Source organism: Mesocricetus auratus, unplaced genomic scaffold (assembly GCF_017639785.1).
Source record: "Mesocricetus auratus isolate SY011 unplaced genomic scaffold, BCM_Maur_2.0 Super-Scaffold_100007, whole genome shotgun sequence".
NCBI classification, from domain to species: domain Eukaryota; kingdom Metazoa; phylum Chordata; class Mammalia; order Rodentia; family Cricetidae; genus Mesocricetus; species Mesocricetus auratus.
Window position 1 is genome coordinate 51420159 of NW_024429191.1, and position 55027 is coordinate 51475185.

General features: G+C 48.2%; 1 protein-coding gene and 1 pseudogene across 3 annotated transcripts; one reads left to right on the forward strand and one right to left on the reverse strand.

Moving 5' to 3' along the window:
- Positions 1–295: 295 nt before the first annotated feature.
- Spns3 (sphingolipid transporter 3 (putative)) lies at positions 296–54364 on the reverse strand. Of its 3 annotated transcripts, XM_005067439.4 has the most exons (12): positions 53631–54143; positions 50295–50360; positions 45614–45750; positions 44247–44398; positions 43530–43596; positions 42822–42970; positions 41920–42072; positions 34350–34539; positions 7340–7405; positions 1704–1802; positions 1416–1587; positions 296–616 (listed from the first exon to the last, which is right to left on the reverse strand). In XM_005067439.4, exons 1-12 carry the CDS (start codon positions 53896–53898, stop codon positions 519–521), a joined length of 1617 nt encoding a protein of 538 aa, XP_005067496.3. In that variant the 5' UTR covers positions 53899–54143; the 3' UTR covers positions 296–518. The 3 variants fall into 3 exon arrangements, with proteins under 3 accessions (XP_005067496.3, XP_040605025.1, XP_021081341.1); XM_040749091.1 differs by lacking the exon at positions 41920–42072 and having other exon boundaries at positions 53631–54364; XM_021225682.2 differs by lacking the exon at positions 7340–7405 and having other exon boundaries at positions 53631–54142.
- LOC121141398 lies at positions 28388–28973 on the forward strand (annotated as a pseudogene).
- Positions 54365–55027: the final 663 nt, after the last annotated feature.

The following is a 55027-nucleotide window of genomic DNA, read 5'->3' on the forward strand; positions in this document are numbered from 1 at the left end:
CACCCCCACACCAGCAGCCACAGGGAATCCACTTCCAAGACCACGTCTCAGTCAGAGGATGAATTCTCACAGAGGGATACCCCTGTCCCCCGCGCCTTTGTCAAAAGGAGAAGCTGAGTCAGAGTAAGGGACTCATGGTGGAGATGCCCAGACACCAAAGCTGAGCAACATCCTCAGGGTTCCTGTTGTAGAGGCCACCATGAATCCCAGGTCTTGCCTGCCATCCGCCTTCCTGCAGAGGGTTCACAAGGCTGTAAATAACAAGATGGTCTAAGAATCCCTGAGATCCCAAGGCTTTGCACTGCTCATGCTTTAATAAGGGCCTGGCCTCCCTGCTGGGTGCAGACACAGGGCTCAGCCTCCCTGGAGGGTGGTGACAACTCAATCTATCCGGCTCCTGGGCTCTGGCAGCTCTCTAGTACGGACTGAACAAGTGGCTAATGTAGCTTAGCTGGGGTGCCTGAGTCACAGCCAGGAAGGGTGAGGCCACCAAGAGGATATGGTAGGATGGTGCCTGCTCACTGCAAGATGGGCTTCTTCGCTGGAGTGCTGGTGCCAGAGAGCAGACCTTGGTGCTCGGTGTTCCTGCTGGCTACATCCTTGCTCCCCAGAGTTCCTGTGGGAGTCAGAAGAAGATCAGCCAGCCCAAAGGAGGCAGAAGAAGCTTGGAGACCAGGCCTGGGGACAATCTATTACAAATCCTCGAGGTTCTGTTTATGTAATAAATCCCAAACCAGACCCTTCACTGCTGCCCTCGTGGCACAGAGCATTCTGTGACCTCTCTGGCCCACTCTGGCACTCTGAGTTCTGTTCTCAATACAGGAAGTCTGGAGATGCCCTCAAAAAGCAGAACAAACCCACCTCTGAAAACCCTGTAGGAGCCCCCATCTCGCGCTCAGTGAAGGCCACTGTCCCTTTGAGAGATTCCCTCTGATCTGCTTCTCTCACCCCCCTCACTGTCCCCCTAACTCCTGCCACAATCGCACTGGCCACCTTATCAGCCCTCAACACTGAGGCACATTCCCACCACAGGACCTTTGCACTAGCTGTCCTTGCCTCCTGGAGCCCCTCCCAACAAGTAGCTGCTTGGCTCACCTCCCTTTCCTTCTTTGTTCTTACACTCCAATGTCACTTGTACAATGAGGACCATGTTATCTGTCCTTGTCAATCCCTTTCCCTGTCTTTTGTCTCTGTAGCACTTAATTTTCTCTCTCACTTTTTTCCATTTCTGGTCTGTCTCTTGCCACTAGAGCATTAGCTCCATGAGGGCTCAGACTTGGCCTAATTCTGTCTCTCTCTGGCATCTGCTACCTTGCATGGCACATGGCAGGGGCATAATAAATCCTTTGGAATAAGCTATCCAGAAGCGTAGGCAGTCGCCAGTGTACCAGGCAGAGCAAGAGGGTAGGGAGTACCTTTGCCAGACTGCCTGGCCTGGGCCTGGTCTCTTTCCAGGTGCAGTGCAGTCAGTAGGAAGCAGCCACCACCCAGCACGATGGCAAAGACACAGCACAGGAAGCTGTGTTGCAGGCTGAGGAAGCGCTGCAGATAGGAGTTTGGACGCCCAGTCTGCAGGACACTGGAGATCTGCCAAAAAGAGAAGGATGTTTGCGAGGCCCACCAGGAGGCCCCAGGACCTTAGCAAGAATAGCACTTTCCCGAGTCACCCCCTCTCCCGCAACACACATTTAGACACTTCTTACAAGTCCAGTGAGGTAGGGGCTGCCAGCGTCTCCCAGGATGTGGGCCACTGTGATCTGGAGTGCCTCTGCTGTGCCCCGACACCTAGGCACCACTACCGACTGCAAAACACAGGAGTCCCAGAGGTTAGCCTCCAACAAGAAGGAAAGGGCACCCCTCACCCCATACTCTTGTTCCTACTTTCGCAGAGGGTAGCAGGCTAGACAGGTCAGGGGAGGATAGGAGGGAATCACTGATTTCCAAGACCTGAGCCCCACTCCAAGACTCGGTCCCTTGGGGCAGTAGAGGCCTCCCCAGGACAGGAATAGCAGGCGGGGGAGCACAGCACTGAACACAGTGCAGGGAGATGGTGCCGGGAGCCTCGCTCACATGGCTCCATGCAAGAAGGTAAGCACATCAAGAAAGTGACTTCTGGAGTCAGACAGTCTGGGGTCCACTCCCAATCCCTACCCATTAGCTGTGCATCTTTGGGCAAGTCGCTTCAGCTTTTCCCGTCTCCTCCCTAAATGGGATAATGATAGTGCCCACCCTGAGAGCTATGCTCAGTGTCATTCAGCTTATGCTCAGAACTTCACATGGACATGTCCTGGTAGCAGAATGCTCTGGGGATGTGTGTCTCCTGTCTGGCAGACCTTCTCCACTGGACCTGCTAGGGAGGAACTACTTATCACTTAGGACTTGCCCTTATCCACCTCCTCTGTAAAGCCCTCTCAGGTTTGGGGGCCTGTCTTCACATACACACATACATACACACACACACACACACACACACACACACAGAGAGAGAGAGAGAGAGGCACCACAGTTAAATGAGTGTATGCTCTCTGGAACTGGGAGGAGTCCTTTCTTCAGCCATTCCTTGTCTCTCATACTGTATTCATAACAAAGCCCCCGATTTCTCCTGTGTCCCTGGAGTGCCATAATACATAAGGAAAGGATGTGGGGGCTAGTGAAAATCTGCTGACCAAGTAAGACAATTAGAACATTCTGGAAGACTAGTCTCAGGAGAAAACCTGCCAGCTCAGAGCTACTTTGCACTATGACAGTCACAGAGGAAAATGCTGCTCTGGAGTCTTGTCCCCAGGACCTCAGTGTCTATTATCTGAGCCCATCTGATAATAATAATACTACTACTACTAATAATAATAAACAGCTAGCATTTAATGACTACTTCCTGCATGTGTTTTTATATATCAACTTCAACAAGACATGAAGGTGATATGATTATTTCCTGCATTTTATAGACGGGGAAAACCTTCACAGAGCAGGTAATTAAATTGCCCATAGTAGCCCAGTCAGAAAGTAATGGGCCCAGACTGGATGGCAGGCCTTCCCCTCCAGGGACTGGTCTCCTGACCCTCTGCTGTTGGGGGGGCGGGGAGCTGGCCATTTCAGCATACATAGTATTTAAAAGATGGACAGTAGGACTAAGAACACAGACGTGAGTCATGGTAGCTTACACCTTTAATCCCAATAGTCAGGCGGCACAGGCAGGTGGATCTCTATGAGTTGGAGGCCAGCCTGGTCTACATAGAGTTCCAGACTAACCAGGGCTATACAGTGAGACTCTGTACCAAAAAAAAAATAAGAAGACAGTCTCCTTAGTGGTCTTGCCTATGGTCAGGAGAATCAGTGTGTGACAGAGAGAGGTCAAAGGGGACATAGGAAGAGAGGAACCTGAAAATATGATTCTGGATTCCAGAGCCCCACCAGATAGCAGACATAGGAGGTCTGCTGGAAAGGAGTTCGTGGGTGGGCAGGGTTGAACTGGGAGTCACTGTGGACAGTCAGATGGTTTAGGGGTCACTGGGGTCAAGGTTCCTTCCCCAGGTGGTTAGAGAAGCTGGGCCTCCTGCCATCTCCAGGACCTGCCAGCGCTGGAGAAGGAACTGACCACAGCTCTGCACCTTCCCAAGACTTCCTTCTCACCCCATAACTATGTGATTAGTCACTGGTGGTTCCGGGGAGCGGGCCCAGCTTCCTAACAGAGGCCTCAAGTATACACACAGTTCCATGTGGGGTTGGGGCTTCTCTGAGTAAGAACCCTGAAAGCTCCTCATCTTCTCAGTATAGGGACATAGGTGCCACCTCCTTGCTTCTTCTGGGTGCCCATAAAGAGCCTAGCAGGACCTGGAAAGCTGAGGGGTGAGTAATTTTGAAAATGAGTGGCTTTTGGGTTTCCAACATTCCAGGTTCACTAGTTTCTGAGACAAAAACACCTGCGTTTTGGCTCGCCCTTCTCAGAAAAGCAGTTCCCTTTATAGCCCAGGGCAAGAGTGGTACATGCAGCCACCGCCTGGCAGAAAGCTGAAGAGACAATTACTAAGGACAGATTCCCTGGCATCTTGACTTCTGCACTCCCCAACTCAGCCCCTGTGATCAGACACTCCTGAAGGGTGACATGGTCACTCCTCAAGCATCTACTTAGAGCTGGGAGAAAGGGAGAGCCACTGAGGACCAGTGTTGGTGAGGCAGCCGGAGGCTCCTGAAGCAGATTTAGAGAGACACCTTCTTGGTCTTTCCAGGAGAAAAGATCATCCAAAGTACAATTAACCCAGAAGGAGATATATAGGGAGTGTGTGTAGAGATTGGGTTCCCATGAGTATGGGTGAACTCAGATAGATAATGAGAAATTTGCAAGGAACCTGCAGGCTGGAGAGATGACTATGCAAACCCAGAAGTTGTGCTAAAGACTACTGGGTCAGGCCTCTGTGGGAAGTCCGCTGGCAATGCAGTTCCTGTATCCACTCTCCACCCACCCAATCAGATGCTGAGAGCCCACAATCAGTGACAAGCTCCTCCAAGCCAGACTCAGGCAGAATTAAGTGTGGGAGCCATTGGAGCAGGCAGCCCTTGAAACCTCTGGTCTACAAGGAGCCTAGATTCTCCCTTGTGGAGAGGGCAGTGTCCTGAGGCAGGACTGGTGGGATTGGATGCCACCTCCTCAAGAACACACAGGGTACAGGTTTTAGCTCATTGCTAATCGGTAGGAACTACTCTCCATCTATCATACCTTTGAACTGACTGAGACACAGAGAGGTCACATGAATTGGCCAAGATCTCCCAGCTAGTGAGTGGCACGGATGGGCATGAAACACAGATTGCTAGAATGCTCCCGATGGAGTTCTCCTCTCTCACCCATCCTCAGACTCCAACTCCCCAAGAACCCACAGTATCTCTACCCTGCTTTCCTATTAGATCCTCTTGGTTCTTTCTCAACTGAGAGTGGTCCGTTTGAATAGCTCCCACTACAATACTCTCACAGCATCCGAAAGAGAAGCTCACCTTCTTGCTTAGGAGCAAGAGAAGGTCAGTACAGGGACCCTTCCTCTATTTCCTGAATAACCTGTCCCCACATAAATCTTTCCCCTGCCCTGCTTCCTCCAAGGGACCTCATTTTCTAAATTTTTCCCCTCCTTGTTGCTTGCCAATTGACTTTCTGGCATCTTCTGCCAGTCTATATATATAGTACATGTGGTAGTTTGAATGTAATTGACCCCCATAATCTCACAGGGAGTGGCACTATTGGGGGGTGTGGTTTTGTTGGAGTAGGTATGGCCTTGTTGGAGGAAATGTGTCACTGTGTGGGTGGGCTTTGAGGTTTCTTATGCTCAGAATACCAGTCAGTGTGCCAGTTGACTTCCTGCTGCCTGCAAGATGTGGGACTCTCAGCTTCAGCACCGTGTCTGCCTGCATGCTGCCATGCTCCCCATCATGATGGTAATGGACTGAACCTCTGACACTATAAGCAAGCCACCCCAATTAAATGTTTTATTTATGAGAGTTGCCATGGTCATGGTGTCTCTTCATAGCAATAAAAACCCTAAGACAGTACTCTTATAAACCTGCACCTCTCTACGGCACAGGGAGCCCCTTATAGGTCCTGAGACCATGCCCTCCTGACACCTGTCCTGTTTTTCTGCCACAGAGCTAGAAACACAGGAGCTGAAAAGGCTGGACTTCCATCCCAACCCCCTGTCTAGTACAGAAAGATCATTGCTAGCTACTGGGCTTAGGACAGGAGAGAGGCAGGGAAGACAGCATTGAGCTGGCTAGAGCAGAAGCCTCCAAACCATGGAGGGCTCGGAGAGTTGTAAGCTGGGTTGCATGTGGTCAGCCAGCTCCCCCACAGTCGGATTCTTGCTGGCCCCCAAAACCACACACTCTTCTTCAACACTGCAAAGTGCCTGGCTCTGGCAGGTTAATGATTCCGGCAGACACAGACACAGTGGTACCATGTAGCCTTCACATATCTTCGAGGCTGTCACATGGAAAAGAGATCACAGTGTGGGGCAAGTGGAGGAAGCTGTGGGGGGGCAGGTTCGGCACTGCTTGAACCGCCTGAGAGAGGATGAGCTATGTAGAGGGTGGGTGTTCCCCCTAGGCTGTCTCATTTACCCCACAAGGCAGTTAATGATTAGACCTTTTTATAGGCAAGGAAACTGAGTTCCAGGGTCATTTGCCATGTCTGTGGCTAAATCTGGGCTGGAGCCCAGGTCTCCGGTGCAGGGGGGGTGGGCAGGGAAGACAGGCTATCTTAGCAGCTGATATGTCCACTAGAGCCAAAGACAGGGGTGAGTCTGGGTTACAGCAGGTAGTGAGAATCCTGTTAACTTAGTGTTCAAGCAGACCTTGTTGTCTGATTAAATGACATATGCCCATAGTCCTTCCAAACTCAGATTCTAGACTCCAAGACATCTTTGGGCTGTAGAAGAACCATGGAAATCTCAGGGTCACAATGAGAATCCTACCCATCAATCCTTGTGTCAGATACTGGGCTAGACTTTCTATGAGTCATCTCCCCCCTCCCTCACCCCCATGCTCACAACAGTGGTGCTACCATTCCATCCCCATTTTCCTTATGGGGAAACTGAAGCTCAGAGATACAAAGCAACCTGCCTAAAGTCACACAGCTAGTGAGTGGCAGAAGCAGGGCTAACGCCCAGGTCTGTAACCAAAGAGCTTTCTACCTATGGCTTGGCCATCCAGAACCCTCCACCCACATGCAAGACTGTGCCAGTCTGCCAGGAGGCAGCAGGAGGACCCTGAGGGTGTCCCTAGACCTAGGAACCTTGTTATCAACCAGGGTTCAGACTTTCACAATGTCCAAAGTCCTTGTGCCTCCTCAGAGGAGGCAGAAAGGCTGAACACAGTGTAGAGCTGAGGAAGGATCAGGCTGAACTCTGAACCCGAAAGCCGTGTAGTGGACAGCATCAGGTCTCACCATAGCACACCCAGCTCTTTGTGTGATCCGCGATGTGGGATAGGCTGAAACCAGTAGGGTTTAGTGGCTAGTGCTCCTAAGCCCAGTGTCCCTCTCTGTGGCCCTAGAGTACAGGCCAAGGAGCCCACTTGCTGAGAAGTAGCTCGATGAAGAAGGAAGGAAATCCTATGCACCAGCCCTAGCTCAGAGCCTTGACACCATGTGACCTTAGTCCAGGCACCTGCCCTCTCTGAGCTTCCATGTCTATGTACAGAATAGAGACAATAGAGGAAACATTTGAGAGTGTTCGTAAGGGGGCATTTTGTCTACGGAAACTGTGAAGTACCCTTAACCCCCTCCCCCATGGCCCCTGAAGTCCTTCCCAATACCCAGTCTACTCAAAAGTGCCAGGACCAAATTGCGACCCATACCTACCAACAGGATATCAGCAACCACTGCCCAGTTGCAAGACAGAAGGAGCTCGCCGAGGGCCAGGAACACCTGTGGACAGAGGAAGTCCTGGATGAGACTGCCCCCGCCTCAGGCACCCACCCCTCCCAAGTCTCTCCTCAGTTGTGCAGAAGGGAAACTGAGGTCCCCAGAGGAAAGCATATGGAGACAGATAGGTGGGAGGGGTCTGGAACAGTAGACCCCAGGATATGATAGGTTGCCACTGAGAGCCCCAAGATGAATACCAGACTCCAGTTCTGACAACCCTAGTTCATGGCCCCAAGACCCAGCCCTTGAGGGTCACCCATGAAGCCCAGAAGGAGGAGGCAACAGTGCTGGTGAGGCATTTACAAATGTGTAGGCCCAGGACAAGAAGGGCAAGGTCTCAGCTCGCCCACTCTGTTTTCTCCTGAGAACTGCAGACACCAGTAAGGCCCTGCAGACCTCTCCAATGGTTTCTCCTAGGCACCTTCCCCAGACCCTCTCAGAGCTAGCCTTAGCACAGCCATTGTGTAGACAAGGGTAATTCCTATTCAAGGCCAAGGTTTTTCTCAGGTCATAGCTGCCCGAGGGCAAAGCCAACCTGAAACACAAGGTTTCAGGCCCCTGTCCAGTGCCCACCTCCTGCCTTGGTCCCTGTGTTCTCTGCTGCTGGCAGAGTCTTATCCAGCTTTCTGAACCATGCTATCTCGTGCCAGAGGATTAGGACAATCCTCATTCCCCTCACTCAAGAAAAGCTTAATGAAGCAACTGAAGAAAGAGAAGGAAAGGCTCATTTCTCCCAGCTCCAGAGAGCTCATGCCAGGGTGGAATTAGTCATTCCTGGAGTCACGGGTTATGCTCAAAGCAGCACAGGCTTGGGAACTCAATAGCTTGATTTCCCAAAGGCAAAGAAATGAAAAACCACCACCAGAAAGGACACCTACTATATGCCAGGGGTCACCACTCCATCCCTCCTCTCAGGGCAGGTAATTTGATAAGGTTATCATCACACCCATGCCACAGATCAGGGCATGCAGCACCAAGGGCCACTTTCCAGAGAAACCCTCTCCTCTATGTCTGGATTTGTCTATGGTGAGACTGGGAAAGCCTTTGGCCTAAAAGAACTCCCAGGAGCCTCCAAAGGTTACCATGCCTTTAAAGACTGGTGGGAGGAATCTGACAGAGAGGGAGCCCTGGGCAGAGCTGACCCTAGCAGATACTGAGGCAGTCAGGATGGGCTAGCAAGAACTGCAGGAACCCAGGAGGCAGAGCCCCACAAACAATGCCTGGCCGACAACCCTTGTGAGTGGTGACAAGAGGCTGGAATGTGCCACCACACTGGGTGGAGCAGGAGAATAACCGATCTGGTGAAGGAAGAGTAAAACAGAGACTAAGCGGCTCTTGTGATCTCTCTGCCCAACCCGACTGCCTGTGGCTGCTGCTTTTGGCCCTTGATACCCAAACTGGGAGGATCTTGAGGTCAGGGTGGGTCTCCTTCTAGGCTTAGGACAAAGCTTGAGCACCCACAGTAGTGGGAAGCAGGAAGTCACTGGTGAGCAGGACTTGGGTGAGGCCCAGGCAGCTACAGTTCTGCATTCCATCTTGGCAGGGCCTGTCAACCCAGATTCTGGACCACATGAAAGGCTGGCCCAGTGCACCTGTCCTCCCTACAGTGTCATCAGTCCACCTTTACCTGATCCAGAAGCCTCTCCTCTCAACGTACTTCATTCAGCCCGCCTCAGGCCTCTCTTCCTCCATACCGGCTGGACACCCACTACCAGGGGGGCAAACACTCCTGTGTGGTATCACCCCTGCCCTCTCCACACCCACAAGACATGCTGAAATATACCTTTTCCTTCTTCCAGCTGGACTAGGGTGGATCCTGGTCCCAAAATAGAGCCCCTTAGAGAGAGGCTACAGCCACAATGGGGCCTTTCAAGATGATCAAGCTGCCTAGGGGTGCCAGGTTTCCTCAGACACACCTGGAAACAGGCACTATGCCACCAAATCCATCACTCTTCTTGCGGCTTCGAGGGGCAGAGGGCCAGTGGAGAGAGCCTGCCTTCTAATCCCATAATTACAGAGGCTCTTGAGGTAGTACAAGCTTACCCTTCTGGGCTCAAAGAGTGGCATTGTCGCAAAGGGTGGGACACCTGCTGGGAGACCTTGGTCCCTCTGGGCCTTGGTCTCCATCATTGTACAGTGATATGGGGGAGCCTAGACAGGCACCGACATACTGTGCTTCTGCAGCTGAAAGCCTAGTTACACACCCGTGTGGTTCCCATAGGCAGGGTATAAATCCAGCTTTCATTCAATTACTTCCATGATAGAGTCAGACTTAGCTTCAAATAAAAAACAAGCAAACAGAGCCAGCCATGATGATGTATGCCTGTAACCCCAGCACATATCTGTAACCTCAGCCATGGTGGTTCATGTCTGTAACCTCAGCCGTGGTGGTGTGTGCCTGTAACCTCAGCACATATCTGTAACCTCAACCATGGTGGTGTGTGTCTGTAACCTCAGCACATATCTGTAACCTCAACCATGATGGTGTGTGCCTGTAACCTCAGCACATATCTGTAATCTCAACCATGATGGTGTGTGCCTGTAACCTCAGCACATATCTGTAACCTCAACCATGATGGTGTGTGCCTGTAACCTCAGCACATATCTGTAATCTCAACCATGATGGTGTGTGTCTGTAACCTCAGCACATATCTGTAACCTCAACCATGATGGTGTGTGCCTGTAACCTCAGCACATATCTGTAATCTCAACCATGGTGGTGTGTGCATGTAACTTGCCATGGTAGCACATATTTGCAACCTCAGCCATGGTGGTGTGTGCTTGTAACCTCAGCACATTTTCCAGGACAGCCTGGGCTATGTAATAAGATCCTGTATAAAAAAAGGAAAGGAAGAAAGAAGGAAAGAAGAAAGAAGAAAGCAAAAGAAAAGAAGAAGCGAGGAGATGGCCCTGCAGGTAAACACACTTGCTATCAGTCTTAGGATCACAGGCTTGGGAACTGGGGTCCACATGGTAAAAGACTTGTATTGTGGCACACACACACACACACACACACACACTTTTTTTTAAATAAAGTAAAGAAAGAAGCCAGGCATGGTAACTCACACCTTGTAGTTAGTCCCAGCACTTGAAATGTTGAACCATCCTGAGCTACAGAGGGAAACAGAATAGAAAAAAGAAAGATCAAGAGAAAGGAAAAGAAAGCAAACAACAAATACACTAAGGGATTGCCAAGGTGGCTGAGCAGGTAAAGGCACTTGCCAGCAAGCCTGACAACCGGAGTTCCATCCTGAGCTGGGTACCAAGGATGGAAGGGAAGAGAACCAACATCCTCAACTGTCCTCTGACCTCTGACCTCCACACATGTGCCATGGCATACACACACACACACACACACACACACACACACACACACACACACACACACACACACCCACATACAGCAAATAAATAAATGTTTTTGTTTTTTAAAATCTCCAGTCTTGAAGAATTTGGTCAGCTGCTCATTTCGCAGGTCCATGTGCCTCCTGGACAGTCACACACACCTCACACTGACATGTCCCTGCCTTGCTTCCCCTCAGTCCCTCCCCACTGCTCCTGCCCAGTGTGGTTGAGTCAGTCAGGTACAGACCAGCTCCCAGTGGCTGCCAAGATGCTTCCCTTAGGTTCAGGGAGGCAGGCAGATCCCAGTGCTGGCTGAGCCTGATTGACTCTTCATTCTGCATCCTAGATGCTCCCTGTGATCATGGCTTGATCCAGGCATCTCCAGTTTCTCAGGCCCCATCATCTCCCTCAACACCCTGCCCAGAGGGGACTTCCAAAGGGGAAATCTGATTCTGCCTTTGGCTCCTCCTCAAGGCCTGGTGGCTTCCCTGTGCCCTGACTTAGTTCCTGATGGGTATGAGGGCTTGGGAACACTGCCTGAGGCCTGAGAAATGGACTGTGCTGGAGAGCCCCTGACCTCTGACCTTTCATCTTCGAGCTAGGCCAGTGATAACTGATATGTTTGGCTTTAGTCATCCTAGCCAGAGAAGCTTGCACACATACCACCCATACTCACACTGTCACCCCTACACACATACCACACACGCATGCAACAACATAAACATAACAGACATTCCTGTAAGGCCACATACATGTTCATGTAAGCACATGCGCACACAGTCAAAACCTGAGATACACACAATACTCACATGTCAATATACACACATATGCAGGTAACAGAGGACGTACGCAAAATATCAAAAACAAGTGTGGTACCAGGTATGGAATTATCCTTATAAGTTCCAGCTACTTGGGAGGCTGAGGTAAGTAATCACTTGAGTCCAAGAGTTTGAGCCAGTCTGGGCAACATGGTAAGACACTGTCTCAGAAACAAAAAACAAACTACACAATAAAGGCACGAATTAGTACTGGTCTTAGTACAGTTATAGGCTGAGCACTAGCTGAGGAGCAGCCTACCATGCACTCACACAACATTGTGGTCTTGTAACAGTCAGGAAAATCTCAATCTCTCTCTCTCTCTCTCTCTCTCTCTCTCTCTCTCACACACACACACACATTCTCTCTCTCTCTCTTTCACACACACATACACTCTCTATATATATATACATATATATATATACATTCATGCATAAAACACATGCACACTCATGCCTTCACAACTCTCATCAGACATAAACACAAAGGTAGGCACACACACACAGAAGGGAAGATGAAGGGTCAGGGTCAGTCCCCAAGGACCTGTGTCCTCAACCTGAGCCCATCTCAGCCTCCAAACTGGACAGATAGTGGTCTCTGAAGAATGAATTCTAACACTCATTGAGAAGGGAGAAGGCCACAGTCCCCTCTGAACGCATGGTACCTAGGAAAAACTAAACAAACCTCCTCCATTTATGCATCAGTGCCACATTCAGCATGGTTGAGTTAGCCAGGATACAGACCCAGACTACAGCCTGGCTGCCAGCAAGCTCTGTGTGGCTGGCATGCTCTACCCATAGTCCTGCCAACCTGTAATGGCAGGGACTGGCATGGGACACAAGGGCACTGACTGGTCTCCAGAGGCCAGCAACCACCCAACAACCTGCTAAGTTGGCAGCTGGAAAGCAAGGCAGTAAATTCTGGAGTCCTCCTGGGGAACCTGTTAGGATGGGAGCTTTCCTGATGGGCTGTGCTGCCATGCAAGGAGAGACACTCGTGGGATCCTAGCAAGATGGTAGGGCTCTTTAAGCCCCACTGAGGCAGGCCTGAGTGTGGGGTGCTGGTTACTCAAAACCAAAGAGCAGAAGGCAAAGGGGCTTCTCCCAGAAGTCCTCAAGGGCAGTATTGGGAAGTGGTAGGAGAATTCTGAAGATCTAAGGCGCCACTGCTGGCACTGCCCCAGGAGCCGTCCCTCAGATGACTAGGGACCACAGCTCCAGCAGACGCACATCTTGGTTGATCCTGGAAGCCTCAGGAGTCCTCAAAGCTGAGAAGGACCACCACCTCAGACAATTTTAAGTGTCACAGGGATGCCCACACTGGCTCTGCTCCTCTCTACCTTGGGTAGGGAGCAAATTCAATGTCCTGATCAAGGATCAAGTTTGGATTGGAAAGGGACTCACAGGTCATCTGGGGCAGCTCTCAGGTAAAGACGATGGCCAAGCTTGCATCATAGACTTTTCTTCTCTCCAGAAGCCAAAAGTGGCAAGGCAGGAGAAAGTGTTTTTCACCAAAGACAAGAACAAAATGTAATGAAATAAACATTAAATCCTGGCAGGCAAGCAGAGAGGTAGATGATTCTACAGTGTCTCCTGCTCAGAGCCTCCTCCCCAGAGCCACTCCACAAAGCCTTCCACTCAGCAGGAGAAGAAAGCCCATAGGAGTCCTTAGCAGAGAACCCACGGGACAAGTTGTTACAAAAATGGGGAAAGTGAACAATGACTCCCGCCCTGCCTCCACCAGCCTGAAGGCAACCCCCACTCCAGAAGGGGCTGCACCCACCAATTACAGAGGAGCCCTGCTGCACACTGCATTTACCTAAATCCCTGCCTAGGAGTAGAGCCCAGGTGTCCTACAAAGACTCCCTCCTACCTGGTTCTGCAGTTCCCTCAGGCGACAGAAAAGTCTAGTGGGGGGCACTAATGTTCAACTCAAACAACAGCCCCTGTGCAGAAGAAGACAACCACAGAGCAGCCTGGACTGGAGTCAAGAACTCTGAAAGCACAGGCAGTGCAGTGTCTGAGCTGAGCTGAGCTGCGCACACCCAGGGTAGGGGAATGTGATTTATAAGGTTTGTGTACACCACCAGAACTATGCAGTCATATAGCAGGGGAAAGAGAGAAGGGAAAGAAGGAGGGGGAAGGAAGGTAGAGAAAGAAAGAGATGAGATAAGGAGAAGGAAGAGAAAGAGAATAGAGAGGTAGAAAGAGAAGTTAGGAAAGCCTTGTCTACAGCCATACCACACTAAATGCATCTAATTGCTCCCCCCTCGTTTGGTTTTTTGAGACAGGGTTTCTCCGTGTAGCCATGGCTGCTCTGTCTCTCTCTCTGATCCGCCTGCTTCTGCCTCCTGAGTGCTGGGATTAAAGGCACCATGCGCCACCTCACCAGGCTCACCCAATCTCTAATAGGAAGGAAAGGAGACTAGACAGATGGTTCAGTGCTTAAGGGTACTATGCTCTTCCTGCACATATCAGAGAGTTCATAAATGCCTGTAACTCCAGCTCCAAAGGATCTAACACACAACCTCCCCTGGCCTCCATGGTACACACACACACACACACACACACATGCTGGTCAAAGACCTTATGTGTGGATCAGTTATAGACCTAGCATTATGAGTCATGAGCTTTCTCCTGAGGCGCTGTGAAGTCCTTTCTGGACTGACAGAATAGCTACAGGATGAGCAGGGTCATCTGGAGTTCCCAGGGCTTGTGATGCCCTGAGAAAAGAAAAGTTAAAGAGAGATAGAGAAGCAAACAGAAGAGAGAGTGAGGCAGAAGGAAGGAAAGGAGGGGGAAGGGGGAGAAAGAGAAACAGGCCAAAAGCTAACTTAGAAGGCAGATGGTAAGAGAAGGGACACAAGCATCCTTATCATTGTTTCAGACTACAGAACAAGAAGGACATGAATTCAGTACAGGAAGTGCTTACAGATAAAGCCTGCCCTCAGAAGGATAAGACATAGGGAGATGACTTTACCTAAGGAAATATTACTAAATGGAGGAGTAAAACCACAAACAATAACAACATGGACGGAGCTAACACATTAAAGGTAGTCTCACTTCCTGGTGGTTACTAAGAAGACACCAAGAAAAATCACAGACATGAGTGACAATGGAAGGTGAGCCAGATGAGCAAGACACAGACAAACTAGGACCGTGAGGTACTGAGACTTGCGATTAAGGAGGTGTCTGCTCTTAGGACCAAAGACTTAGGAGCGACGGCCTTCTCATATTCTGCTCTGTTGATGTCTGCTTGCCTCACGCAAGTACCAGCCCCAACCATGACCCAGCACAAGGAAAAGAAAAGTGTCTGTCAAACCTAAGAAATAAAGAGACAAATGAGGAAGGACCAACTAGCGACTCAGCACAAGGAAAGCACTGTCGTGACCAACTCTGAGATGCAGCAGAGCACCTACCACAGGCACACTGGCTGTGAGGATGACTTCCTTAACTCCTGTCCCCTAGAGTCACCGGTACCTGGCAACTCGCTTCGAATGAGTGAGCTACAGCACAGGGGATGGGGTAACATTTCTGTGACTGGGCTGTAAAATACAGTCTCTTCCTTCTTAGTCACCCTTTCATTGTCCTCTTAGCCTGTGCTTTGATGAAGCAAACCGCTAAGTCAAAGAAGCCATCGATGGAGACTGTAGCTCAGTGGGGAAGACAGTGCCCATCTTGCTTGAAGCCCTATCTCAAGACTGTAAAATTAAACTAAACTAAAATGCAGTCAGGCGGTGGTGGCGCAAGCCTTTAATCCCAGCACTTGGGAGGCAGAGGCAGGCGGATCTCTGTGAGTTCGAGGCCAGCCTGGTCTACAGAGGCGTTCCAGGACAGCAAAGGCTACACAGAGAAACCCTGTCTCGAAAAACAAAAACAAAAAAGAAACTGAGAGGAAAGACAACAATCAGCAACGAGGGGGGCTCTCCACCCAAAGATCTGAATCCTGATGGTAACCACTAGTGAGCCTGGCAGCCTTCCCCAGCTGAGCTTGCAGCTGAGACCAGAGACCTTGAGCCAATACCTCAACTGCACCCTTGAGAAAGACAAAGACCCAACTAATCTGTGCCTGTGTTTGTAACCCACTATGAGACAGCAATATTTGTTTTATGTTGCTGTGTTTGGGGTGATTTGTTACACAGCAATAAAGACTAACACACTGGTTTAGCTATTGGATTTTAAGAACAAATAATGAAATATCTGGGTACCCATGAGGGGAAATATATAAAAGGATCAATATTAAGGATTTTAAAGACCAAGGTTGGACATGGTAGCATATTCCTTTCACCCCAGCACTTGGGAAGCAGAGGCAGTGGATCTCTGTGAGTATACATAGTGAGTTCTAGGCCAGCCCAAGTTACATAGTGAGACCCTGTCTTAAAAAAGAAAAAGAAAAAATTTTTAAAGAAAAAGAACTGGGCACTGTGGCACATGTTTGTAATCTTGATGGTCAGGAGATAGATGCAGGAGGATCACTAGTTTTAATCTGAGGTCAACCTGGGCTATGTAGTAAAGAGACAGATTTGAGAAGCCCAACCTGTTCTAGGAGCATTAGGCCAGGGGTTATGCAATTCTGGCAAGCAACATTAAGAATGGTAATTTGAAATGTGGTGGTGGTGGTGGCGCACACCTTTAATCCCAGAACTCGGGACGCAGAGGCAGGTGGGTCTCTGTGAATTAGAGGTTGGCCTGGTCTACAGAGCGAGTTCCAGGACAGCCATGCTGCAACACAAGAAACCCTGTCTCAAAAACCAAAATAAAAAAACCAAAACAAACAAGCAAACAAAAAGAATGATAGTTTGGGGGTAGAGAGATGGCTCAGTGGTTAAGAGTATTTGCTGCTCTTTCAGAGGTAACCACTATATTCAGTTTATGTAGAGTTAGGCATCAAACCCAGGGTCTTGTCCATTTTAGGCAAGCACCCTACCAACTAACCTACATCCCCAGCCCTGGTTTTACTGTTTTGAGTTAAGATCTCACTAGGTAGCTCTGTCTGGTCTGGAAGTCTCTAGTCAGGATGGCCTTGAACTCACCCCTCATGCCTCAGCAATTCTGGGATTAAAGCTATATACATCAACTGATAGTTTTAAATCCTCTAATCCCACTCTGAGGAACACTTCACTTTAGTCACAATGACCACTAAAATGTCAGGCAGGACTCCTGCTCCAGAAGGCCTGGGTCTAGTCATGCCTGCTCCAGGCAGCTTGCATCACAAGCCCTGGGAACTCCAGATGACTCTGATCATCCTGTAGCTATTCTGTCAGGCCAAGAAGGAGCACTTCACAGAGCCCTGGGAGAAAGCTCATGACTCATGATGCTAGGTCTACAGCTGATCCATACATAAGGCCTTTGGCAGATAGAACTTGAATAATGAGCTGTGATTGGTACAAATTAAAATGCCACATTTGCATTTTATAGCTATACCACAACCCTTTGCTGGCTATATAAGGCTGTTTGGCTCACTTTGGGAGACACCCTTCTGAAATACCCTATGAAGTTAGAACACAGGCCCAGCAGAAGGCTTCTCTTTAAGCCGTCTTTTCTTGCTTGCTTGTCTCTGTTGCGGGTAGAGCAGGCCGAGCCGGTACCGGGATGATGGTAGTGGCGGCGGCAGCAAACAGAGGCAGTGGCTGTAAGGTGGCAGGAGCGCAGCTGAATGGTAGCAGAAAATACCAAGGGCAGACATGATGGGGATCCCAGGTGGCGGAGACAGAGAAAGATGGTGGAAATACAGAAGGTAGAGGCTATAAAGAGCCATACAGGTGGATGGCCATAATCCCCAGAAGAGGGCCAGGGAACTTCCAACTCTTAAAAGCTAAGGGTCCTGCAGTCAAAGCTTAGGAGCTGTAATGCTCACTCGCTGACTGCTGCTGATTGCTGCCTCTCACTGTCACTTAAACAGCAAGGATTGCACTAGCTGGGAGAGCCCAGCCACTGGCAATCAGAAGTCAGAGCAATGTCCTTCCAACCTGAGCACCTACAGCTATAAGCTTCTGGATTCTACACCTTGCAGTGGTCCTCAACCTTCCTAATGCTGCGACCCTTTAATACAGTTCTTCATGTTGCGGTGACCCCTAACCATAAAATTATTTTCATTGCTTCTTCATAACTATCATTTTGCTATTGTTACGAATCATAATGTAAACATCTGACATACAGAATATCTGATATGAGACCCCCATCAAAGGGTCATTTGACTCACAAGAGTCATGACCCACAGGTTGAGAACCACTGGCTTAGAGCTATATGTCCCTGAGTATATCAGCCCAATCACTAAGCCTGTGGCACTCAAGGGCCCAGGACTACCTATGTAGGAAGAGCTAGTTCTCATGGACTCTTGGTTTCCATCTGAGAAGAACAAAAATAATGAGACTCTGTCTCAGAAAAAAACAAACAAACAATTTCAACCCATTTAACCCTGAAATGCATCCACTTTGGAGGCAACACAAAATAAAGAACTCAGCAATCTATAAATCTATACACACAGACTGATAATGAACACCAACTTCATTTAAATATGGGACCACTGTCAAGCAGCTACATCGATTATGCACAGAGAACAGATTGTGGATGTTATAACTCTAGAGGATGTAAAAATGAAAATAATAAAACTTGGGAGATTAGAGGGAAAAGGAGGGGAGGGATTCTCTTTCTTGGCTGGTATTTGTCAATAAATCCAAACTTTTACAACTAATTTGAATTTAACACTTGTTGAACTCACCTCAGTTTCTTCAGGTAGAATCACATAAATGACACATACTCTGTGATTCTGTTTCTAGGAGGTGTCTAGCAAAGGCAAGTTATAAAGACAGGAAGTTAACTGGTGGTTGCTTAGGCCTGGCAGAAAAAGAATAGATGGTGTAGAGATGAGGAGTACCTTAGTTATTTTTCTATTGCGGTAAAACACCATGACCAATGCAACCTATAAGAGAGTTTATTTGTGGCTTACAGTTTCAGAGGGTGAGTCCATGACCATCATGGCAGGGAGCATGGCAGCAGGCAGGCAGGCAAGGCGCTGGAGCAGTATCTGGGAGTTCACATCTTGAAACAACCATGAGTCAGTGAGAGCTAACAGAGAGTGGCATGGGCTTTTGAAATTTCAAAGCCCGCCTCTAGTAACACAACTTCTCTAAGAGCCAGGAAGTGGAATGTAGTGGGTTGAATGAGAATGGCCCCCATAGCCTCATATGTTTGAATACTTGGTCCCCAGTTGATGGAACTGTATGGGAAGAAGTAGGAGGTGTGGCCTTGTTGGAGGAGGTACATCACTGGTGTCTGACCACAGCGATAGAAAAGTAACTAAGACAGGGAGTGACTGCCAGTGGGTACAAAGCCTCCCTCTGGAGTGATGAAAGGTCCTAAAAACAGTGCAGGAGCTGGGAGTAGTTGAATGTACCTTGAGTCCTAGCACCTGGAAGGCTGGGACAGGACAGTCACTTGAGCTTAGGAATTCAAAACCAGCCTGAGCAACATAGCAAGTCCTTATCTCAAAAGGCAAAGTCAATGTAGGAATGGTCACACAGTTCTGAATACATGGGAAACCATGAGCTACACACTTTAAGTGTGTGAGTTGTATGGGATGTGAACTATATCTCAGCAAATCTGTTCTAAAACTTACAAAGTGGGCCATTGAGGTGGCTCAGTGGGCAAGGGCCCTTGCTGCCAGTGCTGGCAATCTGAGTTCAATTCCCCACTCACATGGTGGAAAGAGAAAACATCATCCTGCAAATTGTCTCCTAGCCTCCAAATACGCATCAACAGGTACATGCATACACACAACTGAATATTTTAAAAAGTTGTTTAAGGGGCTGGAGAGATGGCTCAGTGGGTAAGAGCACTATCTGCTGCTCTTCTAGAGGACCTGGGTTCAATATCCAGCACCCACATGGTAGCTCACAACTGTTCTTAACTCCAGTTCTAAGGAATCTAACACTTCTGACCTCCATGGCCATCAGGCACACACATGGTGGACACACATGCATTCAGGCAAACCAACTATACACATAAAATGAAATACTAATTTGTAAAAGTTATTTAAAATCACATGACAATATGGTTGAATGAAGCACAGTGGTGAGTGCATGCCTGTAATCTCAACATGTGGAAGACTGAAGCAATAAATTGCCACAAGTTTAAGACCAGCCTGGGCTACAAAGTGAGACTCTGTCCCAAAATAACAACAACGAAAGTATTTATAGTGAACCATAACCCAGGAAAAGAGTACAGAAAGACAAACAGAATTACGGTCATCTAATGAAACATACATGGATGTAAATAGGTCAATATGTTAAGAGTACTTACTTCTAGAAGACAAAAATGTATATAATTATCAGGTTCCTCTTTGTGCTTTCTGATTTATTTTATTTATTTTCTTTCTTTTCTGAGATAGAATCTCACTGTGTATTTCTGGAACTCGGTATAAAGAGCAGGCTGGCCTCAAACTCACAAAGATCTACCAGCCTCTGCCTCTCTGCCTCTACCTTTCTCTTTGTCTCTTGGTCTCTCTCTGCCTCTGCTCCTCAGATGCTACTGAACCTCACAACTGCTGGGGGAAAATAATATATATATATATATATATATATATAGTTTTTTTCAGGATGGCCTCAAACTCACAGAAATCCACTTGCCTCTGCCTCCCACCCTGCTAAACACTGACTTTTTTAAAAGTTTCCCCCAAGTGAAAATATAAATGTTGGGGCTGCAAGGATGGCTTAGTAGTTAAGAGTACTGGTTGCTCTTGCAGAAGACCTGAGTTCAGTTCTCAGCACTCACACAGCAGCTAACAACCATATTACACTCCAGTTCAAGGGCATCAAATGCTTTCTGCAAGCACCAGACATGCACGTGGTGCACATACATACATGCAGACCAACCACTCATACAGTATACATGGGTGTGTGTCTTTGTGTGTGTGTGTGTGTGTGTGTATGACTTGATACAAAAGTAGTATAGAATGTTGGTCCCACTTTGTCTTCATGATGACAATGCCATGCACCCCCAGACCCTGGACTGTAAATGCCTGGAGGGTTATCCTCATGCCCTGTCTCTTCATTCAAACTCCTGGCTTTGAGTCACCAACATAAAGCTCAGTCCTGTACCCCAGGCTCATACATATCAGCTGCTTCTTGGCATCTTCAGTTGGATGTCCTAAGAGGCAGCCTGTGATGTTCCTGAATTGTATAAGAAAGAACCTAAGCAAACCATGAGGAACAAATCAGAAAGCAGCACTCGTCCACGGCCTTGCTTTAGTTCTTGTTTCCAGGCTGCTGCCTTGAGTTCCCACCATGAAGTCCCTTGGTGTTGGACTGCAAACTGTACAAGGACCAAACCCTTTCTCCCCCACTCGCTTTGACCATGGTCTTTATCACAGCAGTAGGAGCCCTAAGGAGACACGACACAGTATGCTCAGCTGCCCCACGCTTGTGCCGCATCGCTTCCCCGCCACAGCCGAGTGCATCCTCAAACCATGAAGCAAAAATAAACCCTTCCTGAAGTTGCTGTTGTCGGAGCAACAGAAAAAGCAACTAATATGCATCCCAAAATTAACATGCCTAAATTGGAACCCCACAGAACTTTAAAAACAGTCACCCTGTCCCTCCCTCAGACATCCCTCAATAAATAGCAACTGTTTGACTCCAATGGCTCAGGGCCCAAGCCACAAAGACACTCTTCACTCCTCTCTCTTTCCCTCTTTACACACAACCTGTCAGGAAATCCTGTTGCTCGACTTCCATCACACACCCAGAACCTGACCACTTCTCCACACTTCCTCAATGGCCAGCCTGGCCACAGCCCTCGCTAGCCTGTATCATTGGAAAAACCTCTTCATCCTGACTGTGACACCTCCAAGTCCACCTCAGCACAGCAGTCGGATAACTGCCCCTGTCTTTTTAATTTCCAGTTTTCCCCTTATCTATTTAGGATTTGTGCTTGTGCATGCACACGGGTGAGGCTGAGAGGACTTTGTGTACGCCAAAAGGCCAAAGGACAACTTGCAGAAACCAATTCTGTCCTTCCTCCATGTTGGTCCTAGGGATTGAATTCAGGTTGTCAGGTTTGGCAGCAAGCACTCTAACCTGCTGAGCCCTCTCATTGGCCCCAGAGAGAGTTCCTTGCACTGTGTGACCCCAGTTGATCCTGCTACATCATGTCCATGCCTTTGTATTGTGCTCTTCCTCAGTGAACCCGGGCAGGCCCTACATCACCTTAGCCAACAGAAGAAGGCAGAAGTGATGTCTTCCTGGGGACTAAAAGACTTTGTATCTTCCACTTTGGTCTCTTACATACTGTTCTGAAACCGTCATGAAAGAAGTTGATCAATTCTAACAAAGGATGCAGAGTCATACCGAGAAGAGCCTCAGGAGACCAGTGTGGCAATTACAGCCCATTCCAGGTCAGTGCAGCCAGATGAGGGAGGCAAAAACGAAAGCAGGCGAGAAACCATCTTGCCATGCGTGAGGAATAATGATTGAGAGCTAGGAATGCAGCTCAGGTGGTAGAGTGCTCAGTCAGCAGGCACAGAGCCTGCTTTTGATCCCCAGTACTGTTTAAACTGTGTGCAATGGCAAACACCTGTAATCCCAGCCCTTGAGACGTGGCAGCAGAGGCAGGAAGACCAGAAATTCAAGGCTGTGCTTGGTTACATAGTGAATTCAAAGCTTTCTTAGTTAGGGCTACTGTGGCTTTGATGAAACACCATGACCAAAGGCAATTTGGGGAGGAAAAGGTTTATATCACTTCCACGTCCACATCACAGTTCATCATCAAAGAACTCAAACAGGGCAGCGACCTGGAGACAGGACCTGATGCTGAGACCATGGAGGATGCTGCTTATACTGTGTTGTGATTTAAGAAAAGCAGTGCGTGAGAGAAAGATGCAGAGGGTTCAAGCAGAGACTTTTTAATTAGGGAAAGGAATCATAAAAAGGGGAAAGGGGAGGGGGGAGACCAGCCTCCAGAGACTGGAGCAGCAGAAAAGAGGAGAGAAGGGCAGAGAGAGAGAGAGAGAGAGAGAGAGAGAGAGAGAGAGAGAGAGAGAAACAGAGAGAGAGAAACAGAGAGAGAGAAACAGAGAGAGAGAGGAGAGAGGAACAGAGAGAAAGGGAAAGAAAGAGAGAGGATGGGAGATGGGCAGGACCCTTTTAAAAGGGAACATAGTGAATATGCACAGGTGGTGCTCTTAGTGGCTGCAGCTGAGGGTGTATCCTGTCAGAACCCCAAGGACAGACCAGTGCAGATGCCTGAATACTGGCTTGTTCCTCATGGCTTGCTCAACCTGCTTTCTTATAGAGCCTAGGAATAGTACCACCCACAATTTTTACAGCCTGATCTTATGGAGCCATTTTCTCAATTGAGGTTCCCTCTTTTCTGATGACTCTAGCTTGGGTCAAGTTGACATAAGACTAGCCAGCAAAAAGGCCAACGTGGGCTACATGAGACTGTACCTCAAATAAATAATAATTATAATTATTATAGTAGACTATTTTAAGCCACTAAGTTTTGGGGTGATTTGATAGGCAGCAAGAGATACCCACTATTAACCATTAATTAGATCTCTTCACTTTATGCAGGACACACTCAACAGTCCTCACTTCACACCTGAAACCAGTCATTGTAGGTACAAGGTATTACATGATCTATGCCCCCCCACACTTCCTGTGGCCATTACTCTGACCTCATTTCCTCCACCCAGTCTTGGCTCACCCCATGCAAGGTGCATTTCCTTGATCCCCACCAGTCACTTTCTCTTCCCTGGTGTCTCCACGCCTGCCGTTCCCCCTGCACAGGCTGTTGTTCCCCACTCCCACGGCTTCTTGCTTGTTTCTGGTCAGTATGAAGCATTCATCACTGTGAGGGTCCTATATTCCCTACACTGTCACCCTATCTATGTCCTTTTCTGTTATCCCCCACAGAGCACATCCTCCTCTAACATTTTTTTCACTCCATGTAGTGTTGGAGACTGACTTCCCCATTTCTGCCTTCACTACTGATTTTAATATGGGTTAAATAATTTACTTCATCTGCTTAAAACAAAACAAAATAAAACAAAAACAGACCCTCCATTCCTCTTATTATTCAGCCCCCAGACCTGTTTCCAGAGTCTTGATGTTGGTCCTCGTGTTTCTTAGGTAGAAGATTTATGTTCCTATTGTATAGACTGTTTTTTCAAACCAACAGACCACAAAGGCCTTGTGAAAAACCAGGTCAGCTTGACAAGGCTTTCTGAAACTAGTCAATCACAATGACGTCAAAAACTTTTGATAATGTGTTTGTGTTAACAGCATAAAGCTCTGCTTTTGTTTAAGCTTTGCTTGCTTGCAAAGGTCGTGAAAGACCTATATAAGATTCTCTCAACAGGCGGTGCTGGCACACGCCTTTAGTCCCAACACTCAGGAGGCAGAGGCAAGTTGATCTCTGTGAGTTCAAAATCAGCCAGCGTGGTTTACGATCTAGGACAGTCAGGACGACAAAGAGAAAGCCTGTCTTGGGGAAGGGGGAAAAAGATTTTCTCTGCTGCAGCTGCAGAACATTTACATTCTCCTATCCCAAGGAGGGGACTATATATGTTAGACTTGGCCGTGAATAAATTTTACACTGCCGTATCTCCATGTTTAGCTCCCTGTTTTCAACACCATAACTGTAGATTGTGTGCTATTTTATTCAATACTATTCCCCTAGTGTTTAGAATGGTGTATGACACACGGGACATGCTGGGGCATATTTGGTGGGGACAGGGTCCCTCCTGGCTCAGATCTACTCCTTGAGACCTTGGACACAACGGTACATGCATTCCCTCAGCTCAGGAAGCCTAACTGAGGTTGGGGGTGCAACTTGAATCCCAGGATTCTCACCTGTGTAATCAAAAGAACAGAGTAGAGCTGGAGACTCATGGCCAGTGGGCTTCTTGTCTGTGTGCACAGATATGCTTCCCTTCAAGGTGAAACCTCAGAGGGACCCAGAGGGCAGGTGACAATAAGACCTGAGACACAGCAACCAATTGTAATTTCTAAAGATGATAACTTTTGCCATCAAATGCTCTTTTGAGTCATTGATCCTTCCATCAAAGGATAGACTCTAGGGAGCTAGAGTGATGACTCCAGAGGACCCAAGTTCAGTCCCCCATACCCACACTGGACAGCTCACAACCACCTATTACTCCAACTGCAAGGAAATTGACATCCTTTTCTGACCTCCTTGGGCACCCAAAAATATGCAGCATACACTCACACAGGCACACACACAAATCAAAATAACCTGTTTTTTAAAAATGGACTCTGAGCCGGGCGTTGGTGGCGCACGCCTTTAATCCCAGCACTCGGGAGGCAGAGGCAGGTGGATCTCTGTGAGTTCGAGGCCAGGCTGGACCGACAGCCTCCAAAACAGAGAAACCCTGTCTCATAAAAACCAATAAAAATTTTTTTAAAAAATTTTAAAAAATGGACTCTGTTTCTCCAGCATGCTATTTTGAGCAGGAAATTGGGGTTCTAGAAAAAATATCACTTTCAAAGTAACTTTCCAAGGCCGGTCTAATGAGGCAAGATGGCTTCACTTGGGTCTCTATCCCTGGCTGCTAGTGCTTGGAATCTGGCCACTATGTTGTGAAGGAGCCCACGCCATGCAGAGAGGTCATGGGCAGATGCTCCAGCTAAGTTCTTACCAACTGCCAGACAGCTCTGGCTTCCGGGATCCAGCCCTACCCATCTGCCTACTTGACTTCACTCCCTCCTGCCTCCAAATGGAAAATCTGTGAGCAAAACAAATGCTTTCATTATTTGGGGAGGCCAGGTTTCATTACATAACCATAATAACTAGAACAGGCTCAGAAGTCTGTTTATCTTCTCAGTGAGGCCACAAATAAGTAGCCTCCCTCTTATTACAGAGGAGACTGAGGATCAGCGAGGTCGGTATCTTGCTCTAGGTCACACAACTAGGAAGTGAAGAAGCAGGAATGACAGTCAGGTCTTTCGGATTCCCCAGAGTATACTCTTGGCCACGCCCCAGCTCTAGCTGCTTCATCCTGAACAAAAAGCCCACCAAAATTGGGACTGTCAGCATCCAGCCACATCCTCCAGCCACCAGGTCAGCAACTGTTGAACCCCTGCATCAGGCTCAGTCCTCCTATGAGGACAAGCCCCTTCTCCTGTGAAGGGCAGCAGCTCTGGGAAGAAGGCCAAGGAAAGGGTGTGAGCCAAGGCCTGCTGCGAGTGTGTCTGGATCCTAATTAACGGCTGGGAAGTCCACTTCCCGTGCCAAGCGGCTTGAAGGATGGGAGACGGAGCCCTCACACCTGCAGGTGGGCCACAGAGCCTAGGCTCCCACAACAAAGGCCCAGACCAGCCTTTATGTGCTCAGGAAACTTCATTTCCACGGAACTCAGGAAAACTTGGTCTCTACCAATTTGAGAGCAGACACACTGTACTGCCAAAACCCCCCTCCTTCCCACGCAACACAGTTACAGCAACGAATGTAAGAGAAAAGCTATGTTCAGCCATACACACAGGCACACGCACCCCACGTAACTATCTGCATTCCCTGATACTCATGCACAGACAGGGATGAGTAGACAGACAGTATAGAAGAACATAGTCTTACATACCATACACATAAGTGTGCACAAACCCACAGGACTCAATATATATTTAACCTGGGTACACATGTGCATAGCGATAGTCCTACTCATTTACAAGAATATATTCACACTTGTGTGCATGCACACATCGATATACACCAGACACACACACACACACACTCTTTCCCATGGGTCCTTCCCAAGGTGTTGCAGATGATCTCCTGGGACTACTTGCTCCTTTAGACACAGGCAGTAAAAGAAGGATTTTGATTTTTTTGAATCTGAAAGAATAAATTGGATGATTGGGTGGGTGGGTGGGTGGATGGATGGATGGATGGATGGATGGGTGATTTGATGGATAGATGGATGGATGAGTGGGTGTGTGTGTGATTTGATGGACAGATGGATGAGTAGATGGATGAATGAGCCAGTTAAACAGCAGATCAAGCTAATGTGGCACTTATTATTTTAAAGCCCAATAGAAGCCAATTCTTCAGTCCTCTTTGGACACCCTAACACTGACCCCTCAAGTTCCCCCAAATCTAATATCATTACCATGGTGGCCTGTGGTTGAGGTTTTAGGAATGAGGCCATGTCCCCTGTACTACATGCACCTGCATTTGGGTAAGTAGCCACATCCACCACAAACTCGGAACAACTGAAATCTAGCTGCTAATCATCCTTAAGGCTCACTCTCCTGCCTCCCTCTGCTACCACCTTGAAGCAAGGTCTGAGGATGCAGCTCCGACTCTTGGTTCTCTGATACCATGTCAGGGTTTATGGGAGATTCTGATAACTATCTTCAACATCTACCTACAATCTAATTGCTTCTCAGCATACTGGTGTCGCCACTCTGGTCTGTCCCCTTCCACTCTCATTTGAGGGAACAGCAGCCTCCTACTCCTATATTCTCCTAACCTTCACATTCCTATAACATCTATTCTCAACCGAGTAGCCAGAGAAACGCTGTTTAATGTTAAGTCGACAACGGAGAACAAAGGCAGAAAATCAATGTGCCCAATGGTTAGTTCTTTGAAAAAGAACAGCAAAATGACAGCCAGGCATGGTGGTACAGTCCTGCAATTCCACTACAATGCGCTTTGGCATGAAGATCGAGAGTTTGAGAACAGTCTGGGCTATATAGCAAGTTCTGGGATATCCTAGACTACATAGTAAAGAGCCTGTCTGAAAGATGAGGAGAGAGGAAGATCAATGAGAAAACCCAGCGGGTGAAGGTGCCTGCTGCCGAGCCTGGCAGACTGAGTTTTGTCCCTGGATTCCAAATGGTGAGAGGAGAAAACTGAACCCCTAGTTGTCCATTTCTCTCTCTCTCTCTCTCTCTCTCTCTCTCTCTCTCTCTCTCTCTCTCTCTCTCTCTCTCTCCCTCCCTCCCTCTCTCTCACTCACACACACACACACACACACACACACACTAGTGCACACACACACACATAAAATAAATAAATGGTTTTTGGAAAGAAAAAAAAGACAAGCAAAGTTAACAAACCTTTAAACTGAACAGAAAAAAGGAAAGAATATTCAACTTAGCAAAATCAGAAATGAGAAAGAGTACTAATATCAATCTCATAGGAATAAAAAGGTCTATTGGGAAATGCTATGAACATTTATATACCAAGAAATTAGATTACTCTAGATTAAATATTAAAAACTCCTAGAAAAAAAGGGAGAAAGTGCTTCTCTTTGCAAAAGATAAAGACAATTATAGAAAAAAGCAACCAATCAAAATGCAGAGTTGTGAAGCCCAGTTCCAGCTGACACGTTCACAACACAACTCCTGCACCTGAGGCTCCAGGAACACTTAGGGGTGTGGGGTGGGACAGGAAGATTGTAGGAGCAGAGGATCAGGGAGTTTGCCAGGAGACTGTGTCTCTTAGAAAAGCAGGATGTCAGAAAGTCTTGTCAGCATGACTGCCTAAACACGAGCTGAACAAGGACAACAAACATAGGCATGCTGAGGTGGATGGAGTAAAGCTCATGAGACCTAACCCTGAACAAAGAACTACAGGCAACTAAAGAATGCCGGGAGCAGAAGAAATAGTCCAGGGAAGAGCACACCAATTGGTTACCCAATACCAAATGGTCAGTCCTGAAAACATATGTGTGTGAGTGTATGTGTGTGCGCGCGTGCGCATGCCTGCTTATATGTGTATGCAAGTATATACAAGTAATATTATACAGACTAAGCAGGCTATATTTATGTACTTAAGAATACACAGCTCTTCCTGTAAACGACCTGAGGTAACCTGCGAAGATGGTTCGCTACTCTCTCGACTCGGAAAACCCTACAAAATCATGCAAGTCAAGAGGTTCAAATCTCTGGGTTCACTTTAAGAATACCCATGAAACTGTCCAGGCCATCAAGGGTATGCATATCTGAAAAGCCACCAAATACCTGAAAGATGTCATTTTGAAGAAGCAATGTGTGCCATTCCAGCGGTACAATGGTGGAGTTGGCAGGTACGCCCAGGCCAAACAGTGGGGCTGGACACAGGGTCGGTGGCCAAAAAAGAGTGCTGAATTTTTGCTGCACATGCTTAAAAATGCAGAGAGTAATGCTGAGCTTAAGGGGCTAGACGTAGATTCTCTGGTCATCGAGCACATCCAGGTGAACAAAGCACCTAAGATTCGTGGATGGATTTACAGATTACAGAGCTCACGGCCAGATTAACCCATACATGAGCGCCCCCTGCCACATCAAGATGATCCTCACGGAAAAGGAACAGATTGTTCCAAAGCCAGAAGAGGAGGTTGCACAGAAGAAAAGGATATCCCAGAAGAAACTGAAGGAGCAGAAACTTATGGCACGGGAATAAATTGAGCAGATAAAAGTAAAAAAAAAAAAAAAAGAATACACACACAGTGAAGAGGAAGTTATGGAATATAATTTCAAAAAATAAAAAATTAATTAAAAAATAAAAACTAGTGACACTCAGTCAAAAAGAAACAGAAAAATCTGAACTGACCTTCAACAAGTAAATATTGAGTCCATAATCAAAAACTTCTCCCCAACAAAAACCCAGAACCAGATGGCATCACTGATGAATTCTACCAAAAGTTTAAAGACAAATTAACACAGATCCTTTATAAACAGCAAAAAGAGGAAGGAAGGAAAGAAGGAAGGAAGGAAGGAAGGAAGGAAGGAAGGAAGGAAGGAAGAGACTTGCTAAGTCATCCTGAGGCCATTGTCCTGCATGCCACAAAAATACTGATGGAAATACACATATCCCTAATACCCTCAACACCCCTATCCATACAGATACAGAAATCTTTTTTTTGTTTGTATTTTTTGAGACAGGGTTTCTCTGTAGATTTGGAGGCTGTCCTGGAACTTGATCTGTAGATCAGGCTGGCCTCGAACTCACAGAGATCCACCTGCCTCTGCCTCCTGAGTGCTGCAATTAAAGCGTGCACCATCATCGCCCAACTCAGAAATCGTCAGCAGAATGCTACCATGTCACATCCGTCAAACAGGAAAAGATTGTTCTCCTTGCCATTCCTCAGACCCTCCAGTTACACGCCTAATTCAGGCCCTTTACAGTTATTATTCCCTATTCCTAGAACTCTGTTCTCCCAAATTCTACACAATTCACTCCTTCATTTCAGCAACTACAAGAAGGAGAGAAGCCACAGCACCTTCTCAGTGAGCCTGTGGCCTTTCTATATAAAATTAGAGTCTTTTCAACAGGCACTTACTATTTCCCTTCTCCACTCTATAGTATTTCTATGTATTTATAATCACTTGAAACAGCATAACATGTTTACTTATGTATGTTTGTTTAACTGCCTTCTTTGAGATGGGGGTCTTGGTCTACAGCCCAGCAGGCCTAAAACTCCCCCTGTCTCAGGGTGCTGATTCCAGAGCTGCCCCACTAAGCCCTGCTTCTCCTCGTGTATCTTTCTTGCAGTCTGTTTCTCCCAGCTAGAACGTAAGTAGCATCTGAACTAGGAAGCCAATGGCCAACACTTAATAGGACTGAATAAGTAAATGCATACAAACAGTTGTCCTTCAACTGCTCTCAGCAAGCAGTGGTCAATTCCCACCCTACTCCCACAGTCCTGATGCTGCACTTGGGGCTGGAGTGCTGAGAAGGGTAGGAACCAGGTCTGGGCCCTGCTAGAATTCACTAGCTGGGGCTGTGAAAGGTCAGAATCAAACTGGGTGTGGTGGCACATGTGTTTAATCCTAGTATTCCTGAGGCAGAAGCCCGCAGATCTCTAAGTACAAGGAAGTCTGGTCTACAAAGCCAGTTCCAGGACAGCCAGGGAAACCCTGTCTCAAAAAAGCAAAATACACACACACACACACACACACACACACACACAGAGAGAGAGAGAGAGGGGGGGTGGAGGGAGACAGAGAGACAGAGAGAGAGAGAGAGAGAGAGAGAGAGAGAGAGAGAGAGAGAGAGAATGATATCAGAATCAAATAACTTGACCCAACCAGGTGGTGATGGCACACACCTTTAATCCTAGCACTGGGAAGCAGAGACAGGCGGATCTCTATGAGTTCAAGAACAGTCTGGTCTACAGAGCTAGTTCCAGGACAGCTAGAGCTGTTACACAGAGAAACCCTGTCTCGGGGAGGGGGGGGAGGGGGGACAAAGAAAATATTAAAAACAACAACAACAACAAAAATCCACTTGACTCAAGGATGAGAGTACTGAGGAGCAAGCAATAAGACTGGGAGCAGACAACCAGGCCACCAATAAGAGAAGGCCCCAGGAAGAGAGTGTTAATGTGACCCTGCCCTGGTGGCCCTGAGTGGTTTAGAGGTATGGACAAGGAGGGATGATGAGTGGACTGGAAGGGAGGCCATTGTGTGTGCTCTAGGAGTCGTGCAGGGTCCTGACACATAGGAGTGCAGGGGGAAGGGCCCGTGAGGCTGTCAAGGCAGCTCTTGTGGAGCTTTAATGCCAGGATGAAGGGATGAACCTTCTTCCGGAGAACCAGGGAGCCATGCAAGGCTCTAGAGCTGGTGAGATCCGTGGTGTCCGGAAGCTCCGCTGGCCATGTAGGATGAACAGATACAGTAAGTATGCAGGAAGATGAGGAGAGCAGGAAGTGGCTATGGTGGAGGACAGTCCTGGAGAAAGGAAGATGGATGCCTCTTTGCTTTGAGCACCTTCCTGCCCCTCCACTTCTAGCCAGGGCAGGCCTGGAAAAGAGTTAGAGTTCTCCCAGGTGGCTTCATCAGCTGAGATGCAGTAGCACTCCTAAATGAGACATGCAGCCCTGCAGCCTGCCAGACTGCAGGGTAGGAGACAGCTGTGTCCCCAAAACACAGCCAAGAAGCAGCCTGCAGGAGCAAAGCTGGCTGCCCGGGCTTCCAACAGGACCCCCATCAGCTGGGCTTCAGTCCCCCTGCAAGCTTAGTCCCTACCAGTCCCACCAGTAGAAGGGACAGGCCCCACCACCCGACTCCACCCAGACAGTAAGCATGAGAGCATCTATTGGTGTCCAGTTGCTTCTCTCCCACGGAATGGCAAAGACACAGACATGACCTATCCAGGCCTGAGGCAAACATTTGTCTGTCTTGCTCTTTGCTGCTTTCCCTTGGCCTCAGTTTTCCAGTCTGTGAGGTAAGATGAGAAAAACACCTTCCCACAGCAGTGTCAAGTGGACTATTCAGTGTCCAGTGAATCTGTGTGAGGGATGATGGCAGGCCTCTTCCAGTCTCCAGGAAGTTCAGAGGAAATCCCCTTGTGCTGGCTAGTTTTATGTCAACTTGATGTCATCTAGAGTCATCTGAGAGGAGGGAACCTCAGTTGAGAAAGTATCTCCATAAGATGAAGCTGTAGGAAAGTCTGTAGGGCATTCTCTCTCTCTCTCTCTCTCTCTCTCTCTCTCTCTCTCTCTCTCTCTCTCTCTCTCTCTCTCTTGTTTGTTTGGGTTTTTGTCTTGTTTTGTTTTTCAATACAGGGTTTCTTTGTCTATCTCTGGCTGTTCTGGAGCTCACTCTGTAGACCAGGCTGACCTTGAAACTCACAGATATCCACCCGTCTCTGCCTCTCAAGTGCTAGGATTAAAGGCGTGTGCCACCACTACCCCATCAGCATTTTCTTGATTAGTGATTGGTAGGAAGTGCCCAGCCTATTGTGAGTGGTGCCATTCCTAGACTCATGATCCTGGATTCTATAAGAAAGCAAGCTCAGCTGGGCGGAGGTAGCACACGCTTTTATCCCAACACTGGGGAGGCAGAAGCAGAAGAATCTTTGATTTCAAGGCCTGCATGGTCTACAGAGCAAGTTCCAGGGTGGCCAGGGTTATACAAAGAAACCCTGCCTTGAAAAACCAAAAAAGGAAAAAAAAGAAAACAGGCTGAGCAAGCCATAACAAGCGAGCCAGGAAGAAGCAGCCCTCTATGACCTCTGCATCAGCTCCTGCCTCCAGGTTCTCCTCTAAGTTCCTGCCCTGACTTCCTTCCATGGTGGACTCTGCTGTGGAAGTGTTAAGGGACATAAACCTTTTCTCCCAGCATGCTTTTGGCCATGGTGCTTCATCATAGTCACAGCAACCCTAAGACACCCCCTGAAGAGGGCCAGGTGCACCCTAAGGCCTTGGCAACAGAAAAAGAAGCATCTCCCGCTTACTGCCAGCCAGTGCGCCAGAAGCAGTTTCCACATCAGCCCAGGAGCATTTAACTTTTTTCCTTTATTCTTTAAAAAAATTATGTATTTATTTCAGCCACCATATGGGTGCTGTGAATTGAACCCAGGTTCTCTGAACCTTCTCTGCAGCCCCTTCCTCTTCTTTTTAAATGTGTGTGTGTGTGTGTGTATGAGAAAGTGAGACAGAACAGTTCTCTCCATCTATCATGGTATTACAAAGATCAAACTCAGGTCACTTGGCAACAAGCACCCTTACCCACTAAGCCATCTCACCAGCCCCCACGGTATTTCTCAAAAGAAACCTTTTTCTTGGCAGGCAGTGGTGGTGTGTGTATCTTTAATCAAAGCACTCAGGAGGCAGAGGCAGGAGGATCTCTATGAGTTGGAGGCCAGTTTGGTCTACAGAGAGAGTTCCAGGATATTCAGGTGCAAAATAAAAAGATAAAAGCAAGTAAAAAGAAAGAGATACATTTTAAAATGAGGACAGAAAAGAAACAGGCAGGATACCTGCTAAGCTCAGATCCTCCTAGACTAAGGCTACCTCAACGGCCTCCTCTGTACTCACCAACCCAGCACCTGGGCAATTGTCACTTAGAGGGCAATGACAGAAACAACTCATTCCCAGATAGCCCTTGTCCATTTTTTGCCATCTTTCACCTGCTCAGACCTGCAAGTCAGAATTGTGAAGAGGGGTGGTATCCATGACAAAGGACAGAAAATGTGACAAGGAGCTTGATATACCATGGGTTCCCTCATCCCAGGGCAATTTTCTGTGCCTGGATAACAGCCTTATTCAGAGGCAGATGGAAGATATGATGTAAGTGGAACCAGACTCTTCAGTCCTTGAATGTGACTGGACATAATAGAACAGTCTCCAGTACTAGAGGGGAACAGTAAAACCACACCAGTTTACTGAATTCAGCCAGCTCAGTGAACCTGATGCCTGTGGACAACGGGTGAAGCTGGCACTATCCTCCCAGAAACAGCAAGCCTTTCCCACTTGGCGGGACAGGAATGGGGCAGGAGGGTGGGAACAGTGAATTGTGACAGAATGCTTGATAATCTGGGGACACTTTAGAGGAGGTAAAAATGACTGCAGGAAGAGAAGTATTTCAGACATGAGAAGAACATTGCTCTTCGTGAACAGCCAAGCAATAGGTAGCACCCCTGCCACAGACAGCATGTGGACACAGGAGGGACTAGAATGGGACCAGGATCTGGAAAACTTGTCCTGACCATAACTGTCTTTCAAGCAAGGTCTCCACCAGTCATGACTGACCTTTCTCATCTGGAACTTGAGGGGCATTCCCTCTGCCTCCCCAGGTTCATAGCACACCCTGGGACAGATAAACACTCCTACTCTCCGCAGACTGCCAACCAGTAGTCCAGAGCCAAAACAGGCTTGCTGTCAGATCTAGTCCTGCCTCTTTGCTGGACAGCTCTCAATGAGCCTCTATGAACTCAATGGAAACTGAAGCTACAGACCAGTCTGGAAGGTATGAGCAGTGCCATGAACACAAAGACACAGCTTACTGTGCACCTGTGTCCTCAAGGGCTTCCCACCCACTCCCAGAGGGGTCCTCACTTACGTAGGAGGCCAGGAGGGTCCTTGAGGCCAAGATGAGAGCCAGGTAGAGGCAGGGAGCTGTGGCAAATAGACTGGAAGCACAGATGAGGGGCTCAGCCCTGGGGTTCACCTTCTTGTACCTTCTTGAGGCCTCTGCTCCCAGGATGACACCAATAATGCCAGTTGCGACAGTCAGTGCCCCAAAAATCAGGCTGATAGGAAAAAGCAGAGAGGACCTGGTCAGACCTGCATCCTATTCCTGCCTCTGGGGTCAGGCTAGCTGACTCAGTTACGTGATCTGGTGCCACACAGGAGGAGGCAAGCCCGGAACTGCAGCTGGGAAGCAGAGGACCCTCACCCTGTAGATGACCTTCTCTACCCCACCACTCCAAAAGCCACACTCCTCAGAAATCTTAACTCCAGGGACCCAGCCATCCTCGATGCTTAGATGGCTGGCATGTACTAACTCCCATGACGTGCATAGCTCTGTCTGGACATTGCACACACTCACCTCTTTTTTGTTCATTTGGTTTTGGTGGTGGTGTTTTGGTGTGTGTGTGTGCATGTGCGCGCGTGCGCGCGCGCACGCGTGTTTTGTTTGTTTATTTTTTTTGAGGTAGGCTCCTGTTATGCCTTGGCTGTCCTGGAACTCACTTTGTAGATCAGGCTGGCCTCTAACTCACAGACATCCACCTGCCTCTGCCTCCCCAGTACTGGGGTCAAGATGGGTGCCACCACACCTGCGCACTCACCTCTTAAATCCCACCCGTCTTCACCCTGGCTCGGCATACCTCCTAAGCAGGCCCGACAGCATGCCTTTCCCACACATCCTTGCACACACTTCAAACCCATCTGACTTTGACAGAGACTATCTCTCTACATGGGCCCTCAGAAAGTGTAGCTGCTCTTTTTTTTTTTTTTTTTGAGACAGGGTTTCTCTGTGTAGCAGCTTTGTAAACCACACTGTTCTCGAACTCACCGAGATCTGCCTGCCTCTGCCTCCTGAGTGCTAGGATTAAAGGCATGCGCCACCATCACTGGCTCTCCCTCCTCTTTATGACTTTATTTTTATGTTTGATTATGTGTGCATGCAGTACCAACTGTGGTCAGAGGGGCATCAGGTCCTCTGAAGCTAGAGTGACAGGTAGTTGTAAACTGACTTGTGGGTGCTAGGAACCAAACCCCAGCAGTCAATGCTCTAACCACTGCACAGCCTCTCCAGTCCCAGAAAGTGCTTAAGACATGATTGACTATGTTCCTAACCACACTCTGCCCAAATCCTCAAACGCCCAAAGATCTGATCCCAGCTCCGTGGACTCCAAGCCTCAGCTCTACTTTTCTTTTCCTCAGCCCTGAACACCCCACATACTTTCATTTTTTCATCTGGAACACTCTGTAGTAGCTTTCTTGTTTCCTTCCTTGCTTTATTCTAAACTTCCAAATTCCTACTCAATCCATGTGACGCTCACAGATACTCCCTCACAGGGAACACCATCCTGTTCCCACTCCAACTGTTTTGTTTTCATCGGTCCCTGTAGCACTATCTACCATCCATACCCTGTGGATTCCTGAAAAGCAATGGCAAGATTTGTTTTCCTTCCTGTTCTCTGTACTGGGAGCACAGAACCCAGAACATAGGGGATACATTTTCCTCCCAGAATTCTCAGACACAAGACTAAGAAAGGTGAAGGACAGTATCAGACTAGATACAGAGCCAGGGTCTGCACAGACAGAGACCATCGTCTCACTGCTCCATTCAAGCTCCTGTTAAAGGAGTGTCAAAGCCTCGCTGAGACAGTGACCAGAGTGAACGTTAACCAGGCTCTTCCAGCCCCTCAGTGGCACTCTGGTGTCTTCTCTGTGAGCCCCTGGCCAACATACAGCCCTATGGGACTGGCCCTGCTGGCCAGAGTAGCTCCTTTCTCAGCCCCTCATTCCCTTTGCACAAATGACAGAATACTCTGAGCCAGGCTCACGATTTCCGGCCAGCCTCTCCACCCTACTCTGGCTGTTCTCTGGAACTCTGTGGGCCCAACACACACCTGTCCCCCTCAGCCATGTCCCCCAAACACAAAAATTACAGTTATGTGAGATGGCCAGGGTCCAACTATTACCCCCATGGGGCTGAGGGGGATGGCTTAGTCCATTAAGTGCTTTGTTACTCAAGCTCAAAGACCTGAGTTCAGTCCCCAGCATCAGCATCAATGCCAAACATGATGACGTCATGTTTTTATAATCCCAGACCTGAGAAGGCAGAGATGGGCAGATCAGTGAGGCTCTCTGGCCAGTCAGCCCAGCCTAAAAATCAAGGTGGGCAACTCCTGAGATGTGACACTGAGGTTAACTACTCCTGGCTTCCATACACACACACACACACACACACTGCCCCCCACACATACATGTGACATGTGGGCTGGCAAGATGGCCTGGCAATCTAAGTTTGCTCCCCAGGATTCACATGGTGGAAGGAGAGAAATGACTATAGCAAGTTGTTCTCTAGTCTCCACACACACATGTGAAAACACATGTGCAGCCGGGCGTTGGTGGCACACACCTTTAATCCCAGCACTTGGGAGGCAGAGGCAGGCGGATCTCTGTGAGTTCGAGGCCAGCCTGGTCTACAAGAGCTAGTTCCAGGACAGCCTCCAAAGCCACAGGGAAACTCTGTCTCGAAAAACCAAAACAAAAAAAAAAGAAAAAAAAAAAAAAAGAAAACACATGCGCGCACACACACACACAGTAACAGGTTTTTTATTTTGTTTTTTTTAATTAATTAAAAAAAATTTTGGTTTTTCGAGACAGGGTTTCTCTGTATTGTTTTGGAGGCTGTCCTGGAACTTGCTCTGTATACCAGGTTGGCCTCGAACTCACAGAGATCCATCTGCCTCTACTTCCCAAGTGCTGGGATTAAAGGCGTGTGCCACCAACGCCCGGCTTTGTTTTTATTTTATGTGTATGGGTGTTTTGTCTGGGTAAATGTTTGTGCCAGTGGAGGCCAGAAAGGGCATCAGAGCCCCTGGTACTAGAGTTACAGGCAGTTGTGAGCCACCACGTGGATGTTGAAACTCAAACTCAAGTCCTCTGGAGTAGCATCCAGTGCTCTTAACCACTGAGCCAACTCTCCAGGCCTCCTAACAATTATTTTAAGCAAATTAATTTTTAAAAGAATACAGCCATGCAAAACTGGACATCAGCAAACTGAGGGCAGTGAAGCCCACCAGTCAGCCTCTGTGAATTGTCTATAAGCTGAAAACTAATGAGTGGACCTTCTCTATGCAACAGGGGATGTGAAAGCCAAGTCAGGAACTCACCTGAGGGTGCCTAACACAGCCTTTCAAGAGCAGGGTCAGAACCTCCGAGCACTCTGCCACCAAGCAGAAGCCTGCATGTTCCTGAGCTGCGTGATGGTCCTCACAAACCTCCCCAGGCAGGCTCTGGCTACGAGTCAGATGCTGAGTAAGTAGTGTCCATCTCTGAGTCTCACTCTCAGCCAGCAGTGGTGGGTTCTCAAGATCTTTAAGATACTTGGGTTGATTAGTTGAATAGGCACCATAACCAGTTCCCCAACTGGCTCTGGTGCCAGCAGAAAATACAGTGCAGCCCCTAAGACCTTTGAGCACCACCCCCAAGACAGGATCCCAAGAGGACCCTAGCGCGCTGCAGCACTGCCCTCTCACTGCGCAGACTCCACCCGCACACTCCCTGAGATCGGACTCTTTACCATGCAGCTCCTTCCTCCGGGCCACTTCAGCTCCAGGGTTGGAAGTTCTCCTGCAGCTGCGATAGAAACATCCTGCCTGTGCTACCTAATTTTTCTATTTTTATTTTTTGTCAACTTGATACAAACTAGAACCCTATGTGCAAGTTCAAATAACAACTTCCCGGAACCTGAATTGAGAAGATGCCTCAATCAGATGGTCAAGTCTATGAGGCATTTTCTTTCTTTTTTCCAAGATAGGGTCTCACACTGTAGCTCTGGCTGTTCTAGAACTCATTATGTAGACCAGGCTGACCTCAAACTCACAGATATCTATCTGCCTCTGCCATCCAAGTGTTAGGATTAAAGGTGTGTACCACTATGCCTGACTCTTCTTTTTAATTAAAATACTTATTTATTTACTTACTTATTTGGATTTTTTTGAGACAGGTTCTCACTATGCAGCTCTGGGTGTCCTAGAAATACTGTGTAGACCAGGCTGGCCTCAAACTCACACAGATCTGCCTTCCAAGTGCTGGGGTTAAAGGCATGTACCACCACTCCTGGCTTATTTATTTATCTGCATGTGTATGTATGTATGCACCTGTGTATGTGTATGTGCACTGGTAACCATAGAGGCCAGAAGAGGGCACTGTCTCCCCTGAGATTGGATTTAAAGACAGTTGTGAGCTGTGATGTTGGTGCTGAGAACCAAACCCAGATTCTCTGCAAAAGCAAGCACGTTTTCTTAAAAACAATGAGCCATCTCTCCAGCCTCTGGCGTTTTCTTGACTAAGGATTGCTAGGGGAAGTAACTGGACTACCCCAAGCAGGTGATTCTGTTGTATAAAAAAGCAAGCTGAGAGTCATGGAGAGCAAGCCAGTAAACAGCATTCCTCCAGGGTTCTGCTTCATTCCTGCCTCCCGATTCCTGCTTTCATTCCTGCCCTGCCCTCCCTCAGTGATGGACTGTGACACTGACGGGAAGGCGAAATAAACACTTGCTTCTTCTAGGTTGCTTTTGGACATTGTGTTTATCACAGCACTAGAAAGTGACCGAGGATACTGCCTCTCTGTCACATGCATCTGGGCTGAGCCTAACCAAGGGGTTGTGGCAGCTCCCACACAAGCATTTTCTACCACTCTTCCATAGCCTCACAAGATATTCCAGTCTCTGGAACCTCCTAGCAAAAACCACACTTTGCAGATATTATAGATCTTGATCTTGCCTGGAATGGCCACCCTCCCTCAGTCAGATAAGGCCTGAGCACAGTCTGTATTCACTGAGGGACCTCCAGCCCAGAAAGATGAGGATCATGTCATGTGACTTTGAAAGCAGAGGTTAGAGAGATGTGGCCAAGGATGCTACCAGCTATGAGGATCTAGGAGAGGCAAAGTCTCCACAAAGCTCCGAGGGAACATGACGCTGCATATTTGGGCCCACTGGAAGTGCCAGCCTCCAAAATCATGACAAAACTAATTTCTGGGTTTTTCAGTTGAGCTTTTTATTTTATTTTTAGTACTTGGGTTGGAACCCAGGGCATGTCATTTTTTTCTTTTCTTGGTTCTTTTTTTTTTTTTTAGGTAGATTCCCATGTGTTTCAGGCTACCATGCTAGCCTCATACTCCCTATGTAGCTTAGGATAACTTGAACCTTATGTATATTATGAGCATGTATGATGTATGTATGCATGTATGTATGTATGCATGCATGCATGCACGAGGTGCCATATATACAAGTGGAGGTCAGGGAAACTGGTTTCCCCTTCCATCGTGTATGTTTCCAGGGATTGAAAACCAGGTCATCAGTCTTGATGGCAAGAGCCTTTACCCACTGAGCCATCTTGCAGGCTTCACCCTTGAACTCCTGGGTCCTCTTGCCTCCTTCTCCCAGGTGCTAAGGTTACAGGTGTGTGTTATTGTTCTGGTCTTGTGCAATTCTAGGATGAGACGCAGGGCCTCGTGCACTCTAGGAAAGCATTCTACTACCTGAGCCAGTCCCAGCCCAAGCCCACATTTCTGTGGCTTTAGACCATGAAGTGTGTGGTCATTTATTTTATCAAGCACAAGAAACAAATTTACCCATCAGTTCTCACCCAAATGGTGAGGGACCAGAAAGTGGGAGTTGAGCAGAGACAATAGCTTCTATAAGCAAGTATCAGTACCTGAAGTGGGACTGAGTCCTCATCAATACCTGAAGTGGGATTGAGTCCTCTTTGGGGTCTGTTTGGGAAGCTGTCTTTGCCTCCAGAGAGGACAACTGCGCAGGGGAACAAAGGCAAACTTCACCATCTCTATGTGTTTGTTCACTAGAGCTTTTCCTATTCGCCAGAAAGCTCTGCCAATTGGTGAAGCACCTTGAAAGTTATTGACAGCACCAGGCAGTCTCCAATGGCAACAGGACCTGGGGTCTTCGAACAACAGCTGCAGTGTTAGATGGGCTACCTTAGTCAAGTCATTTAATCTGTGTGACCTTCCATCTCATTTGTAATTCAGAGACAGCATAAATACCTTCCTCTGCATGTTCTTTATGTAAAACAGTTGGCACAAGGCCTGAAGCAAACATTTAGAGCTGGAGGTGTGGCTCATTGATAGCACCGTCACTAAAATCTGCCAGGGAGAGGCTGAGTGTGGCTCATCAGTGGAGCATTTGCCTAGCATTCACCCCAAAGAACACTTGCTTAGAATGTACAAGGCCTTGGGTTCAGTCCCCAGAACTGCAAAATAAATGAGTTCAATAAATAATGATGAGAAAAGGGAAGAAAACTATGGGCAGAGATCACACTGGGGCAAAAGCACAGACATTCTGGAAATCACACAAGCTCCCTCTGGGCATCAGGGAAAACTGAAGCAAAAAAGGAGGCTGGAGAAGAGGAAGAAGGTGTTGTTGTGACCAGCAGAGAACCAAGCAGAGGGGAGGCTGGGGCTGAAGAGATGCTCAACGGTTAACAGCGACACTAAGAGCACCTGCTACACTAGCAGAGGACCAGATCTGATTCCCAGCATCCACATAGCAACTCACAACCATCTGTAACTCCGGTTCTGGGGATTTGATGCCCTCTTCTGGTCCCCTCAGGCACTGCATGCGTGTGGTGCATATATATGAATATATATATATACATATATATATAGGCAAAACACCCACATACCTAAAATTTAACAACTTAATTTAAAAGTCCAAGAAATCAGCAGGGCAAGATCAAAGATGAAAAAGGATACAGGAGAGAGAGCATGTCACCAGGGATGGGGGCAAGGAAATAGGGGCATCAAAGAGAAGGGAAGACAAGGGATGTAGGCCTAGGAGATGTTCTTGAGTCCCATCAGGGGTCACTGAAGTCCTTGGAGAATATGGCAAGAGGTGGTAGGGACAGTAGAGGACAGCAGAACCAGGACATGAAGTGACACCTCAACAACTCTCCTGGGTGTCTAGATGCACTGATGGGACAAAGAAGAAATGAAAACATCCTTGACATCCCTAAGCTAGACACATGAAGGATCTTCCCAGTGCCTTAATTTGCAATCTGTAAAATGGGGTGACCTCACAGAAAACACTTGGGGCCCCTTTGAAGCACAAAGGGTGATCACCTATGATTCCTATCATTCCCTGAAGTCCCACAGAAGCCTCACATCCTTCTTCCTCTGGTGCCTTCAGAACCCCCACAACAGCCATGAGAGTAGAAAGACAGAGATTCCAACACCACGAAAGCCAACAAAGATGTCTGTGCACATACAAGGGCAGACTCAGTCAGAGTTGGAACCCTGACCTGCTCACGGGTCCAAAGATCAGAAATCTTCACAGATTGCCTGCAAAGACTGAGCCTGGGCTCACAGCCTCCTGGGAACTGCCCCCAGCAAGAGCCATGAACCAGGCCAGTGCCCCCCAGCCCCTCCTCACCTGTCCTGGCTGCCGCACTGCTCCTGGAAGCAGGGAAGCTGTAGGCCGTGGACCACTCGAGCTTCAAACAAAAACTTGGGTGCCCAGAAACCCAGAGCTCCAGTCACAAAAGCTATGGCTGTCACTCCAAGAGTTGAAAACACAAAACTCCAGCTGCAAGAGAAAGTGTCCTGGCTGAAGCCAAGATAGGGCCAGGACTGAAAGGGCCTGACCACTCCCCCAGTCATGCAGGATCCAGACTCCCTAATGTTCTGAGCCACCCTCATGCTCCACGCTGCAGTGAATCATGAGGCCTGAGACTACAGTGCTTATGCTGCTTCTCTTCGAGACCTGGCACAGGGGCCAGCGTTGCTCCCATGCAGCTTGAAGAGGTGGACAATGAACCCAAAGCACCCTTCCAGCAGCCTGGGGAAGCCGGTGGGGGTTGGAAAACCAAGTCCACTGGATAAATGAACATAGTGCAGGGCTAGAGCTCACACAGCTGGCCCCACTGTCACAGGTCTGCCACCTACAGAGGGACGGAGTAATAGGGGCATCTCAGTAAGAGTGGGGCTCAGAGAAGGAAGAAGGCCATGAACACCGAGGCAGCCCTAGAGGCAGAGAAATGGGAGGTTGGAGTTGTTGGACCAGAGAGAGGGGTTATTTTTTAAGGATCTATTTATTATGTATAGTATTCTCTTTTTTATGTTTTTTTTTAAATGTATAGTATTCTGAAGTATTCTGTCTGCATGTTTGCCTACACGCCAGAAGAGGGCATCAGACCTCACTACAGGTGGTTATGAGCCACCACGTGGTTACTGGGACTTGAACTGGAGAAGAGCACTCAATGCACTTAGCCTTTGAGCCTTCTCTCCACCCCCAGAGGGCTTTCTTGAAACTTGTAACAGAGCAGGGACACTTACTTTTTCCCCAGGTATCTGACATCCTCACACCAGCTGCTCCTTGGAGCCCCCACTGCCACTTCTCCCTGTTTCTCAGCTGCTCCTCGAGGTATGTCTGGAACCAGCAGGATGAGCAGGACTAAGGCCAGAGCATCCAAACAGGGCATGATCTAGGGAGAGAGGGCCAGGGAGCTCAGAGCCAAATGCTACCTACCACAGTCTAGGAGACAGAGTCTGAACTCTAGACTAGCCAGAGGTCCTGAGTTCAATTCCCAGCAACCACATGGTGGCTCACAACCATCTGTAATAAGATCTGGTGCCCTTTTCTGGTGTACAAGCATACATGCAGACAGAACACTGTATACATAATGAATAAATAAAAATTTAAAAAAAGGATGCTCTGTCTGGCCTGACGCAGAAACTTTCCAGTCCTTGCTCAAATAAGCCTTAAGAATCCATAGGTAGCTTTAAGTTTTACAGCAAGGGAAGCCGAGGCACCAAACAAGAAGGCAACTTGCCTGAGGCCACACAGCCAGCAAACTCAGCAGCTGGGATTTGACTCCAAGGTCACAATTTCCATAGCCCATATTCCCCATGAGGCCTGGTCGCCAGTATCCAACACCCCACATGGCGCCAGGTACTATGCCAAGTGGCGAAGGCCATGGAGACTGGAAAGTCCCAGCCCGCCCAGGGGGTAAGGCAGAGGGACAAAAAGGAAGTGGAACTTACTCGAAGGGCCCAACGCCAGTTCCCTGTCAGCTCCGCCACAACTGACCCTAGCACGTAGCCCAGACCACTGCAACAATGGGGTAAGAGAGATAACAGTGAGGGGTGGAAGGCAGGGCCCACGGCCAGTCTGACTGCAGAGAACTGGCTCCCCTGCCCAGGCCCAGTTCTCTGAGCCTCAGAGCCCATTCCCTGAGAAAAGCCCAGTTTTATGCTACCCTTAGCCAGACCCCTAGTGACCTCTGGCTCCTGGCCCTGGCCCTGCGCCATTCCCTCCATATAAGGAATTGCATACCCCGTCACCAACCGCACCCCTAGTGTCCAAAGCCCAGCCCTGCTTGAGTCAGGCAGGTTCAGGAAATGAGGGTCGGAGCTCAGGGACCTCCCCATAGGGCCTCAAAGCACACTTCCTCACTGGTCTCCCAGGGCTGCCCTTCCCTGGGGGCCACACTGCCTCTTCTCATCCCTTCTAGAAGTGTGCTGATCTTCAGAAGCATAGTTCTCATATAACCTTCACCTAGCCTATTGAGCGACAGCATTGTCCCCATTTACAGCCTAGGGAAAAGGCTGGGAGAGGGGGGCAGTGGTGGGGAAGGAAGGAGCAGTGATGCAGATCCTAGCCCTCCTGGTTTGATCTCTCCTACCACCAGCACAGCCCCTGCTCTGATTCCTTCAGCCTCAGTTTACTTTTGGGGAGGTGGGTCCAGAAATGGTACCAACCTTCCAACAGGGATGAAGATGTAAAAGACAGCCAGGACACAGGTCCGCTGATCCTTCACGAAGAGGTCGCCCAGGACAGTGGGTGCAATGGTGGAGTAACTTGCTGCGCCAGTGCCCACGGCCCCACGGGACAGGAAGAAGAGCCAGCAATACTGGATAGGCCGGCACAAGACCATGGTGAGATCCAGAAATTTCCCATGGGACAAGGGGTCAGAGGATGTGTCAGAGGGCCTAAAGGGACCTCATGACAAAGGCCCTTAGAGACTCCAGATTCCCAGAATCCTATGGGTGAGCCTACTGGTGCTTATGGCCACTGCCCGCTCAGAACAGAGGGGAAACCCTTCCTTTGGCTCTCTTTAGCCAGGGCAGTTTCCCAAGACAGAACCTATTATGCCAACCTTCCCCAACCCTCGCTGAGCCCACCAAAATGGGAAGTGAAATGAAGGGCCAGGAAGCCTCCTGTTAAGAAAGTATAACGGGCCGGGCTGGGTGTGGTGACACACATCTTTAGTCCCAAACACTTGAGAGGCAGAGGCAGGTGGATTTCTGAGTTCGAGACCATCCGGCCTACAAAGTGAGTTATAAGACAGCCATTACTATATAGTGAGAGATCCCATCTAGAAAAAATAAAAACAAAAAACAACAACAAAACACAAAGGAAACCCTGTCTCAAAAAAAAAAAAACATTAAAAAGAGGCTGGAGAGATGGATCAGCGGTTAAAAAGCACTGGCTGTTCTTCAAAAGGACCTAGGTTCAATTCCCAGCACCCACATGACAGCTCACAACTGTCTGTAACTCAAGTTCCAGGGGATTGGATACCTTCACTCCAATGTACATAAAATAAAGTTAAATAAATAAAAAAATTTAAAAAGAAAATCTAATGGGCCAGGTGGACATGGTGGTACATGCCTTTGATTTCAGCACTTGAAAGGCAGAAGTGGATTTCTGAGAGTTCAAGACCAGCCTCTTCTACATGAAGAACCCAGTCAGAGCTACAGAGCAAGACACTATTTCAAAAACAACATCAGGGCTTAGTGGTGCACACCTTTAATCTCAGCACTCTGGAAACAGAAGCAGGCAGATTTCTATGAGTTCTAGGTCTGTCTGGTCTACAAAGCTAGTTCCAGGACATCCAGTGCTATATAGTGAGACCCTACCTCAAAAAAAAAAAAAAAAAGAAAAGAAAAGAAAAACATGTCTAACAGCCTCCCTACTCAGGCTTAGAGGCTGTACCACAGCTCCCCTCCTGGCCCTGGCAGTACAATCCCTGAGCTGGCTTGGGCCAGAAGGGAACTCTGAGGCAACTGGATGAGGGAGAAAGCAGATGGGGAAGGTCCCAGGGACTGGGCAGCGATGTGGGCCCTACCTGGTAGGAGATGAAGGAGCTGGAAAGGCCAGCGCCTGACCACAGCAGGATCCCAAAGCTCAGTGTGGCCTTGCGGCTGTGGCGGTCACCCAGATAGCCAAACACAGGCGCAGACACCAGCAGGCAGCCGATGAAGACTGGAGGAGACACACAAGAGGCAGCCTGGAACCTCCAAGAGGGTAGCTGGGCAGACAGCCCTGCTGGCCCAGGGAAGAGGCCTGGCACAGATGCCACAAGCTGGCACCTTGGCAGTAGGCCCAGGACAAGACAAGGAAGAGATAAAAGTTGAGTCTTACATTCCTGATCCATTATACAAACTACAGCCCAGAGTATAGGACACTGAGCATGGACCAAATCTCAACTCTGATTTATGTTACTGTGTGGCCTCTGAGCATTACCCTAGTCTTGGGAAGCTGACACTCTCCTTCAGGCAACATAAAAGGAATTGTAGAGCTGCCAGCACAGAGTGGGCGCTAGCCTTCTGAATTTGTACGAATGCATGGCTTCTGTGAGTGTGGGTACAGGAACTGATCGGATCTGTCACTCACACACCTGCTGCTGGCAAGAGGAAAGGGAGATCAGGCCTTTAGACCAGCAGAGGAGGAACCTGAAACAAGCACATGGACTAAAAGCCAATGATGATGCAGGAGACTGGGGAAAAGAGCTGGTGTGCCTCAGGGCACACACTATTCTCTACACCAACACCTATGTATTAACGAGGGTCTCACGTATCCTAGGTTGCTGGCCTTGAAATTGTTATGTAGCCAAGGATAACCTTGAACTTCTGATCTTCCTCCTGTCTCTACCTCCTGACTGCTGGTGCTACAAGTGTGTGTCACCACACTCCATTTTTAGGCAATGCAATAGAACCCAGGGCTTTGTGCATCCCACACAAGCACCTACCAAATGAACTACATCTCCAGCTACATCTGCATCAAGTCAGGCATGGTGCTTGTAATTCCAGAACTCTGGAGGCTGAGACAAAAGAACCAGAGGTTCAAGGACAACCTGGGATACAAGGCAAGACCTTGTCTCAAAAACAAGGGGCCAGTTGAGATGCCTCAGTGACTGAAGATGCTTGCCACCAAGCCCAAAGACCTGAGGTCGATCCCCAGGGCCTACAAGGTTGAAACAACAAAGTCAACTTCAGCAAATTGTCCTCTGACTACACTCACTTTGTGACTTACGTACACACACAGAACAGGCACACGAGCACACATACATACATACATACATACATACATACACACACACACACACACACACAATGCAATAAAAATGTTTCTTTTAATTTTTAAAAACGTATTATTTTGTGTGTATGAGGGCTTTTTTTGTTTGTTTGTTTTGCTTTTTTGAGACAGGGTTTCTCTATGTAACAGCCCTGACATCCTGGAATTCACTCTGTAGACCAAGCTGGCTTCAAACTCAGAGATCTGCCTGCCTCTGCCTTCCAAGTGTTGGGATTAAAGGCATGTGCCACCACCATCCAGTCAAACCAGTGCTCTTAACTGATCAGTCATTGTTCCAGCCTATAATAATATTTTTAAAAACTAAAACTAAACAAAGCACTTATTAGTGATGTGTTTGCTCTTCAATGAGAACAAGACTTGGCTTTGGGTTTGCCCAACTGTGTAGCACATGGATAAACCCATGCATGATGTCTGTATCTAAAATAAATCTCCTCCTTCCTTGTTGGGAGAGTTAGCAGGTAGACAGAGGCCTAAAAACCCCTCCCCTCTTCACCTTATCCACCATCAAAGGGCCAAGACTTAGGAGGGCTCTGTCTAAAACCTGGGACTCCATTTGCTGATAATAGATGATTGACATTTCCTGAGCCCAGTGAATGCCCAGCTCAGGCCCCAGTCCCTCCCACTCTCTCATGACCTGCTGTAGTACTAGGTTAAGCAATACACAATTGTGGAAATTAGGCCACTTTTGACCTACAAAACCAGCAATTTAATATGGTTCAACCTAATACTCCACAGAGAGTGATCTCCAGTGTTGACGGAGTTTAAAATTGTAATAGCTACTGCCAAAATAGGGCTCCAAAAAGGCTGTATCAGTTTACACTTGCACAGAAGTGCTTGTTAGAACTCTTGTCACCAACTGATATGAACTAGAATTTCATTTTCAGCTGTCTAATGAAAAACAAACGGTATCTCACTGAACAAATGAGCTGAGGCCCAGGCAGCCTCTCTCTCCCTACTTGGCTGATAACTTTGACTCTTCTTCCTGCCTCCGCTTCCCAGGGGTCACAAGCATACACTACAAATGCTTGTGATGGTGTTTTATTTGTTTCCATCTGTTCGAGACAGAGTATCCCTGTGCAGCCCTGTTTGGCTTGGAGCCCACTACGTAGACCAGGTTAGCCTTTAATTCATAGAATCTACCTGCCTCTGCCTCCCGAAGCATGTGCTGCCAATCCCGGTTCACTAACGTTATTATAGATCTGTGTTGTTTGCACTCCCTCTAGAACTACTTATTTTTCATATGCTTTCAGTTGACATTTAAAAATTTTTTATTAGCCAAGCATGGAATACATATCTGCAGTCTCAGTTCTGGGAAACTATAAGCAGATGGATCAAGAATTCAAGATGATTCTTGACTACTTGGTGGGTTCGGGACCAGTCTGAGTTACGTGAGACCTTATCTCAAAGCAAATAAATAAATACCTTTGGGAGAGATGGAGCAGAGTTAAGAGCACATGTTGTTCGTATAGAGGACCCAAGTTCAGTTGCCAGCACCCATATCAGGAAGCTCAGAACTTCAGTCCTAGAGCCTCCAATGCCCTCTTCTGACCTCCAATGGCACCAGGAACACACACAGTACACATACTCACATGCAAGCAGAACATTCATACACATAAGGTAATCATAAACATTTTAAAGTAACTAAATCCAGGCGAGGCAGTGTACACTGATAATCCCAGCAGTGCACTCAGGAGGCAGAGGCAGGAGGATCTCTGTGTTTGAGACCAGGCTGGTCTACAGAGACAGTTCCAGGACAGCCAGTGCTACACAGAGAAACCCTGTTTTGAAAAAAAGCAAAACAAAATAAATGTTAATAAAAATAAATGAAACCTTTTGTCTAAAGTTGAAGTAGTTCACTGACATTGTACAGACTTTTATCCTTTTCACTAGTCCCAAAATGAAACACTATAACAATGGTTTACAGAGACTTGTGTTAGCTACCCCAAGTCATTTGGAGATGACCTGATTTTAGAGGAAGATGTATTAGGGGACCTGCAAACACTACGCCTTTTTTTTTTTTTTGAGACAAGGTCTTTGTATGTAGTCCTGGATATCCTAGAAATCTCTCTGTAAATTAGGCTGGCCTCATACTCACAAAGATCTACCTGCCTCTGCCTCCCGAGAGCCTGGATTGAAGTCATGTACCACTACACTCAGATACTATGTCTTTTTATTTTAGACAGGATCCGTCCCACTATGTAATACTGGCTGCCTAGAACTAAGTAGGCCAGACTGGCCTGGAACTCTTAGCCTTTTTGGACTGACCATCTACAGGGATCCTGGAACTGGTCCCCAGAAGACAGAGGGATGACTTTATTTTTGTAAACAGTATTTCCATCAAGCACTCTAAGGGGCAGATGGAGTTCATTCGGTTTATGGGAAAGGCCTGCCATGAACCCAAGTGGGAAAGTCAGCCCTGCTTTGCCAAACTAACCTGTCAAATCAGACTGTGAGGAAACTGTGGCTTGTTAAGATCAAAAGCAGTGTGTTAATACCTATCCCAGAGATCACCATCTCCTTTCTGAAGTTGAATTCATAGATAAATAGCAGTCACGAACAGGGCTGGCTAGATAAGGCTTGGCTCCTCGCCAGGGGTGAGTGGCTTGGTGGGAAGACATAGAAGCATTTCTATGAGTGAGCTGTCTGTGCCCTGAGCCTCCCTGCAGAAGCCATAGCAGGCCCCTTTGCTTGGTACCCTCAAGTTTTACAGAGAGGAGCATACAGATTTAGCAATCCTTTCCACTTCAGATAGTGGACAGACAGTACAGGAGTAGGGTAAGGATGGGACAATGACAAAGGGGACCAACCCTCCAGGCACGGGTTTGTTCCAGACTGATCATGTTAGGAAAACAACAGGCAGACTGAAATAGATCTCTCAGGACTGTTCACACAGTCCAGGAAAAGTCCGGCTCCCCATACCTAGTTTGAGAACCTGCTGTGAAACTATGACAATGGGCAATTGCAGGGGGAGGGCAGGCTGCAGGGAGGAGCCGCAGTGTACATGCGGGGTTGTGTGCTGTGACCATGTGCATCCCTGTGTGCATACATACAGGTGTGTATCACTTAACTCAAGTTTTCATGGAAGGTTAACGTATGCTTCAGGATGTCATAAACCAATGTGTGGCTGCTCCCTGATGCTGGATTAGCAGATTCTCTGTGGCCCAGAGGCCTTCTGAGTCCACCTGAGGATCAAAGTCTTCCTGTCTGTGAGTCCTGAGAGAAAAGCACACACTGGGATTTCATGCTTCTCTGTGGAATACTCAGCTGAGCTGCAAGCAGGATGGGAACTGGGATCACTCAGGAGCCTTCCCCAGCTCCAGGGCCTGGTCAAGCCCCAGCTCTCTCCTGCAGAAGACTAAGGGTCTGGAGCCAGCTACAGAAACCACCACACTATGACAAAGAGGCCTTGTTCCAGGGTCCAGGTTCCTTACCTGTCTGCAGCAAACCAGCATGGCTGTCACTGATGTGGAAATACTTCTGGACATCCAGTAACACTCCTAGGGACAGATGAACAGTGTTGATGGGAAGTAACCCCCCAAGTGGCCTCCAAGGCTGGTTCCTCAGATTCTGGGACAGGCCCAGATGAGCAGCACAGCACAGGACACAGTAGCTGGGCCTATGGTCCTCATCTCCACCTACCTGTACATTTGTACAACCACACAGCGATAGCAGCAACAGTAGCAAAAACCAGAAACATGCCCCTACCAAACACACACCAAGTCAGCATGGCAGCACACAATCTCAGCCATCAGGAGCTGGAGACAGGATGATCAGGAGTTTGAGGCCAGCAGACTTCAAAGCCAGTCTAAGTTACATGAAACCCTGTCTCAAAAAGAGGTGGGGGGCATCACTGTGCTTTAGACACAGACTCCACCTGCCCAAGACCGTCCAGCTGGAATGGGAGGAGCACGGATTGCAACTCTGACAGAGGCAGCTCCCCCATCCAGCATCACAGAGGGGAACAAACATCCCCACATGGGCCCGCCCACAAGAAGCCCTACACCCACCCCTCTAATGTGATATCCAGCAGCCAGTGAATGAAGATCAAAGAACGGAAGGCACCAGGTAGGAGAGTTTATTTATTCATCTAGTTTGAGCCCAATCACCATAACATCCAAACATACACAGCTGTATATCTGTTTTACCTTTAAAAATTATCATTTTGAGGAAAAAAAATCCTCAGAGTCTTAAGTTGGCCTTAAACTCTTTTTGTAGCCAAGGATGACCTTGAACTTGTAAGCCTCCTGACTCTATCGTAAGTACTAGGATTACAGGAATGTGCCACCCCACTGGTTTTATGGGGTGCTGTGGATGTAACCCAGGACTTCCTGCATGCCAAACAAGCACTCTACCAACTTAGTTACATCCTCAGCCCTTTCTTATCTTTTAATGACACCAGATGGCATAATCATTGGAGTGAGAGAAAAATATGCAACATGAGTTAGCAAGGAAAATAGCTGCCTAAAAGTCCTCTGAGTGCACTCATTTTCCATTTTTAGGAGAGTTCCCTTGATATGTCTCCTGTGATCTTCTCAACCTTGTGGGTAGCCCAAGACCAAAAATGAAGCCAGTTCTTCTGGTTCCTAACATCCTGGTCTTCCTAAGTGCTCTTTTCACAGGAGAATCTTAGCTGCTACACCACCGCTTGGTCCCAACAGTCCCCAAGAGCCCCTGCATGGTTTCACTTCTCCAAGTCTTCCCCATTGTGACCACAACCATTGGAAGTTCCAAGGGGGAAGCACCCTTGGCATGCGGGTCTCAGAGTCTGACAGCCCCATTGGGGGGGCCCAGGGCAGAAAGAGCTACAGTTAGGGCTAATCCTCAGAAGGCTGCGCAGTGGCACTTCCTAGCAGCTGTGCCTCTCACCCCTCCCATTCCTCCAAGCCTCTCAGCCCATACTAAGGTTCTGGCCTCACCTTCAGCCTGATCCCCTTTGGTAGCCTCTGAACTGACCTCCCAAGCTCATCTTGCATCTTTCGAGGGCCCAAATCCCATTATAATCTTCCACTTACAATTCTCTCCCATGGCTCCCCATTGCCTGGACAAGAGAGTACAAGCTCCCAGGCTGGCATTCAAAAAGCCTGTGATCTGGGGATTATTTCCTGATTTCTCTCCCTCTTGCCACTTCTGATCACTACACTTACCTACCTGGACTCACACCTCTATAATCCGTGCCCTTCCAGTCATCTCGGTCCCCAAGGCCCAGGCCAAACAGTCCCTGTGTGTGAGTTGTATAGTCATTCACCCTCAGGGCTGATCTGCTGGCACTCATCGCACTCTGTCCCCTCTGTCTCACACCAGAACAGGCTGGGCACATGTTCTATGTCCCTCTGAGCTCCCCAGAGACACAGTCCTGCTCTGGTGATGTCTGCAGCCCCAGACTCCCATTCATTCCACAGAGGTTCCTGGCTATTCTAAACACATAACTCATGCTCAACGTCCCGGCTTTGGGCATGGCCAGCAGATGCAGTTACTTAAGGAGGTTTCTCAGCCTGGCCCGAGCCCCCTCATCTGCACCATCACCCCCAAATCACCTCCCTGCCTTGCATGACTGTTATTTCTGTGCCCCTTAAAACAGTAGTCCAGGCTGTAGGACCCACACATCTGAGTTTCGCCTGCGTCCTACCAGAGGCTCCTGCTCACAGTGCTCAATCTGAAACATGTGGATGAAGAAAAGGAAAGGTTGACTAGGCATGATGTCACATCCATAATCTCAGCACTTGGGAGGCAGAGGCAGGAGGATTGTGAGTTCAAGATGATTTTCAACTACACAGTGAATTCAGAAGCAACCTGCTCTTCCGTAAGACCCTGTCTCAAAAACAAAGAAAGAAAGAATCAGAAGAGGCTGGGGAGTCAGTCAGCTAGTAGTGTGCTTGCCTAGCATGCACAAAACCCTAGCTTCAATCCCTAAGACTACATAAATCAATGTGGTGACATTCCTGTAATCCTGGCTCTCAGGAGCAAAGGCAGGAATGACAGTAGGTTAAGAGCATCCTCAGCTACATAGAGAGTTTGAGTCTAGCCTAAGTTACATGAGGCCCTGCCTCAAAAAAGAAAAGAGAGCTGCCAAGAGGACTCGCCTTGTGAAGACACTTGCTGAACAAGCCTGGAGACCTGAGTTCAATCCCTGGAGCTCACATAAAGGTAAAGGGGAGCACCGACTCCAGAGAGTGGTCCTCTGACTGCCACACATGCACTTATGAACATCACACACACACACACACACACACACACACACACACACACACACACACACGCAATCAGGGTTGACTATGAACAGATGAAGGAATGAATGAATAGAAAAGCAAGCTGATCCCAGTCACAAAGGAATACATAAGTGAGTGACAGAACACAGAAGCAGGTTGTGCCCTGTTTCCTACAAGAAGGATGACAAACTGTGCAAGTCAGGCCAGCAGCCAGATGCCCCAGAAACAGCCCAGGAAGAGACATTCTCATTTGGGAGCTGAGCCAAGCTGTCCTGCCCTCCATAACCTTGCCTGCAGCTCCGTCTTCAACCTGAGGCCTTTGCTGCAGAGTACAATCCCATCCATCTACCTCCTAACGTCCCCGCCCCACACACTGTGCCCCATTCTGGCTTGGGACCACTCAGGACAGGCTGGAGGTCACTTACAGGGGTGAAACCACCAGAGATGTGCTCCAAGAGAAGAGAGGGTGCTGGGAGGAAGGCCACCATGGGTGCACAGTCACGGGCTTGTAGGGTGGGGATACCTGGAGATACCGCCCTGAGCCACCCTTTCCCTCCTCACCTGGGATGATGAACCAGTTCATGTAGTTCAGAAGGTTGATATAGCAGAGAACAGCAGCAGCCAAGTATGCTCTCCAGCGGGGCAGGCTCCAGGAGGCAGATGCGGAGGAAGGCACACACCTACCTGAAGCCAAGGCCCCATAGTGCCCATCTGGATTCAGGGCCTGGCTCTGTGTTCCCCCCATACAAGGATCGGTGCACTCTGTGGCCATTCCCAGCAGTGCCAGCTGCAGTCTCTGTGTCAGGACGGGTGCTGAACAAAGCTGCATCAGCTCAGCACTAAGTCACTTCCTGTGGGCTCCCAGCCTCTTAACCTCAAAACAGCCACCCTGTAACTGTTAGACATCTTATCACAGGGTTCTGCTGAGCACGCTGCAGCCATGCTGGTGGGATTTCATCACTCATCCTCCTAGCCCTGTTGTGGGAAGAGGGTATCGCACTGGTGATTGGATAGCTCTGTGATCCCTCCATCTAGCCTATGGCTGCAGCAGCTGCACTAAGGAAGGGAAGCTCTGGGACAGAAAAGGAGAAGAGAGTCCCCAAGCTCTGCTCACTGCAAACTGACCTGCCTTTGCAAGCAAGAGATGGACTATGAGCAAGGCCATGAGCCAGGTCAGATACAGGTGGGTGGGGTTATCCAGGAGACCACAGAAAAGGTGGTAAGAAAACTGCCCAGAACAGAACAAGAAAGCAGAAGGAGCTGGAGACATAGAGACAGCTTATGTAAAACTACTCGATGGGGGCTGGCAAAATGTCTCAGCCTGTGGAAGCTCCTACTACCAAGCCCGCTGACATATTTGATTCCTAGAGCACACGTGGTGGAAGGGGAGAATTCCACAAAATTGCCTGCTGACTCCCACACATAGCACACACCGAGGCACACAAGTTCAAGTCCATGTGCAGACACAGGAGTGCTCTCTCTCTCTCTCTCTCTCTCTCTCTCTCTCTCTCTCTCTCTCTCTCTCTCTCTCACACACACACACACACACACTTTCTCACACGCATACACAAACAAAATAAATGCTTTTTTCATCAACAGGAAATAAGTCTAGGGAGATGTTTAGAGAGGGGGGATAACAGCATGAGACTAAAGTGTGTCTTTACAGATTGATCACCAGCAGCTACAGTGAAAACAGTTTTAACTAGACAAAATATACAAAGCCATCAGTGGTGGCCCATGCCTGTAATCCCAGTACTTGGGAGGTAGAGGAGAGACTATCAGAAGTTCAGGGTCACCCCAGCTACATGGTGAGTTTAAAGCCAGCTCAGGCTACATGAAAACCTGTCTCAAAACAAAAGAACATTAACAAAAAGTAACTCTACAGGGCCAGTGAGGTGACTCAAGAGGTAAAGGCACAAGCTGTGAAGCCTGACAACCTGAGTTCAATCTCAAACTCA

What these genes read in the sequence shown, in the direction of transcription:
- Spns3 (XM_005067439.4), bottom strand. Translation starts at nt 53,898, where the DNA reads ATGCAGCTTTGTTCAGCACCCGTCCTGACACAGAGACTGCAGCTGGCA. An exon ending in ATCTTCATCCCTGTTGGAAG is followed by an intron (nt 43,597 to 44,246) that starts GTTGGTACCATT and finishes CCATTGTTGCAG; the next exon opens with TGGTCTGGGCTACGTGCTAG. An exon ending in GGCCAGGCAGTCTGGCAAAG is followed by an intron (nt 617 to 1,415) that starts GTACTCCCTACC and finishes TGACTCCCACAG; the next exon opens with GAACTCTGGGGAGCAAGGAT.